At 48.1% G+C, this 70,998-nt stretch overlaps 1 protein-coding gene and 1 long non-coding RNA gene across 2 annotated transcripts; one reads left to right on the forward strand and one right to left on the reverse strand.

Annotated features, from left to right (window-relative positions):
* Positions 1-22,731: 22,731 nt before the first annotated feature.
* On the reverse strand, positions 22,732-24,775 carry LOC131924178 (uncharacterized). The gene is made up of 2 exons (XR_009382811.1): positions 24,686-24,775; positions 22,732-23,690 (listed from the first exon to the last, which is right to left on the reverse strand). It is a non-coding gene; the product is annotated as an uncharacterized LOC131924178 (long non-coding RNA).
* On the forward strand, positions 23,409-45,110 carry Adck1 (aarF domain containing kinase 1). Its single transcript, XM_059279409.1, has 6 exons — positions 23,409-23,753; positions 29,131-29,247; positions 38,890-39,039; positions 40,390-40,587; positions 42,700-42,893; positions 44,697-45,110. The coding sequence occupies exons 1-6, from the start codon at positions 23,424-23,426 to the stop codon at positions 44,866-44,868; spliced, it is 1,161 nt and encodes a 386-aa protein (XP_059135392.1). The 5' UTR covers positions 23,409-23,423; the 3' UTR covers positions 44,869-45,110.
* Positions 45,111-70,998: the final 25,888 nt, after the last annotated feature.

The raw sequence follows: 70,998 nt of genomic DNA on the forward strand, positions 1-70,998 counted from the left end.
CCATTCATTGGCCCTGTGAGGAGCACAGCATGGTCTAATGTGTGGTGGCTGGTCTATGGAACTGTCTGGAAGATCAGTCAAGTGTCTTCATGGTCATCCAGGCGATGTTGGTTGGACCAAGGTCAGGGAGCTGGAGAGGATGGGTTGGCACACTTGCAGACTGAATTAAATGGGGGGGGGTAGGCATTGCAGCAGAGGAAGGCACCAGGATCCCCCCTCAGGGTTCTGACATGGACAGTGGGAACCTCAGTACTGAGTCCAGTGCTGAAAGGGACAATGGAAGAGGGTGTTAGCCAGCCATCCGAGGAGACGTCTCCTACAGCTCTGGCATTTACAATTGCTTCCTATCTGTAGAATGGAAACCAGTAGAGAGGGTCAGAGTGGCCCTGGGTTCATGTGGGAGTGAGTGGTTGAGGCGGAACCTGAGGAGATGGCTCAGTCAGTGTAGTGCCTGCCTTGAGATCATGAAGGTCTGAGTTTAACACCCAGAACCCAGGTAGAGTTAGGTGTGGTGCTCGTGTGATCCCAGCACTAGGGAGGCAGAGACAGGCGGGTCACCGGAGCTCCCTGGCCAGCCAGTCTAGTCTGTTTGGCTAGTGTCAGACCATTGAGAGACCCTGTCTCAAAAAAGGTAGACAGTGCATGAGGAGTGACATCCAAGGCTATCCGCTGGGCTGTGCACACACGTATACATGCGCATCTACATGCATGGCCATACGTACACACTAAGGCTGAACAGACTGAGGTGTGTCTGGATTTCTATTTAAGTTGACATAACACATTAGCATGCTGGTGCCATAAGAGCTTTGGGGTGTTGCCCTGTGGTCAGGTGTGTGGAAGGAGAGGCTTATTGCAACAGCTGGGGAGCCTGCCTGTCAGGGCTGCAGCCATGACAGGGTTTTGGGGGCTGGGTAGCTCTTCCTCGGGGCCTGAGGTTGGTGACTACCTGAGAAGCTGCACAGAAAGCAAGGCTCCTGCAAATAGGGGGGAAAATGCCGTTGGAGCCCCACAGACTTGGCCTTGGCCCAGGGATTGGGAAGGGGCAACCTGAGGAGACAGCTGGGAATGGAAGACCCTTCGCCCTGGGAGGGGAAGTGGGCTGGTCCTCTGTGTCATCATCACCTGGTATGGGAGTCACAAAGCTCTGGCGTCCCCTCCTGATCCAGATCGTGGGATTCATGTTTGGCTGATGTTGCCCTGGTGTTGTCCCCAGCTTCTTGGCACACTTTTGTCTGGGGGAAATGTGACAAAAGGCTAAAAACTGCTTTATACGTTGACGCTTGTATTGTGTGTCAGGGGTCAGCAGACACTGTAAATGGCCTGCAAAGGTTCCTACTGCTCAGTGACGAATCTCTGCACATTTAGTGGCTTCAGTCAACGCCAGCTTATTGTATTCCTGTTTTGCAGGGTAGGAATCCTAAAATTAAGAGATTGCCCGAGGCACATTCCTTCTGGAGACCCCAGAAGAAACTTCCTTGGCCTTCTGTAGCTTCTAGAAACTGGCTGAGTGCCTTGGTCTAATCCCTGTCTCAGCCTGTCACCTCTGTTCCTCTCTTTAATTTTGACCCTTTTGCCCTCCCATCCTCTTCTCCCTTTTCCTCCCCCCTTTTGTCTATTTCTTTCCTTTTTTTCTTCAGTACTGGGGATTGAACTAGGGCCTCATTCATGTTGGGCGAGCCTCTACCACTGGGTATAGTCTCATTTCCTCTTCCCCCTCATATGTGTGTGTGTGTGTGTGTGTGTGTGTGTGTGTGTGTGTGTTATAAATCACATTGTTTGTGTGTGTATACACGTGTGGAGGTCAGAGGACAACTTATGGGAATTGGTTCTCTCCTTTCCCAACATATAGGACCTGGGGATTGAAAATTAAGTCATCAAACTTAGTAGCAAGCACCTTCACCTGCTGAGCCATTGTAACACTGAGTCCTGGCTGCTCACCCCACTTCAGGATCTTTATCTTCATCAAACCTACAGAGTTTCTTATGCCATGTAAGATCCCCTTTACAGCTTTTGGGATGGGAACATAGACCATTTTCCTGCTTACCCTGGGGCCAGAAAGTCCGTATTTTGACTTTGACAGGTCATATTCTCTTTGTCACAGTGGCTCAACTCGGCCTGGTATAAGGGGAGCTGTGCAGATGGGCATGTCATTGGCAGGTTGGCAGGGAGGTCACCCACCCTACAGCTAGTTTATATGTGTGTGTACATGTGTACTTTTCTGTGTGTGTGGTGCATGTGTGGGTGTGCGCATATGTGCTTTTCTGTGTGTGGTGCATGTGTGGGTGTGCGCATATGTGCTTTTCTGTGTGTGGTACGTGTGTGTGTGTGTGTGTGTGTGTGTACATGTGTGCTTTTCTGTGTGTGGTGCACGTGTGTGTGTGTGTACATGTGTGCTTTTCTGTGTGTGTGGTGCATGTGTGTGTGTGTGTACATGTGTGCTTTTCTGTGTGTGTGGTACATGTGTGTGTGTACATGTGTGCTTTTCTGTGTGTGTGGTGCATGTGTGTGTGTGTACATGTGTGCTTTTCTGTGTGTGTGGTGCACATATGTGTGTGCATGTGTGCTTGTGTGTGAAGGCCAAAGGTCAGCATTAGGTGTGCCTTCATCTATTGCTCTCCACCTTTTACCCCCCTCCTTTTAAAGACAAGGTTTCTCTGTGTAGCCTTGGCTGGCCTGGAACTCACTCTGTAGACCAGGCTGGCCTCAAACTCATAGATCCGCTCGCCTCTGCCTCCCGAGTGCTGGGATCAAAGGCGTGCGCCACCACGTCTAGCTCCCACCTTCTCTTTTGGAGACAGGATCTCTCACAGAACAGCTGGCTGTTTTGGTTAGATTGACCGGCTGTCCAGCCGCCTCCACATCTGCAGCACTGGGATTACAGACACATGCTGTTGTGCCCAGCTTTTTCGTAGGTGCTAGGGATCCAAACTCAGATACTTCGTTTGTTCAGAAAACACCGTGTCCACTGGGCCATCTTGCCAGCCGCATAGCTGTAGCATGCTTTCTTTCCTCATGGTCTCAGTAACTCTGCTGCAGCCGAGTTTCCCTTCCTTTTACATTCCTGGGCTCTGCAACATCTTCACATGGAAAGTGAGTCCAGAAAACTTGCTGCATGCATGTTCTGAATTCCTCGCTCTGGGCTTTGAGGCGTGGGGACATAGCTTAGGCCTGCTGCCATCTCCCAAAGCCCAGGCAGCCTGTCCCAACAGCAAATGCAGCGCCCATACGTGAAGGACGCCATGCTTCCCCTTCTCTCCCCTCTCCGTTTTGAGCCTTGGGACATCTGAAGGTGGTTGGAGAAGGCCTGTGGGGTTTGTGAAGCTGAGCCTGTTAGGTTTCAGGCTTGCTTTCTCGTGATGAGGAGCTGCGGAAGAGGACTACTTCTGTGGCGAGGGGCCAGGGAGCCCAAGGTGGTCTGCATTCTGTATTGGGAGCTGCTCGCCGTTGGAACCTCGGCTCTCTTCCTGCTGTGTGCTGTTGCTCAGTTCACAGTTCTCTCCCCTGGAAGGCTCTTCTCTCTCCCCGTTAGCGACTTAGCTCACTCCTCCATCGTCAGGTCGCAGTCTAGTTACTTTCTAGAGAAGTCCTCTAGCCATGCTCAGTTCCTTGAACACTAGCTCTGTGCTCCTCTCCCTTCACGGTGCTCATAAGGACCAGCTGTTGCATGTGTCATTTGTGCTGAGTTGACAAAGCCCTGACTGCCTCCACTTCCCTTTACGTTCTGCTAGTGGCTTCGGAAGCCACTTACGCCCCAGTGACAACCACAGCGCCCCGCACACGTTAATCACCTAGGATTTTTTTTTTGTTGTTGTGTGTGTAAAAGAATCATGACTCTTGGTGAGTATTTTGTCCTCTGTAAAATGGGGTTGGTAACAGCTCCCTTCTAGAGGGAGAGGAGGATTAGGTAAGAGTGCTTCGAGGACACCAAACATTATGCAAATGTAACGTGTTACCCGTGCTTGATTCGAACATCTCGTTCTTGAGAACCTAAGTTATCCTGATGTTCCCTCGGGCATACCTAGGTTCAGAATCGAGGAAGTAGAAAGGCCTTATGTGTGCCAGCTGGCACTGGAAGCCAGAAAGTTCCAGACTTCTGGTCCTGTGTGTTGGAACCACATCTTGGTTCTGTGGTGGAATGAGAGCATGTAGCCTGCCCAGGTGCACAGCAGTCTCAAGAGTGCCTCATTGCCTACACTCTGATCCCCCGGGGGGCTAGCTGCTCAGGTTGTACCCTGGCCGGGGGGGCGGGGCACGATTTCATAATCTTCTTTATCCAGGATCTCTGGTCTCTTGTCCCAGAGACCTCTGTCACAGGCAGAGGCCTATTCACGGCACCCTCCAAGGCTGTAGGAGTTATTAAGATGGGGAAGTTGAAGGATTAGATTGATGACAGGCAGTGGTGGATTATGAAGAATAATTTATCAAATGTCAGTGCCTGCAGCCTACAATTTACAGAAGGTTTGCTTAAGCTGAGGAGATCTGATTGGACCGCCCCTCCCCCACCACTAATGAATGACAGCTCTAATGGGACGGCTTCCCAGGCTGGCCAGCCACACTGGGTGTTTATCTGCTTTTTATTAATCATTATTAACATAAAAATTCCCTCAAGTTCCTCCAGCCACAGTTCCCGAGTTACTCAGTGCCGAGGAGGCTCCCTCGGCTACTTGGAAGGAACTGTGGTCACCTTGGGGAGGTGTTTCAGCTGCCTTAGTCAGTGGGAAGGTCCCAAGTTCCTTTTCCATCACGGGTTACAGGGAACCTCATCTCAGCTTTAGACATTCTCTAGAGAGTACTTAACCGACTGAGCACGGTTCTGTGTCAGGCAGATACAATGGGATACAGTGCTGTGAAAAATTCAGAAGTCTCTAGTCCAAGGAGCGTGAGGGAAACTGAGGAAATACAGGAGGAGGTGAATGTGCAGCCATGGCACTGTTCTCAAGGAGGGCACATGAGCTCTAAGGATGTATGCAGGGGGGTTCTCTGAGTAGGTGACAGTGAGGGAAGGGGAGCCTTCCAGGTGGAGGCAATAACAAGAGCACAGACCTATGGGGCTGGGGAGGAGTGATCTGGGCTCTAAGAAAGCTTTCTGGGTGGGACAGAGGGAGGAGGTTGAAAAAGAGAAGCAGATAGGCCCAGCCCTGATAGGTCTGCCAGGGATGTGGACCGTAGGTACCTGGGGAGGTGATTTCAGCAGAGAGAAGCGACACAGTCCAGCTGTGTGTGTGTGATGGAGTGTAGACTACAGGAGACAGGAATCTAACTGGAGGAGGTGGTCAGGAGGCCAGTGTAGTCTCTGGGTAAATGAGGACAGTGGCTTGTCTCATGGAAGAGCAGGTGGAAACCAGCGTGCCGTTGGTTGTTTTATTCTCTTTCCTCTTTGGGGGGCCCCACCACCCGGCTCCCAAATCGTGACACGGAGGATTATTCTATCTTATAAATGCCCGGCCTTAGCTTGGCTTATTTCTATCCAGCTTTTCTTAACTTAAATGATCCCCTCTGTCTTTTGCCTCTGGGATTTTACTTTTCTCTATTTCTGTGTATCTTTTCTTTCCTTCTTATTCTGTGGCTTGCTGTGTAGCCAGATGGCTGGCCCCTGGTGTTCTCCTCCTTTTCTTGCTCCTCCTTCTTTTTCTCCTTCTGTTTATTCTCTCTGCCTGGCAGCCCCACTTATTCCTCTCTTGCCTTGCTATTGGCTGTTCAGCTCTTTGTTAGACCATCAGGTGTTGTAGACAGGCAAAGTAACACAGCTTCATAGAGTTAAACAAATGCAGCATAAAAGAATGCAGCACATCTTCGCATCATTAAACAAATGTTCCACAGCATAAACAAATGTGACACATCCTAAAATAATATTCCACCTCACCAGCGTCTCTGATGGTCTCGTGCTCCGCATTATACCACTGTGCTCTCATGGCTGGAGCCATAGTGCAGGCATTTCCTCTCTACTCCTTCTGCAGTTGTTGAGGGTCTAGGGTTTTCTGTACCCTCTATGTATATGATGTCATGTGTCAGCCCTACAAAATTGTTTTTACAGTGTTTTATAGATGAAGAAGGTAGGCAGAGGATATGTGACCCGTTTGAGCTGGTACATCATAGAATTAAGATTTGAACCTGGTATTTGCTGGGGATGTCTTTCTGTATGCTGTGAATATATGTTACTCTGATTTCATTGATAAATAAAATGCTGATTGGCCAGTAGCCAGACAGGAAGTATAGTATAGGCAGGATAAGCAGAGAGGAGAATTCTGGGAACAGGAAGGCTGAGTCAGGAGACGCTTTGAGCTGCCACCATGAGAAGCAAGATATAAAGATACGGGTAAGCCACGAGCCACATGGCAAGGTATAGATTTATAGAAATGGGTTAATTTAAGATGTAAGATGTAGCTAGCAAGACGCCTGAGCCATTAGGGCATACAATTTTAATTAATATAAGCCTCTATGTGTTTATTTGGGTCTGAGCGGCTGTGGGCCCGGGCGGGACTGGAGAAAACTCCAGCTAAGGTATTCATCAGCACTTGTACTGGAGTCTCCAGAGTGCACTGTCCCTCAGGGATTGTCTTGACCAGCCACTGAACGTGTCTCAGAGGCATGCTCACAGCCACCACACAGTGTTCCCGCCCCTGGGTTCTTGGTATTTGCCACCACTCTACAGGAAGAAAGAAGCTTGGAGATGTAGCTCGGCTGATAGAGTGCTTACCTAGCATGCAGGAACCCCTGGCTTTGGTCCTCTGCATCACATAAATGGCTCAGTGGTACATACCTGTAAGTTCAGCACTGGAGAGGTGGAGGAAAGGGGGTTCAGGAGTTCAAGATCAGCCTCAGCTATATTGTGAGTTTGGGACCAGCCTGGACTATCTGAGATCTTGTCTTCAAAATTAAACCAAACCAAACAAGTAAAAAAAAAAAAAAAAAAAAATCTAACCAACAGACTGAAAACAGAAAAGAAAGGAGACCAAACAGAAATGGAAAAGAAAGATGCTTGATCTGAGTGGAGAGGTCCTTGGGAGAGCCAAGTGGGTGGGTGATGCCTCGAGTCTGGAGCCGTCAGCCGCTGCAGGAGCTGTCCTGGGTTGGCCTCCTCGCAGAAATGTTGCCAAGTTGACCTCCGATTCTGCGGCTGGCCTCCCGTTTCCCCCCAGTTCAGTAACAGCAATAGCCAAGGGCTCTGTAGAGCCGACAAGCTCATCCCTCAGGACCCCAGAGAGAACCTGCTGCGGATCATGGAGGTCCATGTGTACTCAAGCTGTTCTTGTGGTTAGGATTTTCCTTAGGTTTAGGCTGTGGCCGTGAGTGGGAAGCCGAAGATGGGGATGTCTCACTCTGAGTGCAGAGGTGGAGAGGGAGAGACTGACGCGATGTCCCCTTCTTGGTCAGCCAGGGTCTGTGTGGCCATCCTGGAGATCTCCGTGCCTTAGCTCACCAGGTGTGGCCTTCAGGATTAGGTGATGTGGTGAATGCAGGTGAGTTGTGTGCCGTGGCACTAAAGCACAGGTGTGTTCTTCAAAGAGGCGATTGTCTTCCTTCTGATGTCTCTTTAGGGTCAGACAGATGTTTTTTGTTGGCTCAGTGACCTACACTAACATGGTTTCTGTCATGTTACGGGTCTGCCTTAGGTGAAGGGATGGTGTACTGGCCCTGCTGTGTTGGCAGAGGCTGCCTGGAGCACTGTGTTGTGAGAGACTGTAAGGCATCGTGGGGCTACAGCAGCAATAGATGCTGAATGGATTAGTGATGTCTGGCATGGGTATGGCTGGATGTACCGCTTGGCTATGGTTGCATAAAAAGTTAGCCCCAAACACAGTGACTTAAAACAATAAACATTTTTTCTTAAAGTTTCTGTGTGTTGGCTGGGCAGTGGTGGTGAACGCCTTTAATCCCAGCAGGTGAATCTCTGAGTTCAAGGCCAGCCTGGTCTACAAAGTGAGTTCCAGGACAGGCTCCAAAAGCTACACAGAAAACCCTGTCTCAACAAACAAACAAACAAACAAACAAACAAACAAACAAGCAAACAAGTTTCTGTATGTCTGTGTGTCAGAAGTTCAGGAGTAGCTTACTGGATGGTTCTGGGTCAAGGTTATTAAGGTTCTCCACAGAGACAGAACCGATCAGGTAGATTTCCATAGAAGTAAACATTCAAGGGAAGATTCGTTATGGGGATTGCTCATGCAATCATGGAGGATGAGAACTCCTGGGGCAGGCTGTCTGGAAGATGGAGACCCTGGCTAGGATTCTGACTTCAGCTGAAGTCAGAAAGCTGGAGAGCCACTGGCTGCTTTCCATCTGTGGCCAAAGGCCTGGTAACCCAGTAGTGGGGCTTGGGGGAGGCTTTTGGAGGAAGTACAGGGGTCCAGTGATCCTATGTATGGACCCGGAGGAGACATGGTCCCAACTCCAGAAGGGAGAAGGAACATCCCTTACTGTTCCCTCAGCCAAATGGGTGGTACCAACTCAGAGTTGAGATCTTCTTATTCTCCTGACCCCCAGGTCTCTCTCCTCTGGAAACACCCTTCCAGACACAGCCAGAGGAACACTTTGCTGGATTCCTCTGTGGGACTTAATCCAGTCAAACTGGCATTTAACACTAATACTCATGATCAGGGTTTCTCACGAGGCTGCCATCATCTGAGGTTCTGTCTGGGGCTGGACGGTCTGGGTCTAGGGGCTCCCTGTGTGCAGAGAGCTTGGCTCTTTACCATAGGAATGACTTGTAGTAGGACAGCTATTCCCTCTCCCAATCCAAAAAAAAAAAAAAAAAAAAAAAAAAAAAAATCCAAGAGAGGGACAGGGAGGGAGATAGATCGATTGACTGGGGTGCTTCTGTAACTTAGGAGTGGGTCCTGAATTCCAGCTCACACTTAAGGGAAGTGGAATAGACTCCTCAAGGGGAGGAACATTGAAAAGCTCAGAACATATTTTAAAGCCACCACAGGGGGAATGAGAATGTCCCTGCTGCCACTCATTTGCTATCACTGTCAAATGTGACCTTAGAAGGCCAAGGCATGGCCTTGAAGGTGGAGAGGTGGGGGGAGCTGCAAACCAGGATGTGTCCTTGAGGGAGGGGCAGGAATTGCACCAACTGAATCAACTGTGATGGGTTGGTGTACCTGGGGCAGGTCCCTGGTCAGTGGGGCTTAGAAAAGCAGAGGTGGGGGATGGGTTCAAGATGGAGGTGATGGAAGGCGGCATTGTTTTGTTCAAGGCGGTTTTGCTGAGTCCCGGCTGGCTGGAGCTATCCTGATTGCCTTAGGTTGGGGTTCATTCTAGCTACTCCATTAGCATAGGCTGAGACTTTGCCCAGCAGACTTGGATGGATGGCAGCTGGAGCCCAGCCAGGTCTGGGGTGGGCCAGCTCCACAGGAGAGAACCAGATGTTCTTGGCGGCTGATGCCATGGTAACCTGCTTCCCCCTCCCACCAACGACCCAGATGCACTGGTCTGTGTTAGGTGCCCAGGGCATCTTCACAGCTCTTAGAGAGCTATCTAGCCTTGGCATTTAGGCCTGCTTAAGACAGGCTCCTATCTTCACCTGGAGCCAGGCTGTCCGGGGCCTTGGGAGATGCATTATGCCTACGATGATGCCATTTCTGAAGCTAAAATTGATCCGACGTGAATGAGTATGGGGGCCGTGGGATGGGATATTTGATGTTGGGCCTTATTAGAAAGTCCATCTCCACTCTGCCCTAACCTGTGACCTTGAGCCAGTAGCCATGAAGGGCCTCAGGCTGGCCAGGCCTTCAGACAGTGGTGTGGCTGGCTAAGATACTGAGTTGAAGCAGAACTCCCTAGCTTCTCCAGGGCACCCCTCTCTTGTCATCTTATTTTGGGCCAAATGAGGCTCCTGGCCAGTACTTAGCCACCCCACGTGGTGTTCTGGAAAAGAGGCCTACTAGTCCTGCTTTCTGGGAACCGGCAGGCCTGACGTATGCCTGTACAGGCACAATTTCCCTTGGTCCTCAGACCCTGAGACCCCTTCTCCCCAAGTCAGACAACTGAGGACTGAATGGCCAGAGACCCGGGGGAGGATGCTAATCTCCTTGCCTGGTTAATGTTTTTCTTTATAAAAGACCATCCCCCTTGACATTCATGTTCTATTTCTCTCTGCACAGAACCAGAGGGAGCAATTTTTTTCCCTGATAATTTTTTTCCTTTTCGACTTGACCATATCAATATAGTTGAATCTCAGACCGATGGTAATTAAAAGGCACACAACTAGTCATTTTAAAAATCTAGCTGTTTTACTTAATTGATTTTACCTCCAGACCCAGAGACAGAGAGAGAGAGAGAGAGAGAGAGAGAGAGAGAGAGAGAGAAGCAAGACTTAGAAGGGAGACAAGTTTCCGTGAGGGACTGGAGGCAGCCGAGGGCCCTGCTTGAATCTAATTGCTGAAAATGCTGCATTTGTTTCTGCTAATGGTTTTCTGCCGAGAGGGCTCGGGAATGAGGCAGGTCCTTGGCGATTGGAGGGGAGGGGCGGCATTTGTTTCATCTGCACGGGGGGTATAATTCTGCTTTCGGGACAGGGTCTATTTTTCCTTACTATCTATCAGCATAAAGTACTTTCACTGAACACTTTGAATTAAGGTTCCATTTAGAGATACTTTATTCATATTTAATTACAGGCTGCAGCACCAATCTTTAATTACCTTTTTTTTATAAGCCAGCTAGGAGCATCCACTAGCGATCAATTATTGTGTATGTGTATGTGTGTTATGTGTTTGCGTGAGCACGGGAGGGTGGAGGAGTGACTTCGAGTTAGAGAAGGAGATGGCCGCAGGGACGCTGGGGCTTGCGGTGGGACAGGGGTTCCGCCTGACAGATGCCCCTTACCCTTTCTATGACTCCTTTGCTTCTGCTGGGGAAACTGAGAGTTTGTTTAACCCCTTCCTGCGAGGGTTGCTTCAGATGCTGAGTTGGCAGCTGGGGTTAGGTGGTATCTTGGGGTACCTTGGTATCTGCCCCTGATAGGGGCAGGAGGTTGTGGGGGCGGGCCCTTCCTGTCCCTGGGTGAAAATGGGCACGCCTGGCTCCCTGTCAGCCTGGAGATTGGGATCTGCTCGCCTCAGCCCTTTCCTTCCTCCACTTCCCCGTGGGGAGCGCTTGGCAGCTGTTCCTGTCACCCAGCCCCGGAGACGCCATGTCACTCCGGTTGCCGTGACTCTGCAGTGTCCCCACAATGACACAGGTTGGAAACTGGTTGTCCTCCTCGGAGAAGGAGGTGACGTTCCCTGGGCCAGGCAAAGGCCAGGGTTAGGGAATGAGGCCGCAGGGAGATTGGGCAAGGTCCACAGCTCCGCCTTGAGAAGTGGTCTCCTTGGTGGCTCTCCAGGCATTAGTAGTCTGCACAGGGATCTGGGTGGAGCTCATTATACAGTAGCAGAAGCTCTGCTTCCTACTGTTCCTGAGTCCTTGTTCCTATAAGGGGGCAGGGAGGGGCTGGAACCCACAATTTCCATGTCTAAGGGGCCCTGGGCCTATGTCTCCCTCAGTCACCTCATTTGGTACCTGAGAACATGTGATGTTAGAGTCCCTTCCGTTGTCTCTGTCACAAAACTTGGCTCCAACTGACTTAGGCAAGCAAGCAAGCGAGCAGAAAGGGAATTATAGGTTAGGTATATGAGGGATGGCTAGATCCAGGAACTAAAACTAACCAGGATTTATTCCCCCTTGCCTAGGCTTCCTTTGTTTCTATTCTGTGATCCTTGGCATGCCCAGAGCTGTATTTTTCTTCTCAGGTTCAATAGAAAGTATGTATTCTCCCACTGTTTAAACAGACACAGGAAAATTGAGTCTGATTGGACTAGTTGGGCCACACGTCCATTTCTGAGCCAATCAGGGTGGCTGGGGCTGCTGAGGGTTCTGACAGGCCAGGCTGAGGTCTCACCTGGAGTAACAGGTGGGCTCTGCCCAGGTAAAGTTCAGACCTGGTTTATACTTTGCCCATTTTGGATGGCAGTCCCTTGGAGTGTTTGTGTTAGTAGCACTGTGGGATTGGGAAGGCCAAGCAGTTTGAAGGGGAAAACTAGGCTGATTCTGTTCTCCAGTGGAGACACCGGATTTAGCCACTCAGCAGATACTTGTTTGACTCTGACTAGTTCCATCCCTGTACAAATTGCAGGGGTACAGCTGTGGCCAGAGCAGCAACCCCCCAGCTCACTCGGCACATGGGGAAGGTGGTTGTGATGTTCTCCCGTACTAGGACCAAGTCCATGATGAAAGCTCTTGTGCTGAGAGACCCAGAATAAGCAAGTAGCTAACACAAGAGACTCTTGCCCTTGGGAAGCCTAGAACTCACAGAGGAAGGAAAGGCAAGTGTTGTTGGGGGGCGCGGGACAAGGAGATTAGACACCAGGATGGGGAGAAACCATCCGCTGGAGAGCTGGCTCTCATGACCAACATCTGAGACCCTTCCTGATGCCTGCAGGGGTCTTGTCCTCTGCAGAATGTGGGTAAATGCAATGAAACTTAGCGGAAGGTACAGGAACGGTGGCAGGGAGGTGGAAACCATTTATGATGTGAGATTAACAGGTGAATCCTGGCAAACAGAATTGGGATGATTGCTGTGGGGCGTTTGGCACGTCAGGTTTGGGGAGAGAAAGGGGCAGTGCTAAGGGGCAGGACAAGGGGGCTGGAAATGGGGATAAAAGCAGGAAAGGGGTAGGAAAGAGAACTGAATTCACCTTGAATAGGAGCTCATGGGGAGTGGGGAAGCAGAGGCATGCGATTAATTACAGTAAATATATTGGTGTGTATTTGTCTGCCAAACTGGCCAGGCTTTCTGGAACCCTGAGGCTTGGGGGGAGCTTAAAGAAATGGAGAGGATTTGAACCACAGGCTTTGCCAATCTTTAGAAAAGTTTCTGGCGGGTTAGGAGATCTCTTTCCATCTAGTAGGATATTTCTATCTGGACCGTGTAGCGTAACTAGTCAGGAAGACCCAGTGTGGCAGTTCTAAAGGAGAAGGAAGGGAGGAAGAAGGCAGGAGATGCAAGAGTAGGGGTACACTGTCTACTGCAGAGGGAAACTGAGGCACGCAAGAGGCAAGGGAACTCCCAGAAACTCACTTTAGGCCTCTGGAAGCCCTGGGACCCTGCTAGGACGTGGCCAGGCCAGCAGTGGCTCAGAAACCCATGTCGAGGCTGCTGCTCAGGTAGAGGTAATTGATGGCTCTGATTAGAAGCCTCCAGCTTAAAGGTCCCTGAGCTCTCTAGGTTGGTGGGACTGGAATACCTTCCATCTGGCCTGTCGTGCTGCTCCGGCCCCAGTTCTGTTAACTTTTTATGATCTGTGTGTGAGGGTTCAGCAGACGGAGTGGTGCATCGTTAAATGGGCAGACGATACACAGTCTTTCTTCGGCCTTTGATGGGGGTTACAGGGCTCCTGTGCAAACATGCCCTCCACGTGTGTCTCCTGTCCTGTCCCATCCATGTGTCTGGTGTGAATCCTGACCAGAGCAAAAGGGCCAGATGGGACCCACACAACTGATAAGGCGGTAAATCTGTGGTGGGACACTGAACAGCTCCAGCTCACCGTCTCTCTGGCTCAGCCTCTCACCGAATTAGGCCACCTCCTCTTAGTGACTCCGTTCTCTTTCCACTCCTGACAGATCCCTGATTTGTTCCTGAGTTTCGATGACACCCCTCTGGGGGCAGCCTCCCTGGCCCAGGTCCATAAGGCAGTGCTGCATGACGGTCGGACAGTGGCTGTGAAGGTCCAGCACCCGAAGGTTCAGTCTCAAAGCTCCAAGGACATTCTCCTGATGGAGGTGGGTGCTCCCCACGCCTTTCTCTTTCCTGTTCCTCAGTCTTGTTTTTCCTCAGGAGTCAGACAGCCTCCCAGATACTTACTCAGGCTGGTGGGTGGACTGTGGCCCTCCGAGGAGCGGAGTGGGAGAGCAGAGCTGAGGCACGACCAAGGCTGTGTCATAAGAACTTGGAATCACACCCTGGTAAGGCTGGTCAGTTCTTGATCTGTCCTGGAAATGCTCAGATGGGGCTGAGCTCATTCAGGTCCTGATGGGGACCTGAGTCACAGGGAGACCTCCAGGGAGACGCAGTAGAAATGAAAGGAACCAAAGGTAATCTCCTCAGGAGTAGACAAAGTTGCATCATAATGTATTAGATTGTAGCATAGGAAAATGTGTGATAAGCCAAGGCACAGAAAAATGGTGTGCAGGTTGCATAGAAATATTTATGCAGATGACTCATTTGCTTATATGACATTTGTTTTGAATTAACAAACTTACATTCTTGCAAATGGTCCTAGGGAAATTCCAAGAGGGCCTGTGTGCTCCTGGAATCTTCTACATATGTATCCACCAAGGGGGAAGAAGCCAATACTCCTACATGGAGGTCAACAGTCTGTTGATCCCACATGTCCCTCTCCTTCCTAGTCTCTCTTCCTCCTTAGTCTAGACTCAACTGAGGTCTCATCTCACTGTGTATTATATGGTGCTGAGGGCATGTGAGTAAGTGAGCTCTGTCCCCACCCTCCCATGGAGCGCAGGAGACAGGTATGTAAACAAGTCAAGTTGGAACCTGAGCTCTGAGCCTCAGGAAGGAACTGTGCCCGCCCCCACAGCCTCCTGCCCCTGGTGTTGACAAGGGTGTTTCCCTGCAGGGTTAGTGTTCTTGTGGACTTGGAGGACTCTTGAGACTGCTGGCCAGCACATGGATAGCCCAGCATGTGGGAACCCTCCCCCCCCCCCCCCCCCCCCCAGGCAGCAGGAGCAGAGGGAGCTTGGAGAATTCCTGCTAGTTCAGATGGTGGGAGGGATTGGGAGTGAGGCTGGGAAGGTAGGCGGGACGGAAAGGACCCTTATCCCAGGCTCAGGTGTGGAACAGTAGCCATAGTCAACAATGACATACTTGGGGGGGGGGGGGACTGACAACCTATGGTTTGCTCAGTATTCAGTGGGGGAACCATGTAAGAATTCTAATCAGGGGACTGTCATGATCAGCTGTGCCCTGGAAATAAAAGTGTGTTGGCAGTCAGGAGAATGCACAAAGTCTGTACAGCCAGGAGACTAACGGAAGGGCTGCTGTGTTGGTGTGAGAGAAATAAAGTATGATGCAAGACGGAATCATGGGGGTAGAGGAGGAGTCAGCTGGACTTTGTGGCCAGCTCTTCATGGGGAGGGGCCAAGGAGGAGGTAGAAGTGAGTGTATCTTAGGTTTCTGGTATAAGTGACTACCATGAGGTATCTTTGCCTATGTATATCAGCTAGAGTCTAGTTGGGGAAAAAGAAATCCCTCTAGGTTAGAAAAGCAATCATTATATGAGGTTCCAGAGGCATATTGGAATGGGAGTATTGTTGAGGCATTTTGGAAAATAGTTTCCCAGAATTACTTAGCTTTGCCAAGTGGATGGCTAAACCAGGAAGGCACTAAGAAGGGTATTTGGGGTTGGGGGATCCTAGAATTGTTAGGAAGAGCAGTTACAACAGTGTGAGGGGTGAAGGAGAATTGATACCCGAGGAAGTGGGGTACAGTATAAAATTCTCTGGTCCAGTGTTCAAACATGGGAGGCTGGGGAGAGTTAGTTCCAAGTGTAGAGTTCAGTGCTCCTGAGACATGAGTAGGCCTTAGCTGATGCGGAAGGGATACTGGAGACTCAGCAGAGAGACATAATTGAGAAGGCAGGTCCAGGAGGACATTCAAGAGATTGGGTACCAAGAACACAAAAAGACATTGGCCTTTGACGGGTCTTTGCTTGGAATGTAGAAGGCAGTAAGGCTGAGCATAGATGAGTGTGTGGGGCCCTGGCGAGGGGAGGGAAGGTGGGCAGCAGAGTGTGTACCAGCCCGGTAGCCTCTATTTTTTTCTCTGCTGTAGGAGGCCAGACCATCTGCCAAGAATGAGGGGGTAGGAGGTGGCACTGGAGGCTTGAGGGGGTGAAGGTTTGGAATAGCTGCTGCGTGTCTTTCAGAGGGAGCGGATGAGGGACCTGGACTACTGAGTGGCCTTGGTTCTATGCTGCAGACCTACCTAAGGTTTTAGAGACTCTCTTGGTAGCTTAAGACATGGTCATAAGTGGGAGAGAACAGGAGCCAGGGAGGATCCATGGGTTTCTGATGGCTCTAGAGTCAGGCAAGAGCCTACCTTTGCCCAGCCTAGGTGTCATAGCTCCAGGGGCCAGGAGGAGAACTGTCACTTTGCTCTGTTCAGATCCTCACTGGCTCCTTAAGGAACAGTGGCTGTAAAGTCAGTGGCCATAAGAACAGAGGTAAAGTTTTGACATCTTCCTTCCTGAGGTAAGCATCGGATGCTTTTGTTGGGACATAGGCCTGGTGGATCCTCTGCCGAGCACACAATGTCCTCTTGGCAGAGACTCGGAGGGTTAGAGTTGGGAGTCCAGGAGGGCCCGATGCTACAGAACCAGGACCAGGCTGGGTCCTTGGTGGAAGGTCCTGTCATGGTTACCTTTCTCCACCGGGAAACCAAGATGATTCCAATTAGAAAGCTTTTGTTGTTTGACATTTGAAATTAGTTTTTTCTTTCTTTCTTTCTTTCTTTTTTTTTTTTTTTGAGACAGGGTTTCTCTGTGTAGTTTTGTGCCTTTCCTGGAACTCCCTCTGTAGTCCAGGCTGGCCTCGAACTCACAGAGATCCGCCTGCCTCTGCCTCCTGAGTGCTGGGATTAAAGGCGTGCGCCACCACCGCCCGGCTTAAATTAGATTTTTTTCTCCCCAGTCCAGATCTAAATGATATCTTTATTTTAGGGGTGACAACTCTAGGAAGATACCCAAGCCTTCATGGCAGGAGGAGAATGGCTTATTTCTAGGGAACACTGAGACCATCCTAGGTACCAGAAGCTTGTGGGCAAGTGTAGGTGGTTGGCTTTTTGGCATGGACTACTGGGCTTCCTTCCATGCCAGTTCCAGGTATTGGGTGCCCTCAGGCTTGCCTCTTACTATTGGAAGGGCAATTTGATTGAAGTAATTCTTACTAAACAGAGAGGGACTGATCCGTTTAGCCTCCGGATATTCGCATCTTTAGGAAGGCAAGCTTATAAATCTGAGCATACGTCTCATTTAAAGATGGAGGGCATGCTGGCTTCCTGGATTAAGACTTTTGAGAGTGAAGAGGTGAAGACTATGGGCTGTCCCAGCTAGGATGCTTTTGGCTGCCGCAATCAGAGTGTCCACAGAGAAACGAGGAGATGGAATACCCATAGTCTCTCGGGTGTGGAAGCACCTGTACCAGGTGTCCCAGGGTTGACTAACCCGACACCTCACTGTGGTTTGTAAGGACCAAGGTTCTCCCCATCTTTAGTCGGCCATTAGCTTCCTCAGCTTCCTGGCTTGGCCTTAACAGTGCTCCTCACGTGTCCCCAAACAGCTGCACAGCTCTGGTGTCATCCAGATGCCAAAGGAGGCTGCTGTCTCCCTTATATTCTTTCCAAAATAAGAGTTCCCTGGGAGTCTCTTCATTGTTGCTTGAAGTAATATACCATGACCGTTCTGGCACTAACTGTCCTGGCGAGAGGGATGCATCACCTTGAACAACAGCACAGGCCCGTCCAGCTTCACCTTCTCAGTGAAGCCCGTCTTCCCCGATGGACAGGAGGATGTGCTAGTGTCATCCCCGCCAGAAAGGTGGGTGGGGGAGGGTGGCTCCCGGGTCGGTCCCCAGGAGGAGGTGCCACCCTAGGATTCGGGGCTTCTGCAAACCAGACCATACCCTTGGGGATGGGGACCGCCTCTGGGACGGAGTGTCTCGAGACGCCGGAGAAAGGGAAGTCACTCAGAGCAGAGCGCCTGACGAGTCTGGTGACATGGGGGTGACTTTGTGGGGGAGAGAGAGGCGCAGCCAGGGACGCTTTTCAGCTGCGTCACTGTCACCCGATACTGTCCCTCCGAGCAGTTGGGGTAACTCCGCTTCTAGATGCACAGCCAGTGACGCTTATTGATTTGTGTGGCTGCTCAGAGCCAGACTAATTGGGCCCCGAGATCGGAACAGTGATTCAGCAGGAAGGACTGAGGGGACGGGCACCGTCTTTCCACCTGCCAGCCAGCACTGCGGTTCTGTCCTGCCCAAGGTGGTGGTAGTTCAGCCGGTCATATGTACTGCCATGGTCACCGCTGGAGCAGAGTGGGACTTTGGGGGGTGGGGGGTGGGCTCTGAGATGATGGTGGTGAGTTCTTCATCCCCAGTTCTCACAGCACCACATCATTGTGTCACACCACTCCACCCCCGCCCCCCCCCCACCCCCCGTGTCTCTGTAGAGCTTCGGGAGCTGATGGAGAACAGCCCTTGCTCTATCACCCCCTAAGGATCTATGTCACGGCCAATGCCTGCCTGTGCCACGGTCCCCAAGTGGTCTGATGCGTTGAGGCAGCGCTTTCCAGCCTGAGTACCAATGTCCGATCTATCGCTTGATGTCCCTTGGCCTCTCTCAAGGGTCTTTTAAAGAAGTGGCTGGCGACAGTCCTGTTCGTAACTTTTTAAGCAGCATTCACAGTGCCTGTCATCTTGTTTCTTTTCTAACTCTGCTGATTGAACAGTGGGTGGCCAGGTAATTCCTGTATCGGCACAGACTCCAACAGCGATTTTAGTGAAAAGAAACAGATAAATATGCAGGGATGGAAGCCATCCTATGGGAAATCGTGTTCACTCTCGACTTCTGTGTTCTAAAAGGCACGAGCTTTAATAACTTACCTGAAAAAAAAAAAAAAAACAAAAAAAACCCACAAAAACAAGACGATCAACCCAGCCAGTGTCAGGTGTTTACATAACCCTGAGCTGACGGTCTATCCTCATCAGCACCCATCCTTACCAGCTCAGATCAGCGTGGGCCTTGCTCTGTGCACTGATTTCCATGGAGCGGCGTTTATCTTACAGCATTTGATAGCAGTAACCCCCGCTGCACTTGGCTGAATGCACAGCTCTTTCCTGCGCCCTACCCAAGCTTCCTATTTGTGTTAGCTCACACTGTCTTGTATGAGGCAGGACTCTAGAAAGGATGGAGCAAAACCTGGGTCCAGATTCTGGCTGGGCAGTTAGAAACTGTTTCAGGGGTGCCCACGGCTCCCAGAAGCACTTTGTAAAGTGGGCAGGAGGATTAAATGAGAGTGTGTCTGCGAAGTTCCTTGTAGCATATAGCTGGCACATTGTGGGTACTAAGTGATGAATGTTTTCTTTTTCTTGGGTGGGGACAATTATAAATAAATGTCACTATAGCCGGGCATGGTGGTGCACGACTTTGATTCTAGCACTTGGGAGGCAGAGGTAGGAGCATTTCTGTGAGTTTGAGGCTAACCTGGTCTACATAGCGAGCTATAGTACATCCAGGACTAGATAGAGAGACTCTGCTTTAAAAAAATAAATAAAAGAATAAATATATAGATAGATAAATAAATAAATAAAAACTGTCACTTGTTTTCAAACTTCTACAATTTTCTACTTTTCTATTTTATTTTTGTATGTCTCACAATTGTTTTTTGTCTACTGTGAGGCAATTACTATACAGGAAAATAATTTTGGTACCTATATTTTTCTTTTCTGTTTTTGATATAGCGTCTCAATTTGTAGCCCAGGCTGTTGGTGAACTCAGAGCAATCCTGCCTCAGCCTCCCTCATGCTGGCATGACCAGGCCTGGCCCACGGCGTCTTGCTCTATTTTGATGACTTCACCTTGAAGGAGGCATTCGTTACTCACTGTTCCTTGATTGATAAGGCTCCAGATCTGGAAGCGAATTCTTCGCTATTCTATGGTTCTCGGGAGCTCAGAGGTGTTTTCCCACCCAAATCTCCAAAAGAAAACCCAGCCCATTCCGAACATCACGCAAACTGTGCATGTAACTGTCTGGAGGATAAGCGGAATACTTTGAAATATTCATGTGTTCATTTGCTTATTCATTTCTTCATTCACGTGAATGTCCAATCCGCATCTGCAAGTGTTGAGTACATGCTGGCTGCTGGTAAAAACGCTGGCTTCCTGGAGAACTTTATGGAGAAAGAGCATTTTGGGAAAGAAATGTAAAAAGGCAAACAGACGACAACACCTGCTTTATTTTAGTCATTTGCATGTTGTCCGAAAGAAACCAAAATGAATCTACTTAGGTCGGGCTCTTGGATGGATGCACACTGAACCCAGAAGGTGAAGTAGGGCTTTCTTTACTCTCGTAGGCCAGGAAAAGTGAGAGACGCGGCAACCAAGCCCCTCGTACCCGTGACCCTCCCCTTCCTCTTCCTCACCTAGTGAATGGGAGAGGTTGGTGAACCCTGTGCATTGGGGCAAAACTGTGCGCTTCCTGGCAGCCGAGTTTCAAGTTGGCCGCCGCACACAGGGGGATGGTGACCTGCTGTGACTGGGAGACTGGTGACTTCTCTAACAGGTCTCTCATTTTAAAATAAATATGTGTATGGTGTGTGTGTGTGTGTGTGTATGACTATGGGTGCCTGCACGCATTGTGTAGAGGTCAGAAGACAACTCCTGGGTCGGGGTCTCTCCTTCCACTGTGGACTTTGGGGGTTGAACTCTAATCATCAGGATATGCAGTGGAGTTTACTCACTGATTCATCTCACTGGCCTGCAAACCTCTCAGTTTGAAGGACAGAGGCTCCCTTTATCCGGTTTGATTTTTCACGGTTTTCAGGTGTCTGTGGCTCAGTTACCCACAGCCAGCTACACACAAGAAGGTATTTTGAGACTGCATCTGTTTAACGTTTGTTACAGTATATTATCATAATTACTTACTTTTCTTATTCTCTTACTATGCCTCATTATGAATTATAAGCCTTTATGAATAGGAAAGAATAGTAAATAAAGGGCTGGGGACCATTGGCAGTTTAAGAGGCCCTCAGGATTCTTTTTTTTTTCCAAGACAAGGTTTCTCTGTAGTTTTGGTGCCTGTCCTGGATCTCGCTCTGTAGACCAGGCTGGCCTCGAACTCACAGAGATCCGCCTGTCTCTGTCTCCGAGTGCTGGGATTAAAGGCGCCCTCAGGATTCTTGTGTGCTCCACTGATAAGAGGGCCTGTGTAACCACTGAGGGACCCGCCACCCACAGAATGACTTGGAACCCAGTTCTTCGAGTGCTGTGAAGGTTTGGGCTTATGAACTAATGTACTAATTAGTTATTAGCAATGAATATTAATAAAATGTCTGCCTTTGTGATGAATGGCATAGAGTCCTAATGGTGACCAATAGCATAAGGAATGACTAATTATATTAATGATTAGTGATGGAAAAACCTTTAAAATACCTTTCCGTATGCTTGGATATTAAGGATTATTAAAAATTTTATGAGTAGCATGAACATACAGAAAACAGTGAGTAATGGCTGCTTGGTCAGCAGCTTCTGCCAGTGTAGACCTGGGTTGGCTACAGGTACCTCCCTGTGTATACCCAGGTTTGGCCCAGGAGGTCAAGTACTGATTGTACAAGTCAGGGAGCTCACCTCGTGACTCTCTTGCGCCTCTAGATGAGGCCCAGCATTCAGACCAGAGCACAACGCCCGGAGTTTTGTTGTTTGTTTTGTTTTTTTCTGAGCTTGGGACCCAGAAAGAGGCATTCAGTTGCTTTCCATGGTCCCGGTGCCCCAGGCTGGGCTTAGGTCTGGGACAGCCACTTGGATTTTTGTGTACTTGCTCTGTCTCTACTTCAGTGGCAGCTGAGGGTCATCTCAGGATACCTGATGAGATGTGGTGCCTGTAGGCTGTTTCGTCCAGGTGCCCGGGTCTGACGCTGACCCTGGCCCACTGTGGTCACCGCTCCCTTCTTGTTTCATGCGCCACAAACAGAAACACAACCGATGAAGCCAGTTGGTGTAAGGTCATAGGTCCAGCCTGTGAAAGACTGGACAAGACTGGAGAGAAATTAGACCATGTCTCAATGTAATTAAAAAGGGTTGTGTTAGAAATTGACCAGAGTAACCCCATGTGACGGTTCTTAGAATGGCACCTGGTATACCACAGAGATCACAAGGTTTCAAAACAAAGCAGCAGTGCCTTTTGGGTGATGGCTTCCTGATAGGTTTTGAATTATCTTTTTCTCACATGTGTCTAGTATAGTGTGCATACTCTGAGGCCAGCACAAATGGAGGTGCAGAACCAGTCTGTCAGTGGGGCTCAGTGAGTCCCTCTGGGGATTGGAAAGGGAGGTGAGGAGTGAGGGGGACATTGACACCGATTCCCCACGCCTGTGGGGGTGGGTATGTGTTTGGCTCCTCTCACTGGGTTCTTTTTTTTTTTTTTTTTTTTTGATTTATTTATTTATTATGTATACAGTGTTCTGCCTCCATGTACGGCTGCACACCAGGAGAGGGCACCAGATCTCATTACAGATGGCTGTGAGCCATCATGTGGTTGCTGGAAATTGAACTCAGGACCTCTGGAAGAGCAGCCAGTGTTCTTAACCCATGAGCCATCTCTCCAGCCCCCTCTCATAGAGTTCTTGTCCTCTACCTCTCACATCATCAAACTCACACCCAGATGCTAGATAAAACTTGTGATCATTATCTCATCACTCAAGAATCCACAGTGAATCTAAGTGACAAAATTCTAAGTTTTTCATCTAGGTGCACAAACCTTTGTCTTGTCAAGTTTGTATGTTTCTTTATTCATTTTTTTTTTTTTTAACGATGAAAGGTCTTATTTTATGAAGACAACAGGAAATAAGGCAGGGTGAATATATCTCCTATCAAAAAATGCTGGGGACCAGGAGTGTTTTAGGCTTGTTTGGATTAAGGAATTTTACACGGATATAATGAAGCATCTTGGGGATGGTCCCATGTCTAAAGACAGAATTCATTTATGTCTCATATACATTTTACACTCGTAGCCGGAAGGTAATTTTATACAATAACTTTAGTGCTCTTGCGTTTCGAATGCAGCCCGTCATGAGGTCAGGTGTGGAAGTTTCCCTCTGTGACGTCATGCGAGCATTCAGGAAGTTTCAGATCTTGGGGCATTTCTGATTTCAGATTTCTGATTTCAGAACTGTGAGTCAGACAGGCTCGGCGCATGTCTGGTAACTGCCTCAGTCCCAGCCACGCAGCTCCAGCAGAAGCACCTCCTCTACCCTTTAGAAGTTGATGGAGGACAACTCTGGGCTAGGGGTTCGGTCAGTTGTTGAGAGCTTGCCTGCCTACCATGTGCAGAGCCCTAAGTTTAGTCCCCAGTCCCCCAAACAAACAACAAAACACCCGGCAAGAACCAATCTGGGAGTGGCCAAAGCACTGTTTATGGAAGCTGTCTTGATCAAAGCCTTGGGAGCCTGGTAGACCCACCTGGAGCTGGCCCCAGGCTTCCCTGCTGGGCAGATTTGGAAAAATCACAGGAACTCTCAGAGCCCTGATTAGTGACATGACATGTACCTACACGTCTCCCATAATTGTGTGGATTCAGAGGAACACGAGTGCTCAGCTCAAAGCCGGGTACCCAGCCAGGGAGCACCTAGCCAACGGTCGCCAGGGTTACTTCTGAATGCGGTTCGCTTCTCATCATCTTGGACTTGGTACAGTTATAGGGACAGAGGCCAGGAAAACAGTCCCCCCTCCTACGCGTCCTCTAGGGGAGACCCAGCCAGCGGGTAGGAAGTGTACCTTCCTTGGCGGGCGCCATGGGCTGACTGACAGCTTGCTCGGTGGATTTCAGGTGCTCGTCCTGGCTGTGAAGCAGCTCTTCCCAGATTTCGAATTCATGTGGCTGGTGGATGAAGCCAAGAAGAACCTGCCTCTCGAATTGGACTTCCTAAATGAGGGAAAGAATGCGGAAAAAGTGGCCCACATGCTCAAGCACTTTGACTTCCTAAAGGTAGGAGGGCAGGGCTGTAGGGAGTGAGTCCTGCCCTGGGTGTCCCCACTTAGAAGGTGTGAGTTGGGACATCTCTTTGCCAAAGCTTCTTACTTAAGATGAGTGATTGGTAATTGGACCCATATTAATGCCCTTGAAGGCAATTTCCAAGAGAATGAACCCTGTTTATGATTGTTGACCTGTCAGTCAAGTGAACGGAGCTGTTCGTTGCCTAGAGTGAACTGAGCACCCCTGTGGGACTGTGTGCTGTGGCCTCTGCCTCCAGAGAACATGGTAACGGTGACAGTAACACTACTGCGCTCAGATCCAAAGATGCTTATTACATTTGCTCATGTCATACCCAGTTCTGTTACAACAGCGTCCCTAGCCATCACTACGGTGTGCAAAACTCTGCAACAGAGACCTCAGGACTCACGAGAGAAACAGACACGGAGCACAACACTCCAAAACCTCAACGACACAGAAAAAGAAGCATAAGGCTGCGGGGCCTCCCATGTGTGTCCCCTTGCATGTCCCGTATTTCGTATTCGTCTTCCTGTTTTTATCGTTTTTCTTGATCTCTTGCTGTGGCAGGCACTGTAGGTTGGCCCCTGCTCTGGAAACTTTCTACTTAGAGTAAGCAGACCCATGTGTTGACTGTCTTACAAAGTGTCTTGCACACAACGGACACGTTTCTTCGTTTTGGTGGCTTCCCATGAGGAAGTGCTTAATCTATCCAGGACAAAGAGCTCAGAGGGACTCCAAAAAGTGCTGACTGTAGAGAGGAGACAGCAGGGTTCAGGGAGCATTTTCATGTGCTGGTTTAGTTCTGGTGTACTGACGGTGCTGACATCCTGATGGTGGCCTCTTCCAGCCCATGCCCATACACAGCTGTGTCTTGGGAAGAGTTCCACTTGTAGCCCAGGCTCTCTGACTCTGTGTCTGCTGCTCACCTCAGAGTTTCTGCCACCTTTTACCTGGCAGATGTGCCCCTCGGTGCCAGAGTGCTGAGCCAGACAACCCAGCAATCTCCTCCAGTGTTTCCATGGAAACAGCAGAATCATCCCCTGGCTGGAGCCAGCTAGCAACTGCCAGACCAAGACATGTAATAATAATAATAACAACACAGATTTTTGAAACAAGGATGCCAAATTGATAAATAATTAACATACTGATCTGACCCACGGCTGCCAGAACTCACATACCATTCCTAAGACAATGGAGGAACGAAGGCTCCTGAGTAATTAATTTTGCCTAAGCACATCATAAGCAGGAAGCAAATTTCTACGCTGCAAACCCAGCTCAGCTTTTAAAACTGTAGATAGATTGCTCTTGCACGCTGGCACCCCATCACAACATCTGTGCGTAATTAAGCCTCAGCAAAGAGTTTGCCTCTCATGTGCGAGACCTTTCTAGTGCTTAAGGGGGGGGGGGGCTTAATAACCTCGACCCTTCACAGTAAATCTTTGGGCTTTAGTCCATCACTGAATAAATAGAGAGGAGGCCTGAAGACGGTGAAGGGCAGCCAGACTGAACAGTATGGGTCTGAGAATGCATGGACCAGGGCTGTGCCAGGCAATCAGGCTTGTGATGAACCTGGGGGATAGTTGGGGACAGGCAGGAAGGGAAAAGCTGTCTAAGCATAGGTTTGGAACTGGAAGAGATAAGAGCATGCCTATGGGTAGAGTGGGCACAAGAGTGGGTTGCATCGGGCAGGGTCATGGCAGAGTTTCTTGCATGAGGTCAGGAGCCTGAGGGATATGTGTGCTTTTGGAGAAATGTCGTAGATTATTAGACTCTCAGATGAGCAACACGTATCGTAACAGCAGACCTTTTAATGTGTTAGATATTCGTAAAAGTGTTGCACATGTATTTACTCTTTAATCCTTAACAGCCCCATGGTGTCGTCTTAAACCCCATGTCATCAGTGGGGAAGCAGAGTCCCCAGCGATCAAGTCATTGGCCTAGGGTTACACAGTGAACCAGCAAGGGGCAGAAGCAGGGTTAGGGTGGGCACAGCCATGGCTTCAAGCCTGCACGTCAAACTGCCTTTGTAGTAGTTCTTGGAAAAATTTCTGAATCACAGAGACACGTAAGTTTGCATGAGTGTATTGCATTGACTCAGCCCTGAGATGGATCAGGACCCTCCTGAGTCACTGTGTAGCCATCACAGGACAGCCAGTGTTTGACTAGCAGCTCAGCAGCTGGTCTTTCCATGTTAATGGTAAGTGAGGTGAAGCGGCTCCCTCTATAACCATCAACATCTCTTACTGGGTGTGCACTTGGATGCAGAGAGACTGTGCCTGTGTCCATAGTCAATACAGCAAGTAGGAGGCTGAGCTGTGTTCTGCCTGGCCAGGCTCTGACTGCAGAAGGAATGTACCCCAAGGGTCTGGACGAGCCACAGCACATGGACAAAGCAGAAGTACAAGGCCAGGCCCCACCATGAGGTCAAGGCTACCCAAGGTCTTGGAACTTTTTATGGACTGCTTCTTGAGGTTGGGATGGTCTTGACGTGGGAGCAGGGAGAACCCTCAGGTGGGCCTCTGTGGAGCTGTCCTGTATGACACAGACCATAGGCCAGGGTCCCATAGCCAGTGGTGGCCCTCCTGGGGCCAGTGAGCACCTGGCGAGATGCCTCCCAGAGCTTGCTTTCTTTATTGCTGCCTGCCTGTGTTTGTCTCTCGGTTTTCCCTTCCTGGATGGAGGAAGTAGATGGGCAGGGGTAAGACGTAGCCATCTGGGGACTTGAGGGCTAAGTCATGCAGTTTGCTGTTCGGTGGTTTTTGTGGCCATTTCCCTGTGATAATCTTTTCTATTTTCCAACCCCGAGGAGCTGAGGAAAAGGGCATGTGATTATCAGACTGGAATGGTCAGTCACGTTGTAGGGAATGAAGGTCTGGGGGGAGGCCTTAGCTTATCTCTGCCCCTGCTGCCTTGGGCTCTCACACCAACCTTGATGCTCTCCTGCCTGTCCTCCAAATGGCCCAGTCGGTCCTGCTGGAGCTCTAGCCTAATGTTTACAGAGCCCCAGGGCCTACTGCCGGGCTCAGGTTTCCAGATCAATGGAAGAACTTAACTCCCAAGTAATGGACCTTTCCTCAGGAGACCAGGAACAACTGTAACATGCACTGGTCTTGAGTTGACAAGTGTGTCTAGACCCCACATTCAAAACAACAGAAGAGGTACAGATTTCTTGATCTGTCTCGATTTCCAAATGGCGAAAACCTAGCTTAGGCTCGTCACAAGGGCTTCACTTGTGGGTAGCTCTGCCCCTTGCAGGGCCCCTCACCAGTGAAGGGAACAGGGGTGGGGGTGGGTGGGGTGGGGGCACCAGGAGCTAAGAGAATGATCGATGTTACAGCTGTCTCAGAAGAACTAGGGGCAGAATGTAGCTGGACTCAAGGGCTGTCTAGATGGGTCTTGGGTGTGGGTGAGGGAGGATTCAGTCCCCAAAACACTTGAAATAGTCACCCTTGGTTTTTCTCCTTAAGAAGAAATAGTTTGCCAACATTTTGGAGAAATAGCATGCTGAAAGCATCATGGCTTTGGTGGTCCTGATTGTGTCACCTGCTTATGTGGTATCCTACAGCCCGTGGCGCCCTCTGACCCCTGCTGTTCCTGAGGCAACCCGCTTTCTTTTGCTTTTAGGTGCTTTTAGAGTCACAGAGGGTAGGAATGTGTCAATTAATTTATAATTTGTTTGCAAATTAAAAAAAAAAAAAGCCCAATCCAGCGGTTTTTTTTTTTCCCCCCTGAGACAGGGTTTCTCTGTGTAGCTTTGGTGCCTGTCCTGGATCTCACTTTGTAGACCAGGCTGGCCTCGAACTCACAGATCCACCTGTCTCTGCCTCCCAAATGCTGGGATTAAAGGCATGTGCCACCACCGCCTGGCTTAGTTGTTGTTGTTGTTTGTTTTTAATGGTTGTCCTTCGAGCTGGAGGGATGGCTCGGCAGTGAAGAGCATGCCCTGTTCTTCCAGAGGACCCAGGTTTGGTTCCCAGCACCCACATCAAGTGGCTCACAACTGCTTGTAACACTAGCTCCAGGGGATGTGATGCCTCTGGCCTCCCTGGGCACTTGCACTCATGGGCACATGTACCCCCTACCCCCGTCCCCATACACATAATTAAAAACAAGTCACAAAATGTTTATTGTCTTTATAAAGCAGAAAGAAGTACCTCAGTACCTGCTGAGGATGCTTAGTAGTTAGAAAGTGTCAGGGCTGGTACCTGTGATTCTCTGAAGTTTGTTTTTAAACTCCTGTGTTTTCAAGGTGGCAGTTACTGTTTCCAGAATCACTTTCACTTTCAGGGTGGGAGAAAGAGAAGAATACCACAAATGCCCTTTTATGAAGAGAAAATAACCCTTCCCTGGATCCTCTAATAAACTGCCACTTATATTTGATTGGCACGAGCAGCATCACAGGACCACCTACTATGGGGCAGGCAGGGAAAGGGTTTAAGTTTCCCCCGTGTGGGGAAGAGGAAGATGGGTAATAGACAATGGGTTAAGATCCAGCATTTTCTGCCATAGGAGGCTGGTAGGAAACCGGCAGAAAACAAGATTTATCCTTGGTCTATTGCCTCAACGTATCCATCTCCCAGGTGCTAACACCGTAGCAGAGTTAGGGCCCTGCGAGGGTCTGATGGAGGGAGAGGCAGAAGGAAACAGCTTTTAACACTAGTGTTAGCTACATGTGCAACACTGACCATGGTACCGGATGGAAACAACCTAAGGAAGGAAAGATTTGTTCCGGCTTCCGTCTTCAGAGGGTTTCACTTCATGGTGGTCAAGTCGTTGTGGAGCTTGTGGCTGAGAAGGGTATAGTGGAGGCTCTTTCCATCACAGGGGACCAGAAAACAGAACTTCCAGATCCAGGGCCTGAGCTCCTATACCAAAGGCCTGCCTCTACTGAGGCCCTTCTTCCACCAGCCAGGACTCACCTCCTAAAAGTTCCCAGACCTCCCAAAAGAGTGCCCCCCCCCCCCCCCAGCTGGGGACCAGGCCTTCAAAGCATGATGAGCCTGTGGTGGACATTTCCAATTGAAGTCTTAACAATAGCAGCTTCCTACCATATCTATTATAGTGTCTGGCATGCAGTATGGCGGAGTGGGGTTGGGGGTGGGAGGTGAGTGGTAATGGAAGGGGGATAGGGGAGTAGCATTGGGGGGGATCATGAAGCTGCCCCCACCTTCATGAAGGACTCGTGAGGGAGTTCTGCTGTAACGGCCATCTGGCTGAAGCAGTATGCCTAGTCCTCACCCAGGCTTTCCTTTCTGGCAGTGGCTCCAACCTAAAAGCAGTATGTGGCAGTGTCTGGCTCCCGGCACTTGACTAGCGGCCGACCCTGACCACAACCCCCTCCTCTGATGTGACTCACCTTTTCCTTCTCCAGGTCCCCCAGATCTACTGGGAGCTGTCCACCAAGAGGGTGCTCCTGATGGAATTCGTGGAGGGAGGGCAGGTCAACGACAAGGCCTACATGGAGAAGAACCAGATAGACGTGAATGAGGTGAGGTGGGGCTGGTGTTGGGGGTACGGGGACAACGTGTGGTTGGGGCTGCCTGGGTAGGCCTGGGTCTCTGAGGCCCTAAGAGCCTGGCCCACGGCCATCCTTCAGGGAGGGTCCTCCTAGGCTTCTCCATCTGGTCCTGGGTCTATAGAGGCAACAGGGACAAGCAAGCCTCTGAGCACGAGGTTGCTGTGGCCATCTTTTCTCAGAGCAGCCAAGTCTATACAGCTGAGCCGCGGTACCCAGTCAGGGGGTCAGTCTCTTAGTCTCTTTGGTGCCTGTTTATCAACTCCCATCCTGCCCTCCTGGGCCACCACTGCAGGACTCAAGGTGTGGAACAAAGGACTGTGGCAGTCACCTGGATCAGTTTCACAGAGCAAGAGAGAAGATGAAGCTGTGTCTTTACCTCCTGTTCCCCTGGTATCAGGAAAACTGACTAGTGGACCAGGGTCTGTACCCAACCTTCTGCTTCCTGGTCACCCCTGGGCCCCCTAGAAAAGATGAAGTTGTTGGTGCAGTCCCCTGCATGTGCGGGGTCTGGGTATTTAGGGTGCCCAGGCTAGAGCCAGACATCATCAGCTAAATCCTCAGTGGGGATTACAACCAGGATTAGAACCCAGGTCCTTTCTCCTCCACCTTCTCCATCTCCCTCCCATGTGGGTCCACAGTAGAACTTACAGCCACTTGGATGATGGCTACATTAGTAACTGTGGCAGGAAATTGGCAGCACACCGGAAACCTGCATGTTCCCCTTGCCTTCAGCCTCTAGGGTAGGTGTAGGGGTGGCGCCCGGGTGTTTCACAGAGTCAGGCTACAGTGGGGTGCTGGGCCCTGCTGGGTGACCACCTCTAGAATCTCCCTACAAGGAAGCAGAGCCTCTGCCTGCTAATCAGGAGATCCAGCACCTCTGCCCTGTGTTGTCACTGGCATCTCCTTCCAGAGACGGACTTCCAGTCCAGGGGCTCACCCCTGTCCATTCATTTCTCTGGATCCAGCAAGCTAAGGTTGTGATGGCATCTTATCAGAGGTGGCTCTGATTTTCCAAGATGAGTATATGTGCTCTGATGGCATGGCTTGCTTGTGACCGAACCAGCTGGAGATTAGTGGACGCTGGGCAGGGTGGACCCTCTGAACCCTTTGTTCCTGCCTCCACCATTCCTGTGTGTGTGGGAAAAGCCACGATCCAGACAGACAAACCTTAGTGAACACCCAGATCTTTCAAGAATGAAACAAGCCAGACTCAACCTCTCTGGTCCTCAGTTTTCTTAGTGGAGGTGATGGACCAGCTGACCCCTAACAAAGGATCCTTTCTATTTGAATATTTTGTAGCCTAGTGACTCTGTGGCTTAGTGAGCACTGACTCAGGATGGTTCAGGGACCCTCTATTTCAGAACCATTAGGGGAGTTTGTATAGCTGTGCAGATTCCTGGGAACCACCCCAGGGTGCACATGAGGATCTGGGGTGGGAAAGGGTTGCAGAGTCTCCAAGTGAGTCCACAGAAGACCTCACCCCAGGATAAAGCCCTCAAGCTATCAATGCTCACTCGCCATGTGTACCTGCAGCACAGGTGGCCCTACCTAGGAGCCTGCCTGGGTTCCGCTGTTTATGTCCCTGAGCCTGGCAGTATATACATCCAGGGATCATAGTTGCCAGTAACTTTAAGAGCTGGTGGCAGCAATTATCATTGATCTCATTAAAAGCAAAGGTTGTGTGGGAGCCTTCTTCAGGTAGATGGGGCTGCTTCTTCTAGCCACAGAAGGACTATCGATTGCAAGGCCTTTATCGAAGGTTAATTGGATTTCAGTTGAGTGTGGGTTGAAGACCCTGCCGGGGCTGAGGCCTGGCTTAATTGGCATGAAATTAGTCAAGAGAAAGGTGACTGAGTTGGTGCCACAGGGCAGCAGGGACAGATGCAGGAGTCCTGGTGGGCAGACATCACCTGTTTATGAAGACTGACTGGATCCAGGGGCTCTGGGGAGAGATGCCAGCCAGGTACTTCCTTAGGGAGAGAGCCAGTTGGAAGAGGGCCAGAGTTACATGGTCTTGGATTCAGCCCTGGTCCTCAGGATCCCCAGGAGGAGGAAGAGGAGGAGGACTATAGAGTTTGTCCCCTCACTCACCAGGGAGTAAACTTCTGTTAGAGTGGGGATGGATTTAGGACTTAGCTGAAACCTTAAAAACTTTCTAACTAATCTTTTCTTTTAGGACCCTTAGCACCTATTTCCAGAGATGGCAGGTACTAAGCCTCCTTGGAGCTGAGATCACAGGCACAGAGCGCCTGTAGCTGGCTCAAGGCTCCTTAGCCTTTGTTCTGTCGCCGGCTGTCCTCAGGCCATGCCCCTGATGTCTCACGTTGGCTGCTGTGGTTACCCATCTGCTCTTCTTGTGATGGGGGTGTTGCCTTTTCTTTCCTTTGAAGTCAGAGTCACCTTTCAGCATGTTTCTTTTGAGTACCTATTATTCTGCCCATGTGTGCTAGAGTGGAAATGTGGACAGAGCCAAGCGTGGGGCTTCCAAGAGACCTGGTGCTGGACAGGATGGGTACCTGGAATTGTCTGGTTCTGCCATCCATTGCTCCGGTGCCCTCGGGTGAAGTCCTTGAGATAGGAGTCTCAGTCCTTTGTGCTATGGGACAGATGCCATCATGCATGCGAGTTTTATAAGCAACAGGACCATGTAAAAACATTTTCTATAATTCATAATTGCTGAGGATATTATTACTCATGGAGGCATCTCTTCCTCTGTAGAGTCTTTGAGAACCTCTGTTCCCTTCTTGTCCCACTCTGTAGCCTGTGAGTGCATAGATTTTTGAGGTACTTGATTGGCATGCTGTGCCTTAGATCAGAAAAGCCAGGCTGAAGTTTCTACCTTGGCCTTGATTACCTTTCTTCCTGTCACTGCCCTGTGTGGACAGAATGGAACCTTCCCAGTTTTGCTCTGTGTTGTACCAGCCTCACAGCCCTTCTGGCTGGCTGGTATCTGAGGACGCTGGAGATCCAGTTCCTGAATCATTAGAAGGAAAACCATTTCCGGTCTCTAACCCCCATCACTCCTGGATGCTCATGGATGGTGGGTGGTCCTGGGTAGTTCCCGAGGATTTGATTTCTCACAGCAGAGGGGTTGGTTGGGCCAAAGGAATTTTCTGGAGCCACTGTTTTTGGAGTCTAGTGCTGGCTCTAGACTGTCATTTGTCAGCTAGCTGTTGTGCTGTGGGGTTGCTGTTAGGAACCCTGGTTCCCCTGTGTGCAGTAGACTGTGGGTGACCAAAGGACCCTTTGACAGCTGAAGCAGAGCTCTGAGCCTACTGCATATGCCCAGTGCACAATGACAGTGAAGCCCCAGCTCTCTGGTTTTCTTGACAAGACAATGTTTGTTAAGGGCAGGGGAAATAGGGAGGGGCGAATCCTTTTCCTGGTCTTTTACAATGACCCAAGCAAGGTGGAAGGGTATGCAGTCTGTGTGTGGGGTGAGTTGTCACCCTAGGAATGAGACTCCAGATGCCAGCAGCGGTTCCTTCCTCACATGTGTTCTGGTGGCAGTGACCCCTGGATTTCACTTTCTGGACTTGGGACGACTTGCGGGCACCTCTGATAGAGAGATGAAGTCTTTCTTACCTCACATGCTCATGTCTGGCTCTCAGGTGAAGTCTGGTCAGGCCCAATTAAAGAAGCGGTATTGACTTTCTTTTTATGATAAAATACTTCCTGTTGTTAGACGAATAACTTGAGGAAGAGTTTGAGTTTATTTTGGCTCATGGTTTCAAAAGGTTGCATCCATCATGGCCGGGAAGGCATGGTGGTTGGAGTGACTCTGTGGAGGGGGCCATGGCACAGTGGGTCTTTATATAGTCAGAGATCAAAAAGTAGAGGTCTCAGGCGGAGCCAGGGCAGCTATCACCTGAAATAATCTACTTTCACCAGCCAGACTCTGTAGACGAAATTCTCAACAGTCTTAGTAAGTAAGAAACACAGAGCCAAACACAGGGGTAATAGCCGAAGAGATCAGAGAATTAGCAAAGAGCCACGAATACCTTATCTCACCATCTCCCCACCGTAGCTTCCCCTGAGAGAGCTTCTTCCTGTCTGACTTGTGTTTTTATTGCTTTCCTGTTCTGCCTTCTCTAAGCCCAGCCACATGACTTCCTTGTTCACTGCCTGTCTATACAGACCTCCAGGTCTCTATGGTTGGTACTGGGATTAAAGGCTCGTGTCACTACGCTTGACTGTGTCCTTGACCACACAGAGACTCTGCCTGCCATGTGATGGGATTAAGGGCGTGAGCTACCACTGCCTGACTGCTGTTTATGGCTATGTGACCTCTGATCTCCAGGCAAACTTTATTTATTAACATACAAATAAAATCACATTTCAGCACAATTAAAACATCACCACAAGATCCCACTTGCTAAAAACTCCACCACCTTCCAAATAGTGCCACCTCTGAAAGCATCCGCCCGTGGGGGCGTTTAAGACGTAAGTCCCAACAGGAGACTTTTTCCAAGTGCCCGCTGTCAGAGCCACTCTTCAGTTTCCTGGGACCCTGCCTCAGTTTCCTGTGGTGCTTTTGCTCCTGCCTGTCCTCGCTACCACTGTGTGAGGTTGAGTGACTCATGGCATCTGGTGTTCAGGGCCATCATCCCACACTTGCTCATCTAAGATCACTGTGTGCCAAGAATAAATTGACTTCAGCACTGGGCAGCACTGGGCAGCTGGAGCGGTCTACAGTTTCTGTATCTCAATGTTTGTTCCTGGTGACAGGGGGAGGGTGATGGTGACGTGCCCCAGGCAGCAGGCTGGGCTCTGTGGAGAATCTGGCAGGCTCTGGGGACAGATGTCACAACAGCAGCCTCTCCTTTCTCTCACAGACGTTGGCCTTGCTTTTGGAGACACCCCCACCCAGGAACATACATAGACTTTTCCTTGGGGGTAGGAATGAATTAATTCACACAATTATAGACCAATTAAACTACTTTCAGCCAATTCAGGCCTTGAGAAAAGTCCCAAAATAACTCCTTGATTTAAATATTATTTACTCAATTAATTCTTTACTCAGCCTTTTTATGGCGTCCTGTTTTTTTCCCTTCTTCCCTACTGTTAGAGAATAAAGGCGTTTGTAATTAGTGAGATCACATACAAGTGGCACATTCTTTCTTTCTTTCTTTCTTTTTTTTTTTTTTTTTGTTTTTTGAGACAGAGTTTCTCTGTGTAGCTTTGCATCTTTTTTGGAACTCACTCTGTAGCCCAGGCTGGCCTCGAACTCACAGAGTGCTAGGATTAAAGGCATGCGCCACCACCACCTGGTGAGTGGCACATTCTTTTCACACAGTACAATTCAGACTTCTCAGTGGCTTTTTAGTAAAGAGCACTGTCCTGGGGGAGTCACCCAGCCAGGATTTCTTCCCAAGGTCCTTTTCTTCAGACAGACAGTGTCTCAGAAGTCAGCCTTGGGGAAGCTCTCCCTGCAGTGGAGAGGCAGGTGGACTGACGATTGAGCACCTGTTCTCCGGAGTCAGGTCATCTGACAGATCAGCATCACTAACTTCTGAGCAAGTGATCAGGCTTCCTGTCTTTTTATCCCCAACCCCAGTCCCTTCTGCTGTTTCCTGCAAAGAATGGCTAAATATCTGGAGCACAGCCTGGCCCATCATGGACTACTCCAAAAATGTGCCCCTGCCCGTCATCATGTGGATACCATACTTCCTTGTAGGGCAGAGGCACCACTGAGGACGTGGTGGTCTGTCCCTCTGTAGACGATGTAGCTGAAGCAATATGGAAGTACTAAGAGAGGGGCTCAGGGATCTTGGCCTTGCTTCTGGGATGTACCAGCCTAGCAGAGGCCTGGGACTTCTCCAGGACCCTGAATACCTGTATTGATAGGAAGGGCTGGAAGCCCTGGGGAAAGACTGACTCCCAGAGAGGCTGTCAGCACAGTCCTATAAGATGCAAAGACAATTCACCCAAAACTAAGAAAACAGAGCCACAAGAGTGGCATGCGCTTCCCAAGTCATTCTTAGGTGTAGTTCAACCAGCACCGTGCCAGTTCCAACTCCCTTCCCCCGAGGATTTTTTAATCTAGGGAAATGTACTTTTCTTTGTTATCTACAATTATGAGCTCAGCCTGAAGTCCTGTATCAACCTGTAGCTCTTTCCCAGTTGAGACGCAAGTAGTTTCTGCCCAGTAGAAAAGATAATCCTGAAGGTTGATTTTTTTTCTTAAGACCCCATAGGACAATAAGTAGTTCACATTTCATCCAGGAATTCTCCTCTTTTCCTGTTTAAATGTTTGGAGTCAGTCCCAGCCTTCTTACAGTTGTTTGCAGAGCATGTCTACCATCATACCTGCTTCCTCACCGTTGACTTGAAAGCCTTGGACACTTCATTCTCTGTGTGTTTGTGAGCTGTGTTTATAATGCTGACAGTTACACTTCGTAGGAACGGGCATGCCTTTTCCTCCATGTCTAAAACAACGTACAGCGCTAAAAAAACCCCAAGCAATGACATTTGTGTGTCTAACTTTGAGTAATGGCTTTCTCCTCTGGGTAATGGCATTTGACTTTGAGTTGCGAGGTTGCCCTGTGAGGAGGTCGAACAGATGGCGTTAGTCCCACATAACTGCTAATGGAGATCGAGGACTGGGGCGGCTTATCTCTCGGGCCACCTGTGCCCAAAGCGGCAGCACCAAGATGGCTTTGGTGCTGAGCCGTTGGCGTCAGCCAACTGTTCCTTGTGCTTTGCCTTCTATACCCGTCAGCCCTAGTGACATCTGCTTGGACTGAGCATTCAGAGCAGCTCCCAAGTAAGAAGGTCTCCAAGTGGCAGCTGGCTGAGGGGTCTTGAAATGGGATGTGTGTGTGTGTGTGTGTGTGTGTGTGTGTGTGTGTGTGTGTGTGTTGTATGCGTGAGTGTGTGCATGTGCTCTCTCTGGTGGCTTCACTCATGTATATGGTAGTAGTCAGCAGCACCCCTACCTGCCCCATGAAAGATCAGCCCTCAGGGATGTGAGCACCCCCCACCCTGAGTCCCCATGCCCCTGGGGGCCATCCTTCATTGTAGAAATAAGGGGCCCAGAGCGATTAACAATATTTCAGAAAGCTTAAGGGAGATCATACATCTCTCTGTGACAGGTTTGCCCAGACTAAATGAAATGTCACTTCTCTACATTTCGACTGGAATCCCGTCAGCTCAGTCTGGCTGCGCTGCTTATCTTGGGCTGATCAGGAACCCTGATTGGACTTTATATGCGTCCTTGACAAATAAAAATGAATGATTACTTAATAAATGGAATTGGTTTGTCAGATATGGCCTTTTGAAGCGTGGCTCCCAGGAGCTCCAAGGAGCCTAACATAAAGGGTTCTTGGTGGCACAGGGATGGGGAACTGGCTGGCTCATCCAGGACCGGCTTTGGCTGAGGTCCATCTCCCTGGAAATAGAAGACAGTGGCCCTGGGACCCCTGCCATCTCAGCACGAGTCTGAGATTCGACCTGGGACAAAGTTCTATTCCTAATGAGAATGACCGAGTCCCAAGATGTGTTTCACCTGGGGCAGATTTCAGGAGTCAGAATGCTGGTGTGGTAGGGTGGTGCCTTTGGCATCTTCCTCTCTACAGGCCTGTTAGGAAGAACCAGTGACAACCACCACAGGGACGTCTACAAGAGGTCACTAGGTCCCGAGACCTGTAACATGCTCATTCACTTCCACAGTTACCCATGAGAATTATTATTACTGAAACTGGTAGTATAAGTAGCTGGTTCAGGGTCTCAAGGGAAAGGTATAGAAGTAGGTGTGAGCCATATAGGTGGGCATCGTTCAGCAGCTGGTGGTCATACCTGCTTTGAACAAACAGGACTCTGCTTTGACCAGTCTTAACCTCAATGCTCACAGTCCCTTGTCTGCAAAGTGGAGGTCATAATTGTTCCTACCTTTTGAGCATTACTAGTAAGGATGGCAGCGCATGTTCTAATGCGGGGGCTATTCTTTTATTCAAGTCTTTTGTAGCCCAGGCTAGCCCTGGACTTGCAGCCCTCCCATCTCAGGCTCCCAAGTGCTGAAACTATAGGTCTATGCCATCATTCATGACCGTTAGGTCAGTCTTGATCTTTTAACTTGGTGCTGGTTATAAATGGTTGGGTCTTGGGAGAGACTGATAGGGTTAAGATAAACATAGCATCCCGCTTCCCATGGAGAGAGCTCATTCAGGTTGAGTGCAGAGTCTTACTTTGCTTGTCTGGGGCTGGTCCAAGCAAGTGCATGCATAATAGAGCCAGTCCATAGCACATCAATTATACCTCAATAAAGCCATTTAACAAAACAGAGCCAGTCCCTGATGTCCTAGGAGTTTATGATAGTGAACCAGATGGTCATTTGTCAAATAATCACACGAATAATTGCTAGTGCTGTAACAGAAAGAGCCAGGTATCCTTTAGGAGAGTGTGGTGGGAGCACCCTTCCAGCCCTGGAGAGGAAGGGGCGCTGGGGAGATGGGAGGAGGGCTTTGTGGCCGCAGGAATGGTTTGCACAAAAGGCCTGAGGTGGGAAGACACTGGGATCATTGAAGGAGAGAAAGCTGATGTGGCCTGTGTGTGTGTGTGTGTGTGTGTGTGTGTGTGTGTGTGTGTGTGTGTGATGGAAGGTGAGAACAGGGAGGGAGGCAAGACCTTAGGTCCTTGAACTTGTTGCACAGGACTTAACGGTTGAGGAGGAATCTCAATCTTGGGGCCCCCTCTGCGTGAGCCCCAGCTCCTTCGTCTCCACTGTGTTCATCTGTTGACGACCACGAGGTTCACCCGAGGCTGGAAGGAATGCCAAGGACAGTCGGTGTCCTGCGGCGTCTACCTTCTGGGCGAGCCTCTCTTTGTCCCCTGGAGACCCATCGACAGATCGTCTGGGGGCCCCGGGTCTGCTTCTGTTCAGCAGCCGCTCCCTAGCTGGGAAGAGGCTTTTCGCTTTAATAAAAAAGGGAGTAGAGATAAGAAGGCTGCCTTGGCAGGGCGCGCAGAAATGACAGGATGATTTAAATGGCCTCTCCAGTGTCGTTTCTTCTGTACAGACATCATAAATCAGATTAGTATTGGGCTCTGGGGGATGGGGACAGGGGAGCAAGGGCCTGGACTCTGGGTCTGTCTAGGACTGGCCTGGCATCAGGGGCAGCTCCAGAGGAGGGTCACTGTGTCTGTCACCTGTTCCTGAACCAGCCCTGTTCTCTGAAGGAGTGGGTGGGATTGTTCCCACAACCCAGTGTCACCTTTGGGAAAGAGTGAATAGGGGCTAATAAGAGAGCAGGGTGGAGGGAGATGGGGAGGGGGGGAGCGTGGGCAGGGCAGGGTGGGAGGTGAAGACTGACAGCCATCAGGAAATGAAGAGGCAGCCATTCTCCTCCCTTACATTGCAGGAAATGACATTGGGAAACTCAGAGAACACTGGAGGCTAGGGCTGTCCCGGCACGTCTGAGTTCCAGGCGGTTCTCATGTGTGGCCGCATTTGAGCTGAGCCCCCCGTCTTAGACGTGAGAACTGCATTATCTCAAACTGCTCTGGCCCAGTGATTCCTGTCATCCCTTGAAAGTGGCTAGACTGGGTGATGAGAGAAGTCCCCGGAGCAAGTCCCGGCAGGGCAGAGCTCCCACGGGATCGCTTCCCTTTCAGATCTCCTGCCACCTGGGCAAGATGTACAGCGAGATGATCTTCGTCAACGGTTTCGTGCACTGTGACCCCCACCCAGGCAATGTGCTGGTGCGGAAGCATCCAGACACTGGCAAGGCTGAGATTGTCCTCTTGGACCATGGGCTTTACCAGGTAGGAGAAAACTCTGCTCCTTCGTGGGATTGGAGCCCCCGACGCCCTCCAGAAGCCCTGCAGGGGAGGGAGGGCGGGTAGCTGAGAAGGGCCCCCTCCCCCAGGAACCGCCATTTTTGTATAGCCCTAGCTCAAGAGTTTCCTGAATCTCAGCATCGGTGCAACCAAGGGAAGTTGCTCTGGCCTCTTTTACAGCTGTTGTGAGGAGCAGGTAGGAGGGATGTGCCAGTGTGGCTTTGTCCTCCCAGGGAACTTCAGGAGACAGGTGACTGCATATTTAGCCCGAGCGAGGAAAATGGGGTTGAGACTGTGGGAGCTGGAGGCCCTAGACTGCCTTCCTGAAATGAGGATAAACAGCTAGTATGAATGAGCCACAACCGTCAAAGTGGGACGTGCGCTATCAACCTGGGGCCCTGGCTTGACCTGGTTCCATGAGGCAGACGGTCCCGAGGAGACTCCATATTCACCTCAACCCCTTTCTCAGGCTTTGATACTACATCCCCAGTCTCAGCCTCCTCTAAAAGGCTTGGTAAAATGGGGTGCAGGTCAAATTAGGCCCGCCATTGTCACATGGAGCCCCCCAGTGACAGACGGCCCAGACATGACAGAAGTTCATTGGCTTGCTCACACGCTAGTCCTGGGTGTGGTGGATGGAGTCCACAGAGCTCTGGTCCCTAGGACTCACAGGAGGCGATAGCAGAGGAGAGAGGGCTAAGGAATGCATGGGAGAGCTTCCAGGGAGGTGGAGGTTTTGCTCCTCATCAGTCAGTGTTGAGGAAGAGGACTGTGCATGTCTTTGTGGGAGACCAGGGAAGCAGCCTGTTCCTAAAAAGGAGATGACAGTATAGACTTTGGAGGGCAGTTAGCGGTCTCTGCCAGTTAGGACCAAGGCTTACCAGTACTGGTTGAGTATCCCTAATCCAAAAATCTGCATTCCCACTGCTTGAAGCTTTTGAGCACTATGACACCACAAGTGGAAAATTCTATGCCGCGTAACTTTGTTTCATGCTGAAAATTGTTAAACACATTGTATAAAACTACCTTTAGGCCACGCATGTAAAGCATGTATGAAACAAATGAATTTCATGCTTAGATGTGTGATCCAGCCCCAAGATATTATGCATATGTAAATCTGAGAGAGAAAAACTGAAATCTAGATCGTTTCTCATCCCAGGAATTTCAGCTTCATGATATTCAAACTCTGTTAGCTTTGAACGTAGGCGTTAGGAGTGGCTGAGTGTTGGGGGACTATGGTCCCCCTCATCTCCCTGTGCAGTGGTCAGCACTAGTCCGGGGTTCGGGCCTTGGGCCGAGACAGACTGCTTCCTGACCGCGCTGCCCTGGTTCTAGGTGCTCACGGAGGAGTTCCGCCTGGACTACTGCCGTCTGTGGCAGTCCCTGATCTGGACCAACATGGAGAGGGTGAAGCAGTACAGCCAGCGCCTGGGGGCTGCAGAGCTTTACCCACTGTTTGCCTGTATGCTGACAGCCCGGTCCTGGGACTCGGTCAAAAGGGGCATTAGCCAAGCTCCAGCCACCGCCACTGAGGTAGGTGACCCTGTCCCAGATGCAAGGGTCAGGGCCTGTGGACCCCTTCCAACCCGGTGTCTAAGGTTCGTGATTGGTGGGCTGTGTGTCTCTGTAGGAAGGGCTGTATTGGAGCCACAGAGGGTGAGAAGTAGGGAGGAGAGTAGAAACTATGGTGCTGGGGTGAGGAGGGGAGGGGAAGGATAGCCTAGCGTGTCCCCTGGGACCTTATTAGCCTGGCATAGAGGTAAGGCTTGTGGACTTAAAATCCTAGACCTCAGTAGCTTAGTGAGATGCCAGGGTTCCCCCAGCACCTTCCAGGGCCATCTTACTCCTGCAGCTCTTGCCCGTCTCCCACCCACTGGGCACCGTTCCCTGGGCCCGCGTCCTCTCTGGCTTCCTCTCCATCCGCAAACAGCTCTGTCCGAGTGAACCAGCCCCTTTTCCTTACTTTTTGCTCCTTCATTCATGGACTTCGACTGTCTAGACAAGACGCGGACTTTTGGGAGCTCCCGCTCCCCGTATTCCTGTCCCCCTCTGTGCGCCTGCCCAGGCTCACGGGAGCTTATTGGCTCATTTCTTAGTGGTGAGCAGGCTCAGGCCCCACCGAGGCCTCTTCTCTCATGCTTCCGGAGAGCCTGGGCACTGCTTCTGGCACCTCCCCTCCCTGGGACCCATGACCTTGGATGTTCCCATCAGCCATTTGGGCCTCGGGGGTCCTTCCCTGCTGCAAGCTGCCTTGTTACCAGCGCCCCTAGCAAAGGCTGGATCCAGAGTCTCAAACAAGGTCTTCAAGAGTCTATCTCTCAGCAGTTATTGGCTCCATTTTCCTTCAAACGGGTGCCTTCCTCCAGCAGGCCTAGGGGCAGTGATGAGCACCATGCTATTCCAGGCTCTCCAGCCTTAAAAAGCACCCTAGAAGAGGGGAAATTTAGGGATGGTAGGAGCTCCGCTTCCGGTGCTACTGTCCTTTGCATGTAAAGCGCCTGCTCACAGTTCCCGGAGTTCATTCATTCAATAAACATTTGCTTTAGCTGGCCCCTGAGCGTGCTTCAAGGATCCCGCGATCAACAGACAGACAGGCCTTTTGTGTAATTTACACTTTGGTTGAGAGAGACAGACAGTCAACAACCGAACAAACAAGCAATGGGATAATTGCAGGTTACAGGGACCTTGGCGGAAACAAGGAAAGTGGTGTGAGGAAGGGGTTGGGGAGCCTGGCGCAGAGACCTGGGATAGTGGTTGACATTTGAGCCGAGGTGTGAAGGATGAGAAAGACACCAGCCTCGGGAGCGCCTGAAGGATGCACTCCCCGCACACTAAGGCCCAGGGTAAAAGCATTTCGTGTGGTCTGGAGGATGGCAGGGCACAGAGAACACCACACGGGGCCTTACGTACTGTGGGAAGAGGTATGGACTCGGCTCTCCAGAGGAAGGGAAGCCCTTGGCAGGCTCTGAGTAGGATGCTCAGGTCCGATGTTTTAAGTGGAGTGAGGTGCGATGAGCCAGTCACTTAGGAGGGAGATAAGTACTCAGAACCACCACTGGCTGAGAATGAACAAGATACCAGTAGCCCGGGGCTAGCAAGTAGCTCTTGGTTCCTGAAGAGCATGACCCGAAGGGTCAGATAAACAGTGGGGCCGCTTTAAAGAGGAGAGGGGGTGCTGGCTATTGGGCAGGCACCCACCGTCAGGACCCAGGCCATGGTAGAGCACAGGGGACAGGAGATAGGATGTGGTGCAAGACTGGGGTGGGACCTGGGTGTTCTATCTATGGACTATATAGGACTGGGCTTGGGTAGCTGGTAGGACTTCTTCCAGGCCTTGAGATTGGCACCCAGTAAAGCCTTCAAGAGTCCTTGGCCCTTTCTCAGTGTACCCTAGTGCTGTTTCCAGGGCTTGCCTGGGAGCCAGCCTAGGAACTCCCATCTGGATGGTTGGGCCACAGGGCTCCCATGCTTCTCTTTTCTTTGGTGGTGGTGGGGAGATGCTCCACAGGGTGCCAGGGTAGCTGTGCTAGAAGCTCCCACCCGGAGCTTCTTGGTGTCCTCTTGGTCACAGGCTACCCACATGCCTGGCACCATGACCTTCGCGTGCCACACCGTCCATTCTCATGTCTTCTTGCTACCGTCTAGGACTCAGAGATCCGAGATAACGCGGCCAGCTACCTGCCCGAGATCAGCCAGCTCCTTAACCACGTGCCTCGCCAGATGCTGCTCATCCTGAAGACCAATGATCTGCTCCGTAGCATTGAGACCACCCTGGGCACCCGATCCAGTGCTAGCTCCTTCCTCAACATGTCTCGGTGTTGCATCAGGGCCCTGGCCGAGTGAGTACGCTCCCGTCTTGTCTTGGCCACCCCCCACTTCCGGGAACTGTTCCATGGGCTCTGCTGAATGGTGATTCAGTCCTTAGGCCCTATCTCGGCTTCTCAAGCTCTAGATCTCCCTTCAGAGAATCATGGGGGCAAAATCAGCTGCAGTGAGTCAGCAGGTGTCTTGAGACAGTGTCTTTGGGTGGCCTAGAACTCATGTACTTTGCCAAATGATAGCATCTGGGATCTCATCCTCCCAGTCCAGCTTTCCAGATGATTCTTTCCCTCAGAGTTTGAAGTTCGTTTCTGAGCATCTCAGGTAGCCCCCAACATGACCCTGTCTCTAATTGGCACTGGGACTTGGCTCCGAGTACCAGCCCAGGCATTGAGACCATTGCTCTTTATCCTGGCGATGTGGCTGTGAGCTGGGAAGGTGTGGCTAGTAGGCTCTCTCAGGGTCACAGATCTTTCTAGATGCCTTAGCATTGATTGATGAGACATTGATGATAAGGAGAGCTGTGCTTCTTCAGGAAGGCTCCAGAGGAGCAAGCTTCCAGTGAATACACCAGAAAGGCTGTGGTCTGGCAGAATGTTCTCAGCCCAGAGAGGAAGCCTATCTTAATGGTCACATCCCAGCCTGTCCATCCTGGGGAGGGAATGGATCATTCTGGGCAACTAACAGATATGGCCACATAGACCATGCATTCACTAGCAAATATGAGATTGGGTTACAGCAAAATACTCTGACCCAGGAAGGGTAGAATGTGATTTATCTTTTCTCCAAGGGCAGAGGAAGACGAGTCTTAAAAAGTGAAAGGCCTCAGGTTTGGAGCTCAGTGGGGTCTGGGAGGCAGACAGCCATTTGGGGTAAGAGACTCTGAGAAGAGTTACTAACACCATAGACAGATAAATGGGTAGACAGCAGCATGGTGGGCCTCTAAGGTGAGTTCAGACCCATGTTTCAGAGGAAGAGGAGGGTTTCATACCATATGGTTGACCAGTAGTCCACGGCTGGGGCCTATCTAGGCTCTCCCTGATTATCAGATGGCTAGGGTTGGGAGGAATGCTACATTTCCTGGAAGGATGTGTGACCCTGAGGATGTGAAAAAAGAGAGACACATTTAGTTGAGGTAAACCCCTATGATGCAGGATGCACCCTCTGATGTCTTAGAATCTGATAACCTGTGTTTATAAACTTCCTTGGGGAAATGAGAATTATGGAGCCTGCTAATCTGGGATCCAGACACCTGGGGAATCTACTAGAGGGTGACAGGTTCACAGACAGGTTCCTGATAGGGACCTTGTAATTTCTGTAATATAGCAGCTTTGAGAAAGACCTCTGTGGCTTGATTAGCTCCCAGCCTAAAACCTAGCCGGAGGTCATTATCATAAATTCCAGTTTTCACCGTGTCTTGTGTTTGGTTTAGAGAGACTGAGCTGGATTGACATGTAAAGTGCTCAGCCTCCCAGAGTCACCTGACCCTTTGCAGAGGCTCTGACTGTACTTGAGTCAGGGTGAGATGGGACTCTGGGTTGGCATATATTTTCTGTACTTTTGGAAAAAGAAACCACGCAATGTTCTCCAGGGCGAGGGGATCGGAGCCTTGATGCCTCATGATTTTATTGCTTTGGACATCTTCTTTGGGACATTCGAGTCCCTCTGCTTCCCAGACTGGGCAGTTGTGTGGTCAGGTAACCAAGTGGTCCCCAGGGTCTGGGAGCTGGTGAGCCAGGCCACCTGCTGTCTTTTATTTTTCTCCATGGTGCTGAGCTGATGTTTTCTCACCTCTGTGTCTTCTCCTCGCCCTCCTCCTCTAGGCACAGGAAGAGAGATGCCTGTTCATTCTTCAGAAGGATCCAGATATCTTTCAGCGAGGCCTTTAGCCTCTGGCAGATCAACCTTCATGAACTTCTGCTTCGAGTGAAGGGCTTGAGGCTAGTCTGCTGGATCTCAACTCTCCTGGGCTGGCTGACTTGGGCTCCACACTGAGTGTGACTGTGGTCCCCTGCTCCTTCCTAGTGTCTTTCCACACCTCATTTGTTCTTTCATGCTCTGAGTACCCACTCACCCATGTCAGCCGAGGGTTGGCCTGTGGTCCCAGGATGGTCGTCCATGGCACCATCACACTCTGCCATTGGAGCCCCCCACTGTAGCCTTGACTTGGGGCCCTGGACTGTACCGGGGAGTGAGTTATCTTTCTCTAGGGAGGGGATAAAGCAACCTTCTTCCCATCTCCTGTAGGTGCCGTTGGCTTAGTCCTCCCCACATTTATGGGGATTGTCAGAAAGGACCGACCACATGTGCCAGAGGGCACGTTTAACTTGGAGGAAATAAGTAGGTCCTCAGAACAGACTTCATTTTTGCCATATCACTCCCAAAGGTATCTCACCTCAGTGAAGGCTGCATGGGAGGGTAAAGTGTACAGCTGTGGGCTCCTGCTGTCATGGTGACACCTCCAGTGTTGTGTGTTTTGTGTTTCAATAAACCCTTTCAAGGTTGCAGGGACTGCCCCTCCTGACTCAATGGCTCCATTTGGACTTAAGTTGCTCCTGGTAGCTGCTTCCTTGGGAAACCTATAGGTTTCTTGGGAGCCCTAGGAGGATGAAGTCTGGTTCGGTTTTAGAATTTATTTTCTGGGTTGGGAGCAAATCTACATAGTTGGCAGTGGACCTGAACACCATGTACCCTGGGACCTTGCCCCTGGGAGCCAGGCAGGCTGTAAGACCCCTCCTGCCACATGGCCACATCCTGCTCCTTGGAGGCTTCTCCTGCCTTCTACATCCCAGATCTTCATTGGCGGTATTAAAAAGCCCAGAGCTTGGACCTAGGGGCGGAGATAGGCTCCCACTTGTTTCCAATGACTGGGGCACTTGCCTTGTTCAACTGGTTAGGTCCTAACTTACCCTCTGGTTCTCAGTCAATGGCCCGAATCTCAGGTCTAGGATTGTATCTGTTCCTCCCAGGTCTTTGGAGACATCAGTCTTCCTGATGAAACCACAGTCTTTGTGGCTATGTCCATTCTGACACATCCATGTCACCTGTTGAAATTCTGTTTCTGATCTATTGCCTTGTCAGCATTCACCTCTCCTGAGTCCATCATCTGCTCCTGTGTCTGCATGGTCTCTGGGTCTCCGAGACCCCACATATGGCAGGCCCTTGTCCATGATCACCCACGCTTGCAGATGGATAACTGTCTGATCAGAAAACCCCAAATCTGAGCCTCATTTCTATTCTCTTTGTTAATGATACAACAAGCAGATTTTTCTAGTGATCAGAGACTATTTGCATTCTTTTATTTTCTGAAAGAATTGATTGTTCTTGGTGACCAGTTGGATGTATCCAGGGACCCAGGAGAATAATTAGCAAGCTCTGTTATTAATCATGAGGATATGTGCTGCATATTCTATTTTATGGTGTCTTTTACAGCCACTGAAGTAAATATAAATGTCCTTTCTGTTCAAGATAATGGTCACTTGCTTTTTGCTTTGGATTTAATGGTTGGCTTACTCTGGGATTTAAAACATCAGCATGTTGCCTATAGGCTTAGCACCCAAAACAGTTTCCAGGATAGGAGGGGTGAAAACAGAGTTGGGAGTACAGGGCAGTTTGAAAATCTAGGAGGCTGATACTTATGAGTGACCTCCCACAGAACTGTAGATGAGGATTATGCTTGCTCTTTGAGTTGTCTTGTGTGCCTAAGCTGAGTGCCTCTTAAGTACCTGGTACATAGATGCCCTGGCCTTTGGTTAGTGACTGTAAGCATGGAGATATTGGGAGTCTTGGCAGACTTTGTGGTTTTCAGGGAGGTCAAACTGTTTTGAAAAGCTGCGTGTGCACCCACTGGCTCACAGGAGGTGCTTTGAGGATGGCCGGGTTATTATCAGCAACGTTATTTTTTCCACAGCAGGACCAGAGCTGGCCAGCCTCTACACTGCAGGCTGGAGGAGCCTTCTTGCCACGGCACAGGGACACCCTGGAAAGACGGAGCTGCTCTAAGAGGGCCCCAAGCAAATTCCGGGTAGCAGGGCTGATGGGAGGTTTACAGCAGTCCTTAGTGTGGGCGCCTGTGGGAAGAGCAGCGGTAGCGGGGTGAATGGTCAGGCAGGTGTGGCGGGAGCAAGAGACGGGCTCTGGGCCGGGGCGTGATCTGCAAGTTCAGAACTGGCAGGATGAATAAAACCAGAGTGTGGTGCGTTCCTGGCAGTGGGGAACACGGGACCCATTGGCTGCATGGGAGGGTCCATATTTAACAGGAGACCTTGAACACCAGGTGACCTGCTGTTCCCGCTTTGTGAACTGAAGGAGGCCCCTACAGCCATGTTCGGCAAAGAGCCGCTTGTTTAACAGCCCTTGCCGTCCCCCTCCCCACATTTTTCTCCTTCCTGTTTCCTTTTGTTCCAACCCCCTCCCCCCCTTCTTCTTTGCCGTACTCCGTGAAGCAAAGCCTGCAGGGTCAGACTGTCTATCTGACGGAAGGAGGGCTCAACCCTGAGCAGAGTCACTGGGAGCCCTGGGCTGTGCTGTCGCTGCTGTTTTCCAGGGTCACTGCCTTCTGGTCAGGCCTGGCTGCTCCTGGAGATGCCATGGCAGCCCAGCACCAGCCTGCTTCTCCTCTGTGCCAGGTTGCTGTCATTGGCCAGGACTGCAGGGATGGTGAGACACGTTCTCTCAACTCTGCCTTTGGTTCCTAGGTGCAGAGCTCTGACTTTTCTCCCCGTATCTGTCCTCCTGGGGAAGGATCAGGCTGTTGAGACCAGCACAATGATGGGTGTTCAGCCCTGCCTTGTTCAGCCCCCCCCCCCCCCCATCCATGATTTTCCTGTGTAAACCAGCCACTTGGGGTCCTATTAAGTCCTGAATTTTGCCTCTGTGAGCCTGGGTGACACTGCATCGGCAATCAGCCTCCAGGGGATTGTAGTTTTGCTGAACCAGGGACCCTGTGGAGTTGCAAGGATGGAGAAGAGTGCTTTTTGGGGTGTGGTCCCAGGACAGCCACCAGCCCATCACCTGGGAACTTGTTAGGTATATAGACTCTCAGATCCCTGTCCAGACTCGCTGAATGAAACCCTGGCCTGAGGCCACCAGTTGTTTTAATAATTCTTCCAGGATATGCTAATGTAGGCTTACCTCTAAAAGTTCCACCTCGATGGCTCTCCGCACAGCAGAATCCCCGGAGAGCTTCGCGGGCCTGAGATTCTGAGTTAGTTGGTCTGAATGCACACCAAACCCCTCCCAAGATTTGTGGCTAACTTGTTACTCTGAAATAATGTTAGATTGCCAGCAGATTTGCAAATCCATCATCTCCCTTTCCCTAAAGTCAACACCTCACACAACCAGACTGCCTTGGTTAATAAGATGGACATTCATTTTAGTTATTTAGTGTTAGTGATGGTACAGTACAGGTGCTGCTGATCTTGCCAGTTCCTCGCCGATGTCCTCTCTCTGTTTGTGGATCCCATCTAGACAATGACTACTCTTCATTTTTCTCATCTCCTCAGACTCATTTGATCCGCAACAGCCCAGCCTCTCAAACCCTGCTGTGTTCTGAGACCGTGACGCTTGGGAGGAGTGTGCTGGTTGGAGACTTTGTCTGGTGTTGGTTTTCTCATGACTAGACTTTGAGGGTTTTATTAGGGCTCCCCTTTGTTCTCCCATCCTGCCATAGGAATACGATACTAATGTTGCTCTTTGAGGCTCCTCAGCTGGGGTTGGGACTCTAGGTTTAGTCTCATGCCTTCCAGATTCTTCCAGAGAAAGAAGACACAACTTAGGAACCCCTTGTCTCTGCGTACCTGGTGGGGTTTGATTTCTTCCAAATCAAAAAGTTTTCAAGAAATAAAACCCATAGACAACAGTAAAGTGATAAGCACAATTAAAATGGTATTGTGGTTTTGATGTTTACATTAGCTATAAATTAACTCTTTAACCATCCCTAATTGTAATGACCAGTGACTATAGCACCACCAGAACCTTAAACATTCATCCCCTTCCTCCCCTTGAGTATTATTTCTCACCTAGGCCCTGGGTCCTTGGAAGCCAGGCCTCTTGGAACATCTGCCTACAAGGATACACCCTTTCCAGAAAATTCTCATAAGGAGATTTAGTATCAGAAGTGCAATTTTTCTTTCTGGGAATATAGAAGTAGTTGTGATTTTTTTCTAATTCTTTCCCTCCATCCCAAACAGGGAAAAGTGACCAGAATGTGAGGCAATTGGGAGGGAAACCACATCCATTGAGGAGCTTCGAAGGGGCTGAGTGAGTTCTCTCGGAGTAGTTCTGATTCATAAGTATCATGGCAGCCACACCATGAGTAGCCTCTAATCCTTTCTCTCCCTCTGGCCTGGCTCCGAGTCTCTGGCGGTGGCCAGCATCACCACCCTGGGCCGGGCAGCCGGAAGTTAGGCTGGTTTTCTTAGTTCTCCTGTTACCAGATCTCTGAGCTGCAGCTTCCCTTCTGTGGGATGGCAGCCGCTGTCCCCAGGTGTTCTTGACAGGTTGTAGTGACCATGAATAGAGCTGCCAGAGGTGATAAGGAGAAGCATCATCACGAACACAGCACTGGCAGCTTGTCTACCCAGGAGCCCTGCTGCTTTTGCAGATACCCACCTTTACAAGTGTCCAGACTCCGACAACCGCCCTCTGGTCACAGAGATGGCATCCAGTACCGGTGATGCTCCTGAGCGGACTCCATTGGGAGCTGTGGAGAATGACCACTTCCCTTGGCCCCCAGCTCCAGTGGCTAATCCTGGCTCTCACCATTCCTGCAGGCCAGATCTTCCCTGGAGTTTTCTCAAGTGTATGAACCCATAAACCTGCAATCTGCCAACCTGTATTCTGCCACTCCATTATTTTATATGAGTTACTTTTAAGTTGTTTGTTTTTGGAGAGAAGAAATCCTGATCATTTTCCTAGGGGGCCTGGATCTATGTTGGAAGGTAATAGGGGGCCTAGAGAAGTCTAGAAGTGAACCCCTGTCCAGGGATAGAAAATGAACCTGCAGGCTGGGGATTCTGCAGAGAGCTGAGCAAGAGCAGAGAGTTACGTGGCCATACACTCTTCCTGTCATTGCTGCTGCGGTACAAATCAGGGCTGTGGACTGAGTGCTTTGCACACCATCTGGGACCCTTGGCACATTCGATGCCAGCTTTGTGTGCTGGCTGTGTCTCTTCTTCTGATAACCCGGGTTTGGGGGAAGGGAGTTAGAACTGGCTATTTGGCTTAATCTTTCCTATTGATTCTGCTGGCGGGTGTCTGCACAGGTGATCCCCAGAGAGCTGGCAGGCGCTGGTTCCTTAATCACTGTATTATTTGATACAGACATCCTTGGGAACAATTAGGATAAAGACAGACTCTCACAGGTACCGTTCCCCCTGCTGCTGTGTACGAGGCTGGCTAGGTCACAGGACCTACCTGAACCATGCGTGAGTGTGGGAGCTGGGGTTGTGTGTGGGTTACCTCCCACCAGCCTTCATCCCCTGCATCTGATGAGTCCATTAGCAGAACTCACTGGAATGTTATCACCTATCTGCCTGTGTTGTTGTTGTTTATAGATTCATAAAAGGTCCATCTTGGCCTTCCCACATAGTAGGTTCACCCCAAATCCATGACCTGACTTTGCTTTTCAGGTAGGTTCAAGCCCTTTGCTCCCTATTTTGGTGACAAGTCTCAAGTCCTGCCTTCTGTGGGGAACCTCTCTAGACCACTGTGTCCCTTATCTGCCCGTCTCAGTTCCTCTGACCCTCTTCTCCATTCCAGGCATCCAGCCCTCAATTGTTCCCCTACTTGTTTTGCCACCAGACAATGATTTTCACGGTGGCTTTCTCCCAGGCCCTTCCACTCCAAGACGGTAGAGTCAGTTCACTTACATGTGGCTGCCTACACTTGCCTTGGCCCCGGTGTCAGTAGCCTGGTTGGAGAAGCCAGGTTAGTCAGACATGATGCTGCCTTGAAGGCCTGGAGCCTTGGACGCATGCCGGCCTTGGCTCTTGCTGGAGGGAGCAGTGGTAAGTGGGTCTTATGATCTGGGCGGGAGAAAGGAATTTTGACATTTCTTGGGGACCCATAGTTTCTGTTGGCAGCCTTACAAGGAAGGAAGATTCAGGATTATTTCGGAGGGACCTGAATGTCTCAGAATTTCGTTATGATCAAAGAGCATGCATTCACTGTCTTAGTGTTTTAGTGAATAGATCCATCAGCAGCCATTTGCCCAAAGGCCGGGGTTCAGGCTTTGTCCCCTCTTTACCTAAACATCATACCCCTGAACCCCCCATAGACACTATGTTTTTCTATCTCTTGTATCTACCAATTTTCCAATATCTCTTTACCCCGCCACCATGTGGTTCAGATCTGGTACCCCTGTGGCCTCTTCACCTCTTGTATTGTCCCTCCTTATCTCCATCCCTCTCCCCAACAAATTGCTCACTGACCTGTAGGTTACTATAGGTCATAATTGCCTACTTGCTTATAGCCACATAGCCCCAAACCTATTTGTTTAAGATTTCTTGCAAAGACCAGTTTACCTAAAATTAAATACTTTTGATTGTTTTCAGAGTCATTAGACCTTTCTGTTAGTGCCTAGCATATATTTTTTTCATTTTAAAGATTTTTTTTATGGCTGATTCATGAAAGATCATTTGACTTAATTTCATATTTCTAATAAGTATTTATTACGTGTGCAGCTTTGGTGAATGATTATCTTGTGTTCTTATGGATATATTTTTCTAGGTTACCTACTTTCATTAACTTTAAAGATAACCAATATTGTTCCTAAAGACACTTTCTTCAGAATATAGCTGCCTTAGCAATAAATACCTAGGCCATTAATTATAATCAATTTTTATGCTCAGTGTCATAAAACCCCCTTAACTAAGGGCACATTAATTTCCAATGGAGGGAATTAGTGTCAGCATTGAGTTTTGTGGTTCATACTGTGTCATGAATTAGAGACTCTGAAAGTGAGGATTCTTGTAATACAGTTAGCTAACTCTTCTTGCAGCTAGTGACTGGGATCACATGTGTGCTCAACTTATGAGGACTGAACCAATAAGAGATGACTGGGCTGCAACAGTGTAAGGAAGGACATGGCCTCCAGTTTTATACCATGGCATGGAGGGAATGAAATAGACAGCTAGCAGTGAGAGAATGTGTGAACTTTTGGTTCAGCAAAGTTGACCACAGTTATGACAAATACTGGCATGGTACCCATTACTGCTGATGGTGACTCCCAATGCTGATGACTGTATCCTTCCATACCACGTTGGGATGTGGCCCAGAATCCTTCCTAATGCCAGGTCCCTGCCATTGATGGAACAGTGTGGCACTTGTGCCCAGTTGAGGCTTTTCTAACCCAGAGCCTTGGGGATAGACTTGGGGCTCTCAAAAAAATGAAAGGATTAACTTCTCCGCTATGCCAGAACATTTCCTGTCTTTCTGTGATGAGGAGTCAGTCTCACTGGAAGAGACTGATTTAAAGGCACTGAGTGACATTCCCTATTTTGGAGAATATTGTCACCAGTGCTGTGTGGCTGTGTCTTCTGCAGGGAGTTTGCTCTTCTGAGATGTGAGGATCCATCTGCCTTGTCTAGTTTTATGTGAACTTGACACAAGCTAGAGTCATTTTTTGAAGAGGGAACTTCAGTTGAGAAAACACCCCTACCAGATTGGCCTGTGAGCAAGACTGCAGTGCATTTTCTTGACAGGGCCCATCTCACTGTGGGTGCTGGATTGGTGGAAGTATTAAGGCCACTCCACGTAGTTGAAAGGGAGGTTTATTTTGTGGGGTAACTTACAAGTAAAGGGATAGGTTACAGGGTCCGGGAAAGGTATAGCGCAGTCTGGCGGTGTTCTCTGGAGAACTCTGCTTAGTCTACCTCCAGCATCCAGGATACAGGAACCAAGAGAGCCAGCACATCCGGATCTGAGGTCTTAAGGTCTCCTGTCTCGGCCCACCTTGCAGGTGTGACAGTTACCAGAAGCCTCAATGGGGTTAGTACTTCCAGGTCAAAGCTGGAACAGCTACCCCACTACAGTGCTGTGCTCCCTGAGCTGGTGGTCCTGGGGTCTATAACGAAGCAGGCTGAGCAAGCCTTGAGGAGCAAGCTAGGAAGCAGCCTTCCTCCACGGCTTCTGCTTCAGCTGCTGCCTCCAGGTTCTGCCCTGGATCCTGTCAATGATGGACAGTGACATGAAACAGTAGGCTGAAATAAAACCTTCCCACCCCAAGTTGATTTTGGGTATGGTATTTTTTTCACAGCAGTAGTACTGTATCTATGACAGCATCCTGAGTCACTGGCCCTGGAGCCCAAAGGAGTTCTGAAGAGCCCATTTCCTGCAGTTGAGGGGCTGAGGATGCTCACTGATGGAAGTTGAAACTCGTGGGTGTCGGTCAGCTGGAAACTTAGGGAAAATCTGTGCCCCAACCTTCCTTCGGTTTCTTACCTGTCAAACAAGGAGCCCACATTACATCAGTGGCTCTCAGTGGAGCTGGGGACCCCCTCAGGGGCTTTCTGGAGATGTGTGCGTATGTTTGTCTGCCACAATTATTTGCGATCGCTACTAGCATTGACATGTCAGAGCTCACAGGTGCCAGATGTTTTTCTGTGGTCAGTTTGGACTCATTCAACAAATAATTTTTCTGTGACAAGCGTGATTCCCAGATGCCACTTAGCATACTCCTGTAGCAAAAGTCCTGTTTCTACCTAACTCTGTTTTAAACATACAGGCAAAACATTCTCTGCATGGCTTTAATACTTGTTGAGTTTTCTAGGAATTTAATGAGTATGAGGGTGGAGGGCTGGTTTGTTTCTTTGGGAATCATTGCTCACTGTTTTGGGAGACTAATGGCTACACGGAACCTACATTTGAATGCCAGTACACCTCACCTGTATTAATATGACTTTTGAAATTATGTGAGTGGGTGGTTCATAATTTTTCTAAATTTCACTTCAGGATGGTGAGAGGACATTATAAAACATTTGTTGTAAAAGAGTTGTCCTAGGTTTTATTAGGGCTAAAAACCACTAAGGATTCTTTCAGTCCTAAAATCTTCTCAGTTTGGGAGAATGGAGAGGAGATGTAGGTGCCATGAAAAACCGAAAACACACAGCTGTGGAAACAGGTCAAAACAGAGTAGCATTCATTGTCAAGACAGAACCCTGATGTATAGCCCAGGTACCAGACAGAAGCACTATATTTTAGACTCTGACTCCAAATGGGAACCAGGATCAGAACCTACTAGTTTTGTAACTGTGATTTTTTAAATTGTTAATTGTTAAGTATTTTATGGCTATTAAAAATTATTGTGTTATGGACTGAATGCCCCTGGCCCCAATTACATATGTTGAAATCTAAATCTGCAGTGGGATGGTGGTTGGATGTGAGTTCTTGGGGGCATAATAATTAGGTCATAAATGTAGAGCCTGTCGATAGGATTGGTGCCCCTAGAAAAAGGAAGAGGTGAGTTCCCTTAGCCTTGTAGGGGCACAGGAGAAAGTGGCTGTAAGTCAGGGAACAGGTTCCCCCAGCTCTGCTAATGCCTTGCTCTTGGTCCTCTTAGCCTTCGAAATCATGAGAAGTACATGTATGTTTCTTCTACTCAGTCTATGGTATTTTTGCTCTAATATCCTGACCTCAGTCAAGCACACAGCTCAAATGTGTGTCCTCTATATATGGAAGCTTTGCACGTGGCTCTTTTCCTTTTATTCCCAGTCTTTCCTCATGCCTTGTTTTCATGATGCAATTGAATGGAATTAAACTTGAACAGCTCCAAATTATATAATTAATTACATTCAACTTCAATTACAATCACTAATTGATCCAACCCTGCTAGCACAACACTTTCATTATTTGGCACACAATTATTGAGCGCCTACTTTGTGTTAGGAATAAAGTAGGAATTGGTCAATTTCTCATGGGAAGGGAGAGTGGGGAGAGGTGGGATTGTCGAGAAAAGCCATCTAGGGACAACTGGCTGTAGTCAAGGATTGGTGGGGAAGGAGGGAGCTGGGAAGATCCTGCTGGACTTAGAGGTCACCTCTGAATGTTTGTACACTAAAAACCTCAAGTGGACCATGCTCTGGGATTGGGCAGGCTGGTCTTGGCAGCAGATATTATATGATATTATCCAGGTCTTTCTGGTCTTCACTTTCATTGACTCAAATAATTAGCTAAAATATTAATAGACACAAGCTGGGTGTGATGGCTGTACCTGTAGCCCCAACTATGCAGGGCATTGAGGCAAGAGGGCCACTTGAGGTTGGAGTTCAAACCCATCCTGAGTAAAATGGTGAGATGCTATCCCAAGATTTAAAACAAAAACTAACTGTTGGCAGTGGTGGCACATGCCTTTAGTTCTAGCACTAAGGAGGCAGAGGCAGGTGGATCTCTGAGTTCGAGGCCAGATTGGTCTACAGAGCAAGTTCCAATACAAGGGCTGTACAGAGAAACCCCGTCTCAAAAACCCAAAAACCAAGCCTACCAAACCAAACCAACCCCCCCAAAAAAATTAATATATACAATGACCGTTTACTACCCCAGGTGCCCTGGGTCTCTTCTCTAGTCTTCCTTCTCCTAACCTCTCATCTCTTCCCACCACCACACTGCAGCCTCTGCCTTTGTTCCCCCAACCTGAACATGCATTTGGATCCCTGTTTCTTTTTCATCCACCACCTTCCTGCTGGTGTTGGTGTTGCTGGCTGGCCTGTTGGATGCATTTTGAAGTCGTCAGGTGGTAGGTGAGGTTGTCAGCTCCAGAGCGAAGTTACCGAGTGCTGAATCTTGGTGTATTTGGGATATGACAACAAAATACCAGGAATGGAATGGCTGAAATGACATAGATACTTATTTCTCACAGTTATGGAGCCTGAGAAGCCCAAGATCAGGTGAGGGCTCATTCGCTGGTAGATTCTGATTCTCATCTATGAGTTCTGCTTTCTTGTTTTCTTATGTTAGGAGTCAGGTGCTCTTTTTCTCTTTTCCTTCTCCATCCCTCTCCTTTTTGCCCATGCTAGTCCTTCCTACCGTTGGGATTACAGATATGTGTCATCATAACTTGGTCTGAGGTCTCCTTTAGAAAGACGAATCTCAGTCATGAGGGTGGAACAGCCTCCACTTTTTAGGCAGCCATATTGGGAGTTAGGACTTTAACATTAATTTTTTTTTGAGAGGGGGTGGGATGGGGGCATAAACATTCAAACCATGTTCCTGAGCTTTGCTCACGGTGCTTGGCAAGGAGATTGCCCTGTCATGGCTTCCCAGGTTGGGACAGTTACTGCCTGATTGCTCCGGGGAATCACTTCCCTGTCCTGTGTTCTCATCTGAGGGTAGGAAATGTCTTATTTCTTCTGGTAGTACATGTACTAAGTAGCTCACTGAAGTTTGAGTGAGTTTGGATATGGTAAGAAAGATGACGTATGTGTTCTAGAAGCAGTTAGGCTTTTGTTGAGTGACAAAACAACACTTATTTGTGTTGTTTGTCCACCCTTGAAGAGCTGGCTCCATGAAGGAAGGAGACTCAGGTAAAAACAAAGATGAAATGTGGGGCGAAAAAGGCAGACTTGTGCTCTTACTGCATTGTCGGCACACTCCATGGTACAAGCCTTTCAGAGCACACCCAGTGGAGGTCTGTCCACTTTTACCCGGGGTGGTGGTAGCATGGTCTGCTTGGGATTCAGAGGGCTCCCTGGGAACAAGCTCACTCAAACAATGGAGAGCACTTAATTCTGCACGTTCTATCCCAGCCTCACCATTTGCCTCTGCCTTCCTCCATGTCCTTTGCCCTCTGCTCTCAACAAAACCTAAGAAGGCAGCTCCTAGGCATTCAAAAACGTGAGGAGGATTGGTGGCTGGGGAAAGAGAAAGAGCATCTGTCAACTGCGTTGTCACTACTGTTGGGTCTGATGAGGCTCCTCAACAGACTGAGAACCCCAGGAGCTCTGGCCCTTCCACGGGTGTCTCCCTTCCTGCTCAGGCTCCACAGCATAAACATCACTGCCTTTTTTACCAGAAGCATTTCTTTCCAATGTCCTCTTCCTGGGTTCCACTACCTCACAGAGAGGTAGAGGTCCTCCAGAGAGGCCCTTGGATCTCCACACAAGCCTGTTGAGCTGGGAGATTTCATCATCACCTTTTCTGCCAGCTCATTTCTTGGATGACGGTTTATCCAGAGAGTTTCCTTGGAGACGGGTCTTGCTCTTGATGTTTCCAGCTGTGAAAGCATCCACTGCTGAAGTCGGGTCCTCCATCACTTGGAGTTACCCTTTACCTATACTGGAGAATTGCCGTGGTAAACCTCTAACAGTGCATGGGGGTGGCAGTTCTCATTTCTCTCCATTCAGTGTTTTCAGGTAAATCATGACTTTTGTGCACAGCAATCCCAGGACCTACCATGCCTGAGTCATGCTGGTCATGGTGAGGCTCTGAGATCCCAAACCCATCTGAGCTGTGTGACTATTTGTTATCCAAGGGCCTGGTCTATAGTCAGAAGTCTATACAGGTCTATCATTTGTCTATCATATCTCCCTATTACCTGTCAATCATCTACCTATCTCTATCATCTATTTACATTCAGTTCAAACTGGAATGAGGTGGTGGTAGAAGAGGTACGTAGAAGGGAATGTTACTCTTATGTTTTTTTTCTTGACTCTTTGCTTATATTATGTAAACATTCCATTCTCTTAAGAAAGACCCAGACACCTGGCATTTTGATACCAAATGCCCATGACTGCTCCCTACCATTCTACCTTGACTTCTGCATCTCATCTCTTCCCTGAGGTGAATGTGATGGAAAGTCCGGTTTGGTTGCTGGCCTGGGGAAGAGGCAAATGGTAAAGAAAATGGTGAGGGTGGATGAATTGCATCACAGAATAATGAAAAGCTATTAGTCTGACACAAATGGATAAAGTTTCCCATTTGCTAAGATGCTACAGTGAAGTATTCAAGATGGTTTTGGCTTGTGGGAGTTTCAGCTGCCAACTGCCATCTCCCACTTCCTTCTCACCCCCTACTCCACTAGAAGCCATGTTCTGCTTGGGTCTTACTCTTTCAGGCATGTTTTGGACAGATCTGAGCTTTCTGGATAGCTGTCTCTTTTTTTTTTGGTCCCTCAGTCTTCCCAGACCTGCTGGCATTCCCAGTGACACCCATGGGCTAAGACTGCACATGTGAGGAGGCTCATTGGGAACTTTACCTTTTGTTTTACTTTTGAGTTATTTTGAAAATTTGGTATCATCCGTCTTTAGGTGACACTGAGGATGTGGACTATGTGAAGCCGCCATTGTGTTGGAAAATAGAAGGGAGAGTTGCAGGGGTAGAGAGGTAATAAACAAGAAGGGGTTATTCAATATCCCACCGCACAAAAGAAAGCCCCAATCAGACAGCATGTAACTCTCACCGCCACCTGCGCTTTGCTATATGCACTGGCAGACAAAAGGCTCCATTGAACTAGGAATCTGGTGAATGGTACCAAGATTCCCAAAATGAACAGGGGCCAGCGAATAAACTCACACAATTAATTAATTAATTAATTATCAAAATTAGCAAACTCCATCCAGCGTGCCTCAATGGATAAAAATGACTCCCCAAATAAAGCACCACGAGGCAGAGGAAATCTGTAAGATGCTTCTCTCTCCACACTGAATGAAACAGGGCTCAGTCCAGCATGGGGGAATAAAACTCCCCACCAGACATACAAATAAAAATTCAAAAGCTAGGAACAAAACCTGGCAGAACTTGGACCTGTCTGTAGAGCCCTGATTTGGGGGATCATGTCAACATTTCATATAGCCCCAAATAATTCAAGCCAGCTAGAATGTGGAGGAAGTCAAGGTGGGATACAGACAGCAACAAATGAATCTTACTCTACAACCAAATAATACAAGCACACTGAAGGGTGGTGGACAGAGGGGGGAAGGGTTAGAAACAATTGGAAGATGTATCTTAAAGCCACAGATAAAGAACTATACATAAACATTGTGCTCTATTCAGTAACTTAATTTTACATAGGGAGTTTGGATTAGCAATGCTGAGGTCATTATGATTGAATAAGTAAACACTTTGTGGATAAAGAGAGTCAGGTTTCTCATTGTCAGAGAAGGATGTTACAAATGAGGCAAGGTGGATATTAAAAATGAACCCTGTAATTGATTAGAGGTGTCAATGTAATTAACAGTTAATACTTAAGTAGATAGGTAGGTTAATCTATGCATATGCATTTATGCACATAGAATTCTTAATCGTGTTAAGGAGGCCTAGAAGCAATGAAACTTCAGTCTATAATCTTAGCTCTTTAAAGGCTGAGGCAGGAGAATAGTGATTTCAGGCTGTCATAAATAATTGATTGAACAAATAAATGAAAAAAGCTTCTGATAGAATTTTAATTGTTATGTACTCTAGGTTTGTGTCATTTTAAAATTTAATGTTGAGACCTAACATTCATGGGATGGTGTTCAGAGATGGGGCCTTTGGGAGGTGATTATATTTACATGAAGTCACGAGGGTAGAGCCCAATGTCGGAATTCCTGCCTGTATAAGAGAGACTAAAGATGCTTTTCTCTACTCTGCCACGTGACGATACAATATGAAAACTGTTATCTACATACCAGGAAAGTCCCCACCACACCCAAGATCTGTCTGTGCCTTGATCTTGGGCTTTTGAGCCACAAGAACTGTGAGAAGTGAAATGGCTTCTTTAACCATCCAGTCCATGATATTCTACTCTAGTGGCCAGAAGCAACTTGGACATGGATGTAGAAGGAATGATGGAAATAAAAAAGAAATCACCATTTGGCAATGGACTGTGGTGGTATTGTGTTCCCCAAAATATTGTGCACCCTAATAAACTTATCTGGGGTCAGAGAACGGAACAGCCACTAGATACAAAGGCTAGAAAATGGTGGCACTCACACCTTTAATCCTAGCATTCCAGAGGCAGAAATCCCTCTGGATTTCTGAGTTCAAGGCCACATTGGAAACAGCCAGGCGGTGGTGACACATGCCTTTAATCCCAAGAAGTGAGCCTTTAATCCCAGGGAGTGATGGCAGATAGCAGGAAGGTATATAAGGCGTGAAGATCAGGAACTAGAAGCATTTGGCTGGTTAAGCTTTCAGGCTTTTGAGCAGCAGCAGTTCAGCTGAGATTCATTCTGGATGAGGCTCAGAGGCTTCCAGTCTGAGGAAACAGGACCAGCTGAGGAACTGGCAAGGTGAGGTAGCCGTGGCTTGTTCTGCTTCTCTGATCTTCCAGCATTCATCCCAATACCTGGCCTCAGGTTTGATTTTATTAATAAGTATCTTTAAGATTCATGCTACAAATGGACAATGGGTGCCTAACAACATGGATAATCTTACAAACAATGTGAACTGAGAGAAAGATGGAAGAATACCAGTGTATGGAGACATTAGTCAAAACAGCAGGTACCTTGGGAAGAGGAGAAGGGGACAGTTGATTGGGCAGGAGTACAAGGGAAGCTTCTGGAGCACACATAATATTCTATGTTCTTATCCAGGTGTAGTTCCATAAATTTGTAAAAATTATGCATTTTAAAAAAGAAAAATCACTATTTGGCTAATAGTAGCATTTGTTGAAGGCAGGGATCATCAGTGGGTGTTAATATCAGGGAATGCATGAGGGGAAAAGTAGATATTTGAATATTTTCAAGGTATCTTAAAAAACATTTTTTAAAAATTAAAAAAGCTATGTTAGCACAGAAACTCATTGTGTTACCCTAGTGGTTTAGGTTAACATCACCATGTCACCAGTAATGAGACATATGTACACAATGTGCCTTTTGATAGGGATGTCCATAGAAAGGCACAACACTGATTTTGAGATGTTATTACCCAAAATGCACAATATAAATTTAGTCATGAGGAAATATCATGGGCTCAAATTGAGCACATTCTCGTAGTAGTAGTGATAATATTCTTTAAAGTGTTCAAGCTAGGAAAGATTTGACCATCAAAGAAAGACAGAATATATCACACATTGGAAGTTAAGCATAGTATGGGATCCTAGATTGGACCATCGACTAGAGAAAATATGGGCAATCAGATGTGCAAATTGCAGCATAGAAATAGAAATATGAGCCGGGCAGTGGTGGCGCACACCTTTAATCCCAGCACTCGGGGTGGGGGGGGGCAGAGGCAGTCAGATCTCTGTGAGTTCGAGGCCAGCCTGGGCTACAGAGTGAGTTCCAGGAAAGGCGCCAAAGCTACACTAAAAAACCCTGTCTCGGAAAAAAAAGAAATAGAAATATGGAAAATAAAGGGACTGGAATTTCTGCAAAGGTTCATGAATGTTCAATAACTGAATCCAAATGTATGGAAATGGATGAAATGCCAAATAAAGAATTCAAAACTAATCCTAAAATATCGATCACTTCAAAGATAACTCAATAAATATAAGTGAATTTAAAAAGTCAACCCAAGACTTGGACAAGAAGTTTAACAACGTGGATGAGAAATTCAGCAAAAATAGAGATCTGAAAAAAATATTGGAAATAAAAAGCTAAATAAATAACATTTTAAAGTGGAAAGAGAACCATTACTAATAGACTAGACCAATTGTGAGGAATACTTATAGTCAGAAGTAAAAGAAAAAATCAAATATGCCTACACATTTAAGATCTCTGAGATGTGATTAAAAGACAAAACTATTGAACCTGTGATGTACAAAAGGAAACAGAGATAAAACTAAAGACACAGGAAAATCTATTGAATAAAATCTGTAGCAGAAAATCCCTCAAGTCCAGGGTAGGATAGGGACACCTAAATGCAGGAGACATTTTAAACCTCAAGTAAATGTGACCATAAAAAAATAAATAGTAAAAAACTCCTCTTCATCTCATAGATAAAATGCTAAGAGTACAGACCAAAGACATAATCTTGGAAGCTGCAAGAGAAAAGTGCCAAGTTACTTAAGAGGTAACCCTATCAGAATACCTGCAGACCTCACAATAGAAACTGCAGCAGCTAGGACAACACAGACCAACATGGCTGAAGCTCTGAAATAAATGCCATGCAAAGTGACTTTTCAACAGGGTGATCCTTTAAGAATTGAAGGTGAAATGCTGACCTTCCATGATAAGCATATGTAAAGCATGACCATTAAGTCAGAGCTGGGGAAGACTGGCACTGTCCAGCCTCTAAGCCAGCACTCAGGGCTCAAAGGGAAATCCACAGCGTGGCGAAGCCATGACTTTTCTATCTGAGGGATTAGGGAAAAATGAAAAACCTCATGCACTCTCTTGATGGTTTCTTTTCTTTATTCTTTCCAGTTCTCATCATGCTGCTCTATCATGTGTCCTCTCTCCTTGCTCCTTGTTCCCTTTCCCTCCTCTACTTAAATACTCTAGCAGCATCTCTCAGGCAACACAAAAGTCATAAAAAGTGCATTCCATTTCTCTGGTTACCCAAGAGGGTTACCTGCAGCCCTCATTGGGCACTACAGAGTCAAACTATTTTCTGTAGCCTTGACTAGTCAGAATTTATTTTCACAAATTGAGGTCAGGAATGGGGGCAAGGACTTAATCATTTGCCAGCTAGCAATAATTAGGCTGTTTTTGTATTTACAACCTAGCCAGACAGCACAGCTCTGTGTCCTTGTGAACTAAAGACTGGGAATGTTTATCTTAAAAACCACTAGCAAGGCATCTGGTCTAATCTAAAGTTATTTGTGAAGCTTTGTATCAGTTAGTGGTGCTCAGCCATAAAATTAAAGGAATTCCAGGTATTCTGGCTCCGAGTTTATCGTTAGTTTGAGCTGTGATCAGAAGCAGCTTCTTAGTGGAACTCAATAGGCCCTGACTGTGTGAAAATTATACAGCATCTTCCTGACAATCCACAGATACAAGTGCCCAGTAGATTGGGACGTTTCCATGAGATGAACACATACCTTCCAGGCAGTAGGGAATCTCCCCACACCCAATTCAACCAGTGTCAGCTATCAGAGGAAGACAGCAACAGCAAGCATGCCAAGGCACAGCAGAAGCAAAAGACATTCTGGAGTCTGTGTTCCCATAAGCCTTGCTTGAAGGAGACATACCCATCCGTTTTTCTTCTGGTGGGCTGACAGCTGAACTTCAATCGCCACCTGCTCTTCCTCTGGCACAGCCATGACCACTGGCAGAAGACACTTAAAAGAATGCTACACACAGAAAACGGGGGGAAGATAGACAGAAGCATGAGTGTTTGGAAATAGTGAGAGTTAATCTCACTAGGATAAACAAATGAGAACTGGGAAAGAAACAGATGTTACTGACTCAGTAAACCAGCAAAGCCTCTGAGATAGAGGGAAGAAACTAGTACGTGTGACATTCAATGATAACACCAATTGTAAATGGGCACAACTCTCCAATTAAAAGATGTGGATTGACTGAACAGGTGTTTTAAAGACAAGATGGTTTGCTATCTTGAAAAAAAAAACTCACCTGTGAGGCAAAGGCACAAGCCAAAAATGAACAGATGGAACATGGTATTTCCAGGAAAATAGAATCTGCAAGCAAGCAGGAATAGCTGTACTCATATATGGCAAAGAGACATCAAGTCAAAATGACAAGGAATGGATAGGGCTATTGCATATTAATAAAAGAAATCTATCAAGAAGATATAATAATCATAAATATATACTGTTATTTATTTTTGCTCTTTTTTGGGGGCCTGCTACCCAGCTCCCAAGTAAACCACACATGGAGGTTTACTCTTAATTACAAATTCCCAGCCTTAGCTTGGCTTAGTTTCTAGCCTGCTTTTTTTTTTTTTTTTTTTTTTTTGTTTTTGTTTTTCGAGACAGGGTTTCTCTGTGTAGTTTTGCACCTTTCCTGGAACTCGCTTTGTAGACCAGGCTGGCCTCGAACTCACAAAGATCCACCTGCCTCTGCCTCCCGAGTGCTGGGATTAAAGGCATGCGCCACCACCGCCCAGCAAGCTTTTCTTAACTTTAAATTATCCCATCTACCTTTTGCCTCTGGACATTTTCTTTTCTCTTACTTCTGTAAATCTTACTCTTACTGTCTGGCTTGCTGTGTAGCTGGGTGGCTGACTCCTGGAGTTCTCCTCCTTCTCTGGCTACTTCTCCTCCTCCCAGATTTCTCCTTCTATTTATACTCTTTGCCTGCCAGCCCCACCTATTTTCCTCTCCTGCCTCAATATGGGCCATCCCGTCCTTTATTAGACCATCAGGTGGTTTAGACAGGCAAAGGAACACAGCTTCACAGATTAAATAAATGTAACACAAACAAAAGTAACACACTTAAAATAATATTCTACAATGATAGACACAGTAAACATTGATGACACTCATAAAACAAACACTAGATATAAAGGGACAGTTAGGTCCAGATACAGTAATAGTTACTTACTTTGGTGCTCACTACTGAGCCATTCTCTTAGACTAGATATCAATGAAACCCAGAGGATAATTAGAAAATATTATAAAAATTTACATTCTAATTAATTGGGAATTAGAATAGATAAAGCCCCAAATCAGATATGTTCACTGATAAATTCTACCAAGTCTTTATTTATTTTTATCTATTTTTTGTTTTTGTTTTTTGAGACAGTGTTTCTCTGTGTAGCTCTGGCTGTCCTGGAACTCTCTGTAGACCAGGCTGACCTCAAACTTAGAGATCCACCTGCCTCTGCCTCCTTAGTGCTGGGATTAAAAGAGTGTGTTACCACCACCCAGCTCTCTACCAAGTCTTTAAAGAGCTAGTACCAATGCTCCTCAGAATATTCCATAAAATAGAAAGAGAAGGGGAGCTTCCAGATTCATTCTACAGAGCCAGTACTTCCTCAATACCGAAGCCAGATAAGTATACCACAAAAAAGAGAAAGTATAGAACAATTTTATTGATGAATACAGACACAAAATTCTTTAGTAAAGTATTTGGAAAACCAAATTTAACAACACATTTAAAAGATTACGGGCCATGTTCAAACTGTTTTCATTGCAGGTATGTAAAGTCGGTTTAGAATATGTAAATCAATAAATGTCAAGTAGCATATAAATATAATTAGGGACAAAACCCACATGATTTCTAAATAGATAGAAAAAGACTTTGCAAAAAAATCCATCATCCCTCCATGGTGAAAACCCAGCAAAAACTAGGGATAGAAGACCCATCCACATCTTAACAAATGGAATGTAAGATAAACCAATAATCAGTACTGTACTGAATGGGGGTGGGGTGGGGTGGGGAATTGTGTTCTATATGGTCTGGAGAATGATTCATGATAGTTTCACGTTTGATTTTGAGTGAATGATTTTACTAATCATGTGGCAAGCTGTAGCAGATTAGATATCAAAAGATCAAAGCTGGTACCCACAACATCTAACAGAGATGACAGAAGTAGCTGCATTGAGAGAGGGCAAGTAAAGCAAACATTGTCAAATTTTAGTGCTTATGACAGCCAGGAGAAGTCAGCTAGGGAAGCTGAGTTGAGGCAGTTGGCTGAGGTGCCCAACTGAGAGTTTTCTCCATATGAATGAACTTCTGGCATCCGGTTCCCACTGCATGTGTTTTTATACCATGGGAAAAACAATAGTAACTTCTTTTGAAAATGGTTTACCTTTCAGCTGTTTTCAAGGACACCATGTTTTTATTCTTGGGCTGTTTTTTGGTCCCCACCTTCTCTCCTGTTCCTGTCATAGGGCTAGAGGGATAGCTTCCCTTGGGTTTGGAGGACACTTGAATAAACATGCTTGGGCCTAAAGTAGGAAGGGGAGAGCAAACCCACCTCCAGAACCAGCTTTAAACACCACCTGGCAATTTACCAATGTGCTGTTGAAAGGACCAGGTAGACGCCATAACAGACTTCTCAGTTTTCTCTCAGAGATCAGGTCTCAATTTCAGTTTCCTGAGACTTGAACAAGGAGTTTCTGGGAGGGCCATGAACAAAAGACATAGTCCTTGCAGTAGCTCCCTTTCTGCACATACTCTGACCACTCAAGGTTCAGCCAATTGTTTACTGTCTGGGACCCCTCACCAACTTAGAGCTACGTTCATGGGTCAAGGACAGAGCCTGGGCCACTGAGTTAGCCCCCACAGTCAGTACATGCTAGGCTAGCCAGCCTTTATGGCAGCTCAAGAACAAAGCCTGAGACTTGTCCAGGCCTGTCTCAAAGTGGTAACTATAACCCCCAACTAACCCTAGCCAATTAAAAGTTACTAACATGATTGCCACTTGCATAAACCAATCCTGAGTCTGTTCCTATGTGGTCTGTAGACCCCAAGTCCCCCTTGCTTTAGAAACCCTGCTCCATTGCTATTCAGGGTCTCTCCTGCTCTGCTGCTGCATCAGATGGACAGAGAACCCCAAGTTAACTCATAGTGAAAAGACTCTTTGCTTTTGCATCGGATTTGATCTCTTGGTTGTCTTTGGGGGATTCTGGGTACAACACTGTGTATTATAAACTGAAAGCATGTCTCTAAATGAGACATGGACTTCAGCGTTCTCTACTCTATTTGATATAATGCCAGAGAAAAAAGGTAAGAGAAAGAAATAAAAGGAGTACAAATAGGAAATGGAGAAGTCAAATTGTATCTATTTTAGATCATATGATCTTCAAAGACACCAAGTCTTCACAAAAAAACCTCTTAGATCTGATATGTGATGCTTCCTCCAAAGTAATAGACCATAAACTAAGTACACAGAAATCAGTCACCTTTTTTTACATATCAATAATGAGCATCCTGAGCAAGAAACCTAGAAAATAATCCCATTCATAGTAGACCCAAACACAGAATCTGGAAATAAACCCAATTAAGGAGGTAAAAGAGCTCTTATAATTAAAACTGTAAGACTGTGAATAAAGAGCTTGAAATACAGCAAAAGATGGAGAGACCTCATATATTCATGGACTGGCAGAATGAGTACAATGAAAATGGCCATATTATCAAAAGCAATCCACAAGTTCAGTGCAGTCCCCATCAAAAGTCCAATGACTCTCTCCACAGAACCACAAAATAATCCAAAAATTCATATAGACCTACCAAGGACCCCAAATAACCAAAGCAGTCCCGAGGAAAAGGGTAATGGTGGTGAAGTCACAATACCAGGTTTTAAATTATACTGCAAAGACACAGTAACAAAAATACACATGGTGTTACCCAAACTTGGGTGGGCTGTCTTTCCAGTTAAACCTCTCTGGAGGTGTGTGTTTTCTAGGTGATTCCAAAGCCAGTCAAGTTGACAACGAAGATCCATCATAAACCTGTATGTAAGAGGCCTGGGCTCAGTCCCCAGTACAGGAGGAAAAAAAAAAAAAAAGAAAAAGAAAAGAAAAAAAGAATGAGATACAGTTGCTGTGCATTGCAAAGGAGGAAACTGGGGCACAGAGCTGGGTACTTCTCTAGGGTTGGCTGGAATAGGCCCCTGCGCCATCCAATTTTGGGTCATGCTGTCTTGCCTGCTACGTTTTCCACAGCAATGAGAAAGCACCTTGCCCCAGACTGTTGGCTGCTCACAGTTTAAAATGATGGCGAGTCTCATGAGCTCCCAATTCTCCTCTCTGACTCCCTTGGTTTCCTTGCTCACTTTACTCTGCTCTAACTTAAAGGCTTGGTTACTGACGGGTTGGCGGTGGCACACATCTTTAATCCCAGCACTCGGGAGGCAGAGCCAGGGGGATCTCTGTGAGTTCAAGGCCAGCCTGGGCTACAGAGCGAGATCCAGGACAGGCACCAAAACTACACAGAGAAACCCTGTCTCAGAAAAACAAAACAAAACAAACAAACAAGGGCTTGGTAACTACAGGCCGCAGTTCCAGCTCTCCTCCCCAACACCATGTTTCTAAGATGAGCAAATGGCAAGAACATTAAGGAGGAAGGCTCTGTGCAGCCTGCAATTGCTGACCATGTCCTAGGCATCTCCTTCTGGCAATGGCACTCACAAGGTCAGCTACCTATGCTGTTCTGACCTGGAGCTCTTGAGTTCACCTGGCTCTTTCCTTGGCACCTGATTCTTTTGTTCTTTTCTTCTCTCATACCATACATTCTGACCACAGTTTCCCCTCCCTCCATCCCTCCCAGTACTCCATACCTCCCCTCACTCCCAGATCTACTCTTCCTTCATTTCCCTTCAGAAAAAAGCAGGCTTCTCAGGGATTTCAACCAAACAGAGCATAACAAATTACAATAAGACTAGCATATGCATAAACAGGCATAAATATATCAGGGCTGAGCGAGGCAACCAAGTAGGAGGAAAAGGTTCCCAAGAGCAGGCAGAACATCACAGACACCCCTACTTCCACTATTAGGAGTCCCACAAAAACACCAAGCTAACAACTGTAGCACGAATCTTAAAAGGTGTTGTTAATAAAAACAAATCCAGAGCCAGGTATTGGGGTGAATGCTGGAAGATCAGAGAAGCAGAATAAGCCACAGCTACCTCACCTCACCAGTTCCTCAGCTGATCCTGTTTCCTCAGACTGGATGTCTCTCAGCTGAACTGTGCTGCTCAAAAGCCTAAAAGCTTAACCAGCTGTAGTTCCTGGTCCTCACGCCTTAAGTACCTTCCTGCCTCCTGCCATTACTTCCTGGGATTAAAGGTGCGAGTCACCATGCTTGGCTGTTTCCAGTGTGGCCTTGAACTCACAGAGATCCAGGCAGATCTCTGCCTCTGGAATGCTAGGATTAAAGGAGTGTGCTACCACTGCCTAACCTCTATGTTTAATATTGTGGCTGTTCTGTTCTCTGACCCCAGATAAGTTTATTAGAGTGCACATTATTTTGGGGAACACAAAACCACCACAACAACCATAACATATTTGCAGAGGACCTAGTGCAGGCCCGTTCAGGCTCCATGATTACTGCTTCAGTCTCTGTGAGTCCCTATAAGCCCTGCTTAGTTGATCTGTGGGCCATGTTCTTCTGGTGTCTGACCCCCTTGGCTTCTACAATTCATCCCCTTCTTCCATGGACTTCCCTTAGCTCCGAGGGGAGGGACCTGATGGAGATCTCCAATTTGGGCTCACTCTCCACCTAACGGTTGGCTGTGGGTCTCTGTATTTGCTCCCATCAGCTGCTGGAGGAAGCCTATCTGATGATGATTGGGCTGGGCCCTGGTGCATATTTCTAATGGTCACTTGGAGGAACACTGTCACCGGATCTCCCTCATTCATCCAGAAACTTCTGAGCCTCAGAAGTCAGTTGTCAGTAGGATGGGGCTCCCCAATCCTTCCTTTCTTTTGCTCGCCACTGTCCCCCTCAGACAGGGCTCTGTGCTGACTTTCTCCTAAACAGCTGTTGCTCTATACCTGTGGGTTTTCTTGCTTTGCACTGTGCCTGCTCACCAATCCCCCCCCCCCCCCCAAATCACAGCCAGCTTGCAATGCTAGTCAGCAGTGCCAGGCTGGATAATTAGGTCCAGTTGCCCAGGGAATCTATATGCTATGTTGGCATATTAAACGCATAGAAGTTTTTTTTTTTTCCTTCCAAAAGAAATCCAGGTTCTCCTCACTACCTCCAAATTCACAGCTCGGTTCTTTATGACTGTTATCTTTGTTCATAGAAACAGCACAGGGTGTGGCGAAGCTACCTTGCTTAAGGGTGGGACGTACAACTCAGGCTTGGCCCATCACAGCATCCCATCATTCAAACCACAGTGATTGGGTAAGAAATGGTTGATTGAAGCTGGTTTGCACCAATCAGAGTCCTCTCTAAGACTCCACCCCCATTATCAGGGAAAAGAATGTCCTCTGGGCCTAAGTATATCCTAGCTTGCTGACAGCTCTTCCTACCCACAATGAAAGCTTTTGTGAAGGGTGATGTTAGGGATGGAGGTGACATCCATTGAGCTCCTGGTCCTGCAGTGTCTCAAACCTACCTACTTGTGGCTGCACTCTGGCATTCTAAGACAACAGAACTCCTCTTTCTCCTTTATAAAGTAAAGTTGTGGTCTTAAAAAAAGTTCTTTAAAAGAAGTGTGTGTGTGTATGAGTGAGTGTGCACCACATGTATGTGGAAACCAGAATAGGGCATTGGATTCCTCAGGACTGGAGTTCTAGGTGGTTGTGAGCTCCTTACTGTTGGCTGTGGGAACTGAATCTGGGTCCTTTGTAAGAACAGTCAGGGTTCTTCACTGTTGAGACATCTCTGCAGACCCTAAAGTGGAATCCTGTATAAGAATCAATGTTGTGGAAACGTTTATCATGTGTCAGACACTGGGCTATGGATTTTATTACTGCCTGGGGGACAGCCTCCAGGCAGCTCAGGGCTTGAAAGGAACCCACAGAGTAGGCAGTGTAAGCTAAGACTTTTCTGTATGAGCAGATTGGGGAAAAAGACACTCACACGCTCTCTTAATGGTTTCCTTTTTTATTCTTCATTCTCTTCCTTTCCTCTACAGCTTATATACCTCAACAAACTCTTTCAGACAAAGAGGTTACATTCCATTTTTTAAGTGAATGATTATAGGTAAAAACATGTTTTTTAAAAACCTCTCTTATATGATTAAAAACAGAGTCATCCTGACAATTCACATACAATGTATCTAAGTAACTTGTCACAGATGAATAGATCATGATCAAGCAAGGAGCATATTTTCTCAGCCAACCCTTTTGTTAACAGGCTGCAAATTGCAGTTACAAAGAAAGAATCAATCACGTTATTATCTTTCTTGAGAGGTAATCTTATAAGGAATTTTAAAGAAGTCACAAACCTAAACTTTTAAACATAAAAAACAGTCAGTCAGTTGAACTTTAAATCTTCAGGGTGCATACCCATATCAGAAAATTGAGGTCAGGAATGGGTGCAAGGAATTAACAATTAGGCTGTTTTGTATTTTTGACCCTAGTGTAATGAATCAGACAGCTCAGCTATGTGTTCTTGTACACTTTAGATTGTTTTTCTGGGGTTATGTATCTTAAAAACCATTAGCAAGGCGTCTGGTCTAACCTGAAGTTATTTTGAAGCTTTGTTTCAGCTAATGGTGCACACTGAAACCTGTGACTGCACCTTTCAGCATTAAGAGAAGTAGAGCCAGCCTGGCTCCTGGATACCCAATTGTTTTCCTTAATAATTAACCTGAACTGTGATCTAAAGCAGTTTCTTAGGTGAAACTCATAGGCCTTATCTATAAAACTCACACGCTTTAGCTATAAAACTCAAAGGCCTTAACTGTGTA

The sequence above is a fragment of the Peromyscus eremicus genome, chromosome 14 (genome assembly GCF_949786415.1).
Source record: "Peromyscus eremicus chromosome 14, PerEre_H2_v1, whole genome shotgun sequence".
NCBI lineage: Eukaryota > Metazoa > Chordata > Mammalia > Rodentia > Cricetidae > Peromyscus > Peromyscus eremicus.

What these genes read in the sequence shown, in the direction of transcription:
- Adck1 (XM_059279409.1), top strand. Translation starts at nt 23,424, where the DNA reads ATGCGGTTCGCTTCTCATCATCTTGGACTTGGTACAGTTATAGGGACA. An exon ending in ACCAGATAGACGTGAATGAG is followed by an intron (nt 29,248 to 38,889) that starts GTGAGGTGGGGC and finishes CTTCCCTTTCAG; the next exon opens with ATCTCCTGCCACCTGGGCAA. An exon ending in TGCATCAGGGCCCTGGCCGA is followed by an intron (nt 42,894 to 44,696) that starts GTGAGTACGCTC and finishes CTCCTCCTCTAG; the next exon opens with GCACAGGAAGAGAGATGCCT.